Source organism: Myotis davidii, unplaced genomic scaffold (assembly GCF_000327345.1).
Source record: "Myotis davidii unplaced genomic scaffold, ASM32734v1 scaffold238, whole genome shotgun sequence".
Classification (NCBI taxonomy): Eukaryota; Metazoa; Chordata; class Mammalia; order Chiroptera; family Vespertilionidae; genus Myotis; species Myotis davidii.
The window spans coordinates 6,515,103-6,581,593 of record NW_006293779.1 but is presented as its reverse complement, the minus strand read 5'-3'; the positions used below and the strand labels follow the sequence as shown (position 1 = coordinate 6,581,593).

At 51.9% G+C, this 66,491-nt stretch overlaps 1 protein-coding gene across 2 annotated transcripts; it reads left to right on the top strand.

Moving 5' to 3' along the window:
- The first annotated feature begins 35,265 nt into the window (after positions 1-35,265).
- EFR3B (EFR3 homolog B) lies at positions 35,266-63,606 on the top strand. 2 transcript variants are annotated; one of them, XM_015566387.1, is made up of 20 exons: positions 35,266-35,363; positions 45,351-45,472; positions 46,814-46,963; positions 48,138-48,272; positions 48,646-48,724; positions 49,390-49,498; positions 49,707-49,883; positions 50,743-50,854; positions 51,172-51,223; positions 53,247-53,419; positions 53,876-53,951; positions 54,400-54,561; positions 56,016-56,147; positions 56,789-56,856; positions 57,575-57,702; positions 58,434-58,525; positions 59,920-59,968; positions 61,423-61,529; positions 62,814-62,863; positions 63,288-63,606. In XM_015566387.1, the coding sequence occupies exons 1-20, from the start codon at positions 35,304-35,306 to the stop codon at positions 63,391-63,393; spliced, it is 2,139 nt and encodes a 712-aa protein (XP_015421873.1). In that variant the 5' UTR covers positions 35,266-35,303; the 3' UTR covers positions 63,394-63,606. The 2 variants fall into 2 exon arrangements, with proteins under 2 accessions (XP_015421873.1, XP_015421872.1); XM_015566386.1 differs by having other exon boundaries at positions 49,363-49,498.
- The last annotated feature ends 2,885 nt before the right edge of the window (positions 63,607-66,491 follow it).

Sequence of the window (66,491 nt, the reverse complement as noted above, 5' to 3'; positions counted from 1 at the left end):
GCCCGCGGTGCCGAGGGCTGGGGAGTCAGCCGGTCCTGGAGTCTCGTCTCGCGTCTCCTGGATGGATGTGGCCTCTGCCTGTCCCGGGGCCCAGGTCCCCTAACTTCCAGATCGGCGCTCTGCAGTGATCGAGGAGGAGACGTTGCTGGGGGCACAGCGCAGCTCTGGGTAGCCACCTTCTCGCTGTCCCCTGGCCTCTCTTCCCTTCTCCCACCACCACCCCCTGAACTGATGTGCAACAGTTAGGCAGACCCTCAGGGTGCCCTGGTCTGCTTCAGCACCGGCCGGAATTCCTCCGGTTTGGGAGGCCCTGTGGGTGAAGGAAAGGGGTGAGCACGTTGGTTCCCACATTGCAGCACTGGGGACCCAGGCCAGTCTAGAAATCAACTGCATCACCGAGCATCCAGGAGCTCTGAACGGGTGTGTGTGTGTGTGTGTGTGTGTGTGAGAGAGAGAGAGAGAGAGAGAGAGAGAGAGAGGATCCAGATGGACGCAAGACCATCAGAACCCAGATTCTGACGGCTCTTCTAGGGCTAACAAAAGAGCGGAAATTGTTCTCACCTCCCACCTCCACTGCCAGGTCTGGCTCAGGGGGCACCTGAGGGGTGAGTTTGGGAGAAGAGCGCATTTCCAATTTAACCCATCACTGAGGCTGCTCCTACTCACTCTGCAAACAGACTGTGCGTCACAAAGTTTGTTGGTGGCAGAGGAAGCTGAGAGCTTGGTACATAGACTCAGCAATCAGTGGGCCTCCCCAGAGAGAGGGAGAGAGAGAGAGAGAAAGAGAAAGAGCCTTTTAATCAGTCTCTTGCCCTGCCCAGTTGGTAATACGTCTGCATTTCTGAACCAGGTTGACATCAGCAAATGTTATTTCTCGTGGATGGATCCAAGAGGGCAGTGGGTGGCAGGCGAGGTTGCCCTCAGAGCGCCTTCGGCTGGCGTGTTGCCTCTGGGGACAGGTAACCAGGCAGATGTGCTTTAGAAGCCAGGCGGCTGTGGGGTGCCCAGGAGAGAGCTACTTTCTGACTCTCTGTGTTCTCCCGTCTCCTTTTCTGCAGACTGAGCAGCCTGAAGCTGCAGATCACTTGACAAAAGCATGTGACTGCAGGGGACCTGCAGTGGGGAAGGTGTTAGGAAAGGCCCATCAGAACGGGTAAGAATTAGGAAGCCTCGTTCTGCTGGGCTGCCCTGTGGCATTTAGTCTGAGTCAGTCTGACACCTGAGCACTGGGGTCCCCATCTGCTCTACTGTATGAAGCAAGTCAAGGGAGAGTTGGCTAGGACAGCAAGACGAACTGGGAAGCTAATCTATCTTGCTGCTGTTTTCTGATGTCCGTAGATTTTTCTGTTTATTTTATGATATGTTTGTATTCCTGTAGATGCAAGTAGAGGCGGCACTTACCCCTGAATGATTCATAGAAAGATGATAGAGCCAGTGAGCTGGGCAGTTGCCTGCAGCCAAGGGAAGTCACATCTGGCCGGTTGGGAGGTGATGGTTGTGTCTCGCTCAGTGCAAAGCCTGGTCCTGGGAGGTGTGAGAGGGAGCCTGCTGTCCAAGGCGGGGGGGAGAGGGGGGGGAGGGCGGGGGGGACGAGGGGGGCCTCATCCGCCTGGGTTTTAGTATTTCCTTGACTTTCATGAAAAGAAAGGGTCCATGTGATACTTGTAATAATTATCTCCCCAGCAGTCAGTCGCCTGATGAAAAAAAAAAGGTGGATAGGAAGGTCGGAAAGGCATAGAATAACAGACTTCTTACATTTAGTTCTTATGTTATTTCTGTTAGTTAAAATCCTTTTCTTTTGTGATGAAAAATTAAAATGTATAAATGAAATGAAAGTTTGTTCTCTAAAAATGCTATTCTTTTCATGTAATTGTCTCCCCATCTTCTAAAATCATACGATAGGACAGTTATATGGGACATATATATATTTTCCCAGTGAGTTGTCCAAGGTAACACCGTTAGATGGAATAGTGCAAAATGCAGACTGGGGCTTCCTGGCCAGTGTGCCCCCCTCCCCCCATGACTTGGGTAAAGTCTCATTAGGAAAATGCCACCATGGATTTTATTTGTTGAGCAGTGAGCCCCCCCCCCCGCCTCCTCTCCCCATGTAGAGTCAAAAGTCACCTAAGAACTTTAGGTAATGATGACCCTTGACTAACCACCTTGGTGACTTGATCTATTATGAATTCATGTGCCCTAACTCCAGTCCCCAGCTCTCAGCTGCTCAGCAATCCTGGACAGATCTTTATCTCCCCTCTTCATCCTTCCTCACTTTACCTCTGCTCTCCCCACCCCCACCCACAACTCAGTCTCCCACAGTCTTCTCTGTCTGTTTCCTTCTGTCTGTGGGAGAATAAGGGTCCCGTGTCTTTGCTGGAGGACACAGTGCTATTGGGGACAGAAAGGATCCTAGACCTGGGGGCCACCCATCTCAATATAAGAGCCAGGTTCCGGGTATGTGACCTTAGGCAAGTGGCGTCATCTCTTGGAATCAAATCTCAGTAAAATGGTGAGGAGGCTCCGAGCCTGGCACTGGCCGTGGCCGTGCAGCGGAGGAGGTTGTGCGCTCACAAGTCGATGGCTCAAGAGCCTGGCCCCTCCGACTGGTCTTGGGCCTTTACCCGGCTCTCCTCCTCTCTGCCAGCTCCTGAAGATGCCTGTTTGTGTCACCTCCCACCCCACCTTAAGCTCACCAGTCACCTTGACCTAGCTGGCCATTCCAGCCACCAAACAGCCTCCTCAGCACGCACTCATTTCCAAACCCCACGCCCTTTCTGGAAATGGCTGTCCAAAGGCCCTGGTGACTTCGCGGTCTTGTGTATACCTACGATCACAGATTGACCAGGGACTGGAACACTAGAAGCACGGGGCCGGGGGGGAGATCGGGGGCACATCCTGTGCAAATATGGGTTCCCGTTTGCGTTTCTTTGTGTTGGAATTGTATACCTAGAAGGTGCCCTGTGCCCCTCTCCTGGGATGGAGCTGGGCTGGTCCTGCCTGGGAGCAGCCCACCCACCGCTGAGGTGGGGCAGAGCTGCCTGAGAAATGCCACCCTCCGGGATCGGTCCTGCCGGCCATGCATAGTGAGGAAAGGAAAGGTGTTCCCCAGAACCACAGTCTGTGTGGCCGGGTCCCACTCTAACGAAGCTGCTCTGACAGGCCCCCTCACCTGTAGGTGCTGTCGCAAGCCAGCAGTGCCTGTCGCCCTGCTCTGTGGCTGAGGGTGCTGACATAGGGAAGGTGGCCCTGGCTAACTCTCTGTACATGTGCTCCACAGAGCACGTGTGTGTGCTGTGACGGTCGCGGGCGGCCTGGAGAAACTGCAGGGTGGGGCTGACTGCCCGAGGTGCAGGGCTCATCTTTGCAGAGATTTCTATAGGTCCTGCTGCTGCTGATCACAGGGGACGCCCACATACCACACACAGGTGGGCACATGCACGCGCGCGTGCGCGCGCGCGCACACACACACACACACACACACACACACACACACGCTCGCTCCACCCTCCTCACCTCTGTGCACACTCCCTACACACAACTACTCACCCCCATACACAAAACACATGCTCCCTCAGTGCTCTAAGTAAGCCATGGGAAGACAGTGGGGGGAGGGACGAGGCAGAGACACAGCAAACACAGAAGCCCTAAGGCAAAGCTATCTTTCAACACCCCCCCCCCCCTGAAGCCCCACCCCCTCCCATGTACACATACATGCACGCTCCAATCTCCTCGCCTTCCCTGAATAGTCACCCTGCCCCCAACTCCTTTATTCTTAGGAGGGGGCTGGGTAAGTAGAGCCTGTCTTCTCTCTCTTGCTGCTCACAGTTCAATGAACTCAATTGCATTTTTCTTCCTGCACATACAGAAAAAGAAAAAGTTACTCTCACCTTACAGAAAATCTGGAAAGGAGAGTGGGGGGCGGGGGGCGGGGGGGGGGCATCCACAATTCTACCCACTAAAGCCAACCTTTTATATGATTATATAAATTGCCACTAGGATTTTGTGCTCGCCTGCTTTTGCCCTTTCCTTTCTCTCTCTTTAGGGGTCCCGTCTGTGCTAACCCAGCACGATGATAAAGGAGCAGCTGGGAGCCCATAGACTGGCTCTGCCCGCAGGTAACCTTGGCCCGGCCCTCCCTGAGCCGCTTCCCTGGCTCTACAAAGGTGACAGCGCCCACCTCCCAGCACAGATTGGTCAGGAGGGAAGAGCTGCCCCCCTCTCCCTTTCCTTTTCTTCAACTCTCTCTTTCCTCTCTGTTTCTTAATTTTTTTAAAAAGAGGGCAACAAGAAAAACTTATGTCCCATAAGCTTAATAAACAGTGCTTGTGAAACTTTCTTGTATCAAACAAAAGAAAAATCTAATTTACAAAGCATCTCCACCCCCCGGCGCCCCCCGCCCAGTAGTTATCCAATCCTTCCAAAAAAATCTGGAAAACACAGTAAACTATAAGCAAGTAAAACTGCTTTTACTGTCTTGATATCTTTCCTTCCATGCATTTGTTTTTGTAGTTGGAATTATCATTTTACATAATTGTGTATTCTATTTTTTCTATTTAACATTAATATATAAACATCCTCTCTAAATTAATAAAAACTTGCTGACTGCCATTTTTAATGGCTATGAAACAGTCCACCGAATGGATGTATAGTTTCCTTGTTGTACATTTAGGTTATACAGAAAGATTCAATATTATAACCCTCGGAAGGGTATCTGGTGCCAAAAGATTTCTCTAAATTTTAGAATAATTCCTTAGCCTGTAGCTCTCCAAATCAGTTGATCAAGGTATATAAACATTTTAAAGATTTGTTATATGTTGTCAAATTGTTTTCAATTTGTATCGATTACACTCCCACCCAGCAGTTAGGATAGTATCCATGGCCCTATACTCTCCAAAGCATGAAACACTGAGATTTTTTCCCTAATGTTTGCTAATTCTATATAAAAGTTGGATCATTTTAACTTGTATTCTTTAGACTAGTGAAGTTAAACACCTCCTGTGTTTTTTAGCCGTTTACACTTTAGTGCATTGTCATGAGTGTTTTATTTTTTTCAGGATATTAACCATTTGCCTGTCATTTGCTTTATATTGTATCTTTTGAAGGGAAGTAGACATAAACCAAGAGTATTACAATTTCAGTGGGCAAGCAGGTTGTAGAATGCGCACAAAATTAAGTGACACAAAGATAGGTTCAGTCAAATGGCACAGCTGGGCAGGGCGAGATGGAGTAACCCATCCGATGAGGGTCAGCCAGCGATCTTGTAGTGGAAGGTGGGCCTCTTGGGAAGGGCTTCGTGGGAGAGCAGGCGTCTGTGCAGGGGTCTGAGCTGGGTGGGGAAGGGAGAGAGGTCGTGCCAGGTGGAGGCCCAGTAAGTGCACGGAGGTGGGGGAAAGAGAGGACCTGCCCAGGGGCAGTTAGGAGGGGGAGCTACCTGGGTGTGGCAGAGTTTAGGTGGAGAATTACGTGATGGAGAAGGAGATGTCAGGGCAAGGCGTTTCCCCTTTCCCTGTGAGCGGGAGGAGCCACTGGAGATTTGTAACTATCCAAGGGCCGATTTGGTCAATTGATGTTTTAGGGCCATGGTCCGCAAACTGCGGCTCGCAAGCCACATGAGGCTCTTTGGCCCCTTGAGTGTGGCTCTTCCACAAAATACCACAAAATACCACGTGTGGGTGCGCACGGACAGTGCGATTGAAACTTTGTGGCCCATGCGCAGAAGTCAGTATTTTGTGGAAGAGCCACACTCAAGGGACCAAAGAGCCGCATGTGGCACGTGAGCCGCAGTTTGCCAACCACTGTTTTAGGGAAATGAAGCTGGGGCACTGCGCAGAATGGGGATGGGATGGGAAGGGATGGGGATGATGTGAAAGTGAAGAAAAGCAGAAAGATACCAGCTGCAGGTGGTAGGCCACGGAGTGAGGAAGCTGTGGGCCAGCTACAGTCATGCATGGGCCGTGGCAGATGTGTGCCCCTTTAAAAGAAGCAGTGGGACCGGGGGGGTGGGAAAGATGGGGGTGTGGGATAAGGTGAATTGAAACTTTAAAAAAACATACCCAGTGCACATTAAATGTGGGTTATAGAGGCAGATATAGGAAATGGTATATTCTGAAATGGGTGCTACGTTACCTAGAGCTGTAAACATTATAATCTAACTTGTTCTAAAGAGGATTGTGGGGCATATATTTTACATGCACACCTGTGCTGTAATAAGTAAAGGAGACAAATCAAAGGAAATCTATGAGTAGAACAGAAAAAAATAAAGCCAAGAATAAAGTTATTTCAGGGAAAATTGCCCACCTGCAGGCGCTGTTGAAAATTCAGTTTCGAGCTCTTTGTAGGCCAAAAAAGGGGGAGCAAGTCAATTGCACGTCTCATAGCATCTATAAAAAACTTTTTTAAGAATGTAATTGCCAAGGACAAATGCAGCTTTTTGAGATGCTAAGAGCTGACAGAAATTCCTCCCCGAGTTCCTTCTAAAAGAGGCATATTTTATAAATGTTGATCTAAATTAGATTTTTCTTTTAAAAATATAGTTCCCTTCATCTGCTCTATTTCTGTAGAGTATGAAGACTGGTCCAAATGCACGTTTGTGCGTTCTGACTCCTCATGTTGAAATTGTCCCCCTGCCCTCCTCCCTGCGCGTGGCTTCCTGCCTGGTTTGCCGGGAGCCAGGACTCCCAGGCTCCCGCCTCTTCGCAGCTGCGGCTGTCATTTCTCCGGCCTGGATGAATGTGTCTTTGGAGAGTTTGCTGGAGAAGCCGCTGCCGCCTTCCTAATCCAGGGAGGCCCTGCTCCCTCTCATTCACGTGCCTCATTCACTCACAGCCACTTATCACAATCTCATCTTTCTCTTGTCCTTATTCCCACTAGACCGCAGCCCCGTGAAAGCAGGGAACTCATTTCTCTGGTTCCCCGCTGCACCTTTAGGGCCTGGGACGCTGCCTGGGACAGAGAGATGCTCGGAAACCTCCATGAGCGCATGAATGCTGAGCTGGCTGTCATTCAAAAAATTCACCTCTTTGTAACTTCAGACCCTCTCTGTATTCTGGCCATACATGTGTCGTGAACAACGATCCATGAATGTGACATGAATAACAATCCATGTCATGAATAAGATAATGCTATTATCTTAGCTTCCACTCCTTGGGCACTACTGTGCAATAAGCAGTATTCTAAGCACTTTTTTATGTATTAACGGATTTAACCTTCCTCAGATTCTACGAGTTGGGGATCATTGTTCTCATCATAGAAATGAGAACACTGAGGCACTGAGAGGTTTAGCAACCTGCCCGCGGCGGCACAGCTTTGTGATAGAGCTGGGATTTGAATCTTCGCATTCCAGCTGCAGAGTGTGGACTCGCCCTCCTTCTCACACCACTGTGCTTAGAATATTCTAAATGTTCCAGAGCAGCGGTCACCAACCGGTGGTCCAGGGACACGGGTGGTCCGCGAGGTCCGAAAGGCTGGCGACCGCTGCTCCAGAGGGTACAGGTCTTTCGTTGACAGAGCGCGGACTGTACCTCGCGGACCTGCACATGAACGTGAGAAGAGCAGGAGGGTGTAGAAGACGCGGTTGAGCTGAGGGCCACACGCCTTCTCTGTGGTCCCAGGGCAGTCAACGGGGAAGCTGGGGGCTGTCACTTCTGGTTGGAGCCTCTGCCTCTTGCCACCCTTCCTTCCTCCTCTGTCATTGTTTTTGCTTTGTCAGGGAGACAAAGGGCTCCAGGAAGAGCCTGTGGGGTCCTCCATGAGGCTAGTCATAGGAGAGGAACCAGGACAGCAGGTGGGCGAGGGCAGAGGGCAGGGTGCAAGAGCCAGTGACAGCACGGAAAACAAGGAAGTGTGAGCACCAACCTGAGAGAGAGGGGGAGACAGGCAGGCAAGCGGCATGCGCGGTCACAACCACAGTGACATGTGCCTGGGCTGGCGGTGCTCTTACCGGCGTGCTCCATGGTCAGGGCCAGGCCCGGAGGCGAGCAGGCACTGGGACCCTCTCTCGCAGGAGGAGCGCCTGCTTTTCAGGTAGTTTGGTGTGAATTAAACCTTCTTCCTACCCCTTCAGGTCCAGCTTGTTTGCACGTGGCGATCGCGGCCTCTGGGAGGTGGGGGTAGGACTGGGCTGTGTGTGTGTGAGAGAGGGACCGTGGTCCGAGTCCCAGATGGCCACTCTGGCCAGAGGACCCTAGATAGCTAGTTTGTCTTTCTCTGAGCCCATTCTCTCCCCTTTGGTGGTGAGGGGTCACATGAGATGTCTGTATCGATGTATTTAAATTACAGAACACTGAGCCTAGGAAAGGTGATACCGTCGCCATCCCAGCAATTTTTGTGGATGCTCTTGGGGCATGGCCATGCCCTCCCCAGACACAGTGACAATCCCGCCTACAAGGATGGGCAGGCCCTAGTTAGACTGCGTTTGTTAAACTCCGCAGGCACCGGGTCTGGCGATGAGAGTGTAAGAGCAGAGAGCTGCTGCAGTGTTGGTGAGCTGGGCACCTGCCTCTGTGAAGTCGCCTGCTAGACGGGGCCCCTGAGGGGGGACGTCCACTATGCTGACAGGGCTCACACTTCCTCGTCCCCCAGAGGGCCATCTGCAGCTTGGCGGGCCGTGACTGCGCCTCCCAACCCTGCTGCAGAAAGAAGACAGACCCGCCATCTTTCTCTAAATCCTTATGCATTACTGAAACGTAGCGGTGTTTATTCCGTGCCGCTCAATTCACTACCTCAACTCAGAGCCAGCCTTTGGCGTGGAAGCCATTGTTTCTGTGGTTAAGCTGAGGACGTGGAGTTAAGAAGTTCAGTCACTTGCCCAAGGTCTTCCCGCTGGTTGACGTCCGCCCTCTCCTGTGCCTCCTGAGCCTGGGCACACAGAGCCCCGTGCGAGAGTAAAGCCCTGCGTTGGTACCTGATGGCCAGCCCGTGTGTCTTGTGCCACACAGCAAGCTTCCCTGCAGGAGAATTCCGAACGGAACATTTTAGTAGATTTGACAGAGTTCAGTTGTGGCTTTGCGACCAGGAATCCGGGTGACCCCGGGCACATCCTGTGGTCTGACCATGCATCTGAGAGTGAGGATTTCTGGGTGCCAAGGCCAGCTTTCTCATTAACCCCCAGAAGGACCCAGATAAATTCAAGCCTCCAGGAGCCAGGAGTCTTAGGTCCTTAGCGTGGCCGAGCTCCAAGCTTCATCACAGCTATTCAGAAAGACTGCTCTCCATGTCCCAACTTTCTTTTTAGGTGGACAGTACGTGAAATGACGTTTATCAGTGGTGGGAAGAAGAATCCTTCAGTTACAAAAAGGTCCCTTGGGAAGGCGCTCCTTGCGGCAGGGTGATGCGTTTCCAGCCCTGCCCGCTTCTCAGGACCTTTTGCTTCCCGAGCAGCACCCTGCAGGGTGGGTGCCGAAAAAGCCCGGCACTGGGCAGCCTCCTGCCACGCCTCCTCTGCATCCCCACCGTGTCTTATACTTTGATGTTATTTTTGCCGTTTATTTGCCACACAGAATGTCATTTATTTCCGTATACACCAGCTCTGTGAACCCCTTGGGGACCTCTGTCTTAATCATCTTTGTTTTTCTAGCGTCCAGCAGAGATCTTGGGAATGTAGCAAGGGCTCAACTGTGTGCATTGAACTATAAAATAATTACGCATCAGTCATACGTCTACACATACAAGCCTAGCAGCCCCTGTTTCCAAGGTACCAATGGTAGCGGGCTGAGATTTCCTAACGAAACCTGTAGTGACAGCTGTCATAGCTCACCATCTTAGTACAGTACGCCTTCCCACGTTGACTACAATTCTGTACAGAATAAAGGACGTGACAAAATAGAACCATTTGACGTTTCCTCTAGACTTTGATGGTGTTAGCCGTGAGAAATGGCCGCTGGGCCTACCCTCGGAGATGGTGAAGGCAGGTAGAGAATTACTCTCACGTCTTCCTCCTTGTGGAGGTCAGGATAAACACCACAATCTCCCCCCCCCCCCCCAAAAAAAAGAAAGTTCCTCAGTGGTATAATTTTTTGGCAGGTCTGTGTTTTGATTTCCATTCATACAGTGTGTGCATTATTCTTTTACCAAACAAGAGAGATGAAAAGGCCCCCAGAGGCCAAAGCAATGAGATGTGTGTTTCTCATTGTGTGGAAGCACCTGGCCAGATGTTCCAGGATCAGCCGCTGTTCAGGCTGCTGTGCCTTCTGTCTGGGAGCTGGATGGAGTGTGGGGGCACGGCGGGATGGGGGGCGGGGGGAGAGAAAGCAGGGATGCTGACCTTTGCTGAGGGTTATATGCAGACAGAGGAGACGGGGCGGGGGGGGGGGCAGGGGAAATGTCAGACTATATTTTACCTCAGTCTTATAGGAGTTTTCACCCAAATACACACACCATGATCAGAATCGATGGTACCCTGCACCGATGCCATAAATCAGGCTGGGCATTCGTCACCTTCTCACTCAGGGATGTAAATAAAAGGAGACCCAGAAGCCGACATCATTATATTCTTTGGAGCTCTGCAAAACTCCAGCTCAAATTAAGAATGTCATTCAAGTGTCGTTTTTTATAAAGAAAGAAAATTCATGTCAATAAGATTAAGGGCATGTCTGTTACATTTTGTGAAAGTGGCTGGAGGAACAATGATGGACGGATGGTCTGAATTAATGGCAAATGTGTATTCACCTTGGGGGTGCATCAGGGAGCTGGTCATTATCCTTCAGAGCAGTGATGCAGGTGCCGTGAGCGTCCCTGGGGCTGTCAGTGGGCAGGGGCCTGCAGGACACAGTCCACAAAGGACAGTGAACAGTGAGTTTGGATGTCGGCCCCAACTGAACCACAGGGGTTGGGCACCTAAAATTGCAGGGTGGTTTTGGAGGGAGCTGCCTCCCACATAGCAGCCACAAGTTTTATTTATTTATAAGAAGCTAATAATGCCACACCCAGGAGCCGGTCTAGAATCAATGCATGTCTATTAGCCCAAACGCAAACAGTGATTATTTGGGGGGGCTAGGATCACAGATGACTTTTGAAATGTCTTTTAAAAAATATTTTGTTTTTGTTTTTTTTGTGTGTTTTGTATAGTGAGCATGCATTATAATGGCAGACTATAAATAAATATAATTAAAAGTGTTTTTCACCATCCAAGACCTGTGGATAGTTATCTGGAATCTTCTAATTATGTTTTAGAAGTGCTTATTCAAGAGGCGTGCAAAAACAAATCTACGATGGAAATTAGAGACCACGTCGTGTCTGGGTGAGGGGGTTGACTGGAAAGGGGAACTTTTTGAGGGGATCAGAATGTCCTCTCCTTGTTCAACCTTAACCTAGGTTTGGCTCAGTGCCCAGAGTGTCAGCCTGTGGACTGAAGGGTCCCGGGTTCGATTCCAGTCAAGAGCATGTACCTCGGTTGCAGGGTCCTCCCTGGCCCAGGCCCTGGTCGGGGTGCATGCAGGAAGCAACCAATCGATGTGTTTCTCTCACATTGATATTTCTCTCTGTCTTTCCCTCTCTCTAAAAATCAATGGAAAAATATCCTGGGGTGAGGATTAAAAAAAAAAAAAAAGGCCTTTGTCTTGTTTGGGTGGATGTTACACAGTATATAAACAGTGGTCAAAACTCAAGGCACTGACGCCGAAGATCTGCATTGACTGCGTGTGAACTATATTGCAGTAGGACAGCAGGAACCCCAGCAAGAGAAAAAAACATGCCTGCAAACAATGGCCGGTCTGTTTGGCACCACTGGCAGGCAGAGGGCTAAAAGACAGCCAGGGCCTGTGCCAGCCAGCACCAGGGCTCCTGCCCAGGACGGTCCCTGGCACCCCAGTGACAGCGCTCATTCAGAGCTGCTGGTCAGGGGCACATGCTGCCGGACAACGTGTGTGCTGAGCAGAGCGCGGAGGAAGCTGGCCTGGGAAGTCCAGCCCGCTATTGGCAGCCGGGCAGCGATGACGCAGCCAGGACAGGGCTCATATAGAGGGCCATCTGGTGTAAGGCCTCGGAGGCATGGCTGGCTCTAATGGACCTTAAATGGCGGGACAAAGGCCGGCGTGAGCAGGCCTGCAGCCTCAGCACAGGCAGGACCGAGGGCTGAGCAGGGCCAGGCGTGTGTGCAGGATTGATTTTCCCACTTCCTCCCGGGACCTCCATGACCTCGCAGCCCACAGGGGTGCCCTTCTCCTAAGAATGCACAACCTTTAATGGCCTGATGATTCACCTGTTTCTTAATAATGTGCTGGCTTGACATCTCTGCACAAAGACCTGTACTTCCCTGGCTAAAAATTGATTTTTTTTCCCTAATGGCACATAAAAGTGAATAAATCTGTGTCTCCTTTGCAGCCCAGGGATTAAGTGTGAAAATCTTGGACTCTTGACAGGCACGGGTGAGAATCCCAGCTCTGCCGTGTCACAGCTGTGTGACTTTGGATGTTACTTAGCTGAGCGCAGCCTCATTTTCCTGTGAAATGGAACACTAGACCCCACCTCGATATTGTCGGAAGGATTAAACAAAATAATTCCTTCCAACCTCTTAAGGGCTCTTGCTGTGTAATGAGGGCTCCATGTCCCCTGCCAGCTGGGTTTCTGCTCTGGGAGGCCCGCTCAGCGAAGCCGCTCTCCGCACCCGTCTGCTCTCGCTCCTTGCAGTGGGCAGACTCTGCTGGGGGGACGTCCTTTCTCGGGCAGGTACATCCAGGATGCCCGTGCGCACTTGCACAGCGTCATTCAAATGGGTCTTCACTGTGCCTGGCCTGCTGCTTACTTGGCATGTTTCATTTGGCTCACCCCAGCGCCTGTTTGGCATTTTTGCTGAATTCCAGGGCTCGCTCTTGAGTCTGCTCGCTCTTGATTCTGCTCGCTCTTGCTTCTGTGTTGAGCTTCAAGAGCGTTGCTTCCGAAATCTCCTCTGGCACCGCGACCACCCTGGCCCTGGCCGCGCGTCTCAGCAGCTCTGGGCCCGGTGCCTGCTTTGTGCTCTGGCACCACGGCTCGTGCTGTGACAGACTCTCTGATTACAGTCTTGGACGTTTGAATGATTGATCTCGGACTCGTAGCCTTTCAGAGTCTGCGGTTTAAATCTGTTTGTTTGTCTGTGTATTTAAAGCTCTTGCACTCGCTCTCCAGCAGTTTGGCTCCATTGCAATGAGGCTTCTTCTGGCTTCTATTTTGGATGCCGTGTGTTCACTTGGAAACCTGGAGGTGACGAGCCCAGCTTTTTGCAGGCTGCCTGGGGACCACAGTGGGAAATGGAAAGTGTTGTGCGGGATGGAGAAAGCATAAATGCGTGGTAAATCCCGAGTCCTGATTTCTAGTTCTTCACTCCCAACTTAAACCAAATCGCCGGTGAAATCTCTAAGACGGTTTTCATGTGATAGATTCTGCTCTCTGTGCTTCAAGCTCTTTGAGGGCAGGAAGTATCCATTAGCAGGTTTCGTATCCCCATCGTCCATGTGCACTTACAATAAAAATCGAGTGCCTTGACGCCGAGAAGTAGGTATTCGGATGGATGGATTTCAGAGGACTGGATTCCCACCCTCTATCCACCACCCGGCCCCACCCTGCACTCAGAACACCTCCAGAGACACACACAGAAGCTTTAAGCTCCCCTCTCGCTCTCATTTGTTGAGATCCCCTGGGCTTAAAAGGCCTACAAAGTACTTCCTTCCATCCATGTAAACAATACACGATTTAAGCTGATAAACAGTGTTTAAAAGTGAGCGCTGATAAAATTATACAATAAGATACCAACCGTGCTCTGTTAATGGTAATTCTATCATCGAAGCTACAAGATACATCCTAGGGTCCTGAGACCAACCACACTTGAAGCGAAGATGTCAGGGCCACGTAGAAGCTCTCCCCGGCCCAGGGGCCTGCGCCTGCCACAGCAGTGCGTCCACGGCGATCCATGCAGAGACAGGCCGCGCACGCGTTCCCTTTCTTGCTAAATAAATGATTCGTGTCCTATTTCATGCTGCTTCTAACCCAGCAGCCACTGACGGTGAGATCACACCTCTCCTCCTCCTCCCTGAATAGTCGTTCCCGCCGAACTCACATACAGTGTTTGAGATTCCAGTGTCGCCTCTCTACTGGAGACCCGTCCAGAGGGTCACCCGTGGAGGCCGATTGCGCAGCCCGATGCCTTCACCTTCTTCTCGGCTCTCACCATTTTATCCTCTCCCGACCGGTTCCCCTTTCTGAAACTCAACGTGCCCCTCGCTGTGCGACGCAGCGAGGTTCTGGCAGCCTCTTGTCTCTAAAGGCCTCCCCTAGAAAGTCCCTCCACTCGCCCCCCTTCAGCTGTCACCTCGCCTTGGCGACGTTCGTTCGTGTGTGAAGGGAGGGGGAGGGGCCAGGCTTAGCTTGGTGTCGCACACCACACCTCTGGTTCTCTACTCTGATCCCTGATGTCATCACGTGGCTCTGGGGCAGGTGAGACACCAACCAGAAACCTCTGCTTTCTTTCTGACTGTCCTTGTCACTGACCTAGCACTTCACCGGGGGTAGAGGCTGCACAGGCCCTGCCCGCCCATGTCGCACACTCACACTTGTCACACCACAAGTGGACCCTTCTAGTTCAGGGCCTGATCCTGCTCTTCTCCCAGGGCAGTCCCATTCTTAGTGCCTGTTGGGAGGGTCAGACCATTCTCCATCTGTCTGTCCACGGGCAGTAGGTTCCTTGTACATTCTAAGGCACAGGAAAGGTGATACGGCTGTCATTCAGTGTGATGACAGTTCTCCCCTCTTGGCCTGGCACGGGGTGGGGGTGGGGCACTTCACCACCTGGACCCTCCATAGTGCTCCAGCTTTCCCGTGACTGCCCTAGACAGACCGGCACACTGATTTCTTTCCGAACGCTCCCTTGCACTGGCTCCTCTGAGCTTTTGCTCATGCTGTTCCCACTGCCTGGAATTCCCGCCCTTCTTTTCTTGGTCAATATATTACCTATGCCTCACATCTATTGGGAAGCATCTCAGCTGAAATGACACCTCCATCCTCGGGAGTCCCAGCATTCTAGCTCAAGTGACACTTGCACTTCCTTCTGTCAGAGCTGCTTGAGCTCATGCCCCAGGGGACAGGGACTGTGCATTCTATTATGTTTCATCGCCCACCGTGTCTAATGTACTCACCGCATTTGTCTTACAGGCATGTGTGTGCACGGATGAATGAAATGACTCCCGGGTCTTTAACCAGCTCCAGCAGGGCCCACGCTGAGCAAGTATAGAGAGCAGTGTGTGTGTGTGTGTGTTTTAAATTCTTGGATTCCAAATCTTTGAACAAAGAATTAATCTCATCAGATTTTGTGAGGCATTTTATCCTGAAGAGAAAATAGGAGAAACATTCAAAATTATATTTCTTTTTCAATTAAATGAGTAGGAAAACATTTTTGTTGGGGGAGGAAATTAAAATAAAAGCTGAAGCTCTAAGTCAGAGCTGCCCGGGAGAATTTTCTACCATGATCCAAATGTCCTATATCTGCGCGTCCAATAAGGTGGCCATTAGCCACACGTGGCTGCTGAACACACAGTGTGGCTAGTGTGCCCAAGAAACGGAATTTTAAATATTATGGAATGAAATAACCAGAGGGGATTGGAGACTGCCATAGTGGCTACCTCGTCCTCTCATCCCACGTGGGACGTGGTCACTGATGATCCTGCACTGTGTATCTTCACGGGTCTGTGTGCATCTGCAGCTTGTTCTGTGCACATAGGTACACGCACGCCGAGTCCGTCTGGCCTGTGTTTCACAGAAACGGTATCAGGCTGCCTGGGTGCTGCAGCCTCTTTTTCATGGACAGTGTGTGTGGAGAGCTATCGGGGCAGCGCTCATAGCTCTGCTTTATTTACTCAGCTGCTGCATCGTGTCCATTGCAAGAGGTTCCCTCGTTTATTTAATCAGTTCCCTATGGATGAACATTTAGGTTGTTTCCAAGCAAAGCCACCAGTCCATTCTTACCCACTTCCCTGTGCTTGTAAGCAATTGCAGACACTATGAACCAAGGGGAGGAAAGGGATCCATATGCCCTCCACCCCAGCTCCATTTCTCCTCGACCATGTGTGGGAGTTTGTGGGTGAGGGTGGGGGGAGGGGGCGGGCTGACAGCCACACCAGCCCCGATGTCTGAGATGGCCCTCAGGAACCGTTATTATCATTTTGTAGGAAACTGGCAGGCAAGTTCTGCTCTGATCTCTGTTTTCACTCCCGTGCTGAGAAGCTGAAACCTAGATTTTAATCACACAGGCCGTGCAAGCTCTGAAAATGCAGAGACATTAATAACAATTTAAGGTGACAGACACAGACAGCCTTCATCTGCAGGCTGAGCTCAGAGCAGGCTGAGGAGAACCTGGAGGTTCTGTGCCTCATGTTTAAGTTAGATTTCTCGACCACGTTCATTCTACCCATCTTGGTGCCCAAATATAAGATAACGTTTTTTTAAAATATATTTTTGTATTGATTTTGTTTTATTTATTTTTTAAAATATATTTTTATTGTGATTTCAGGGGGGGTGGGCGGGAGAGAGAAACATCAATAATGAGAAAGAACCATTGATTGGCTGCCTCCTGCATGCGCCACACTGGGGATTGAGCCCACAACCGAGGCACGTGCTCTGACCGGGAATTGAACCTTGACCTCCACAGAGGCCGGGCAAGAAAACTGGGTTTAAAGGCCCCTATATTTGCTAGCATTGGCTAATGGGTGTGGCACAGTGAGTCAAACAAAGATTCATGGTATGATCTGTATGGGAGTCACTTTCTAATGAGGCATAGGGGATCCAGGCCTCGTGAACGGTGAGAAGAGACGCTAGTGCCTGCTTCTGGTGGTCACAGTTCATCTTACCCAATGCTCCCCCTCCCCCCCAAATTTCAAAGTATGTCAAAATAAAAATTATTAAAGGTTCCATTTTAACATTCAACCTTGGAGGAGTTAGTGGTAACTGAGCTGGGATAAAAAATGGAGGAGGATGAAGTGATGAATAGCAGGTACCAGCATCCTTTACATTAGAAATGCCCCCCGCAGCCAGGAGCAGGAGCCAGGAGCAGGAACGGGCAGTTGTCCAACGAGGAACTGAGGAAAGGAGAAAGGAGGGAAGTGAGAGCAGGCAAGGGGAGGAGAGGCTCAGAGGGAACAAACCCTGCCAATCGGGCTTCCAGACGAGTAAAATGGGGGGATGGGGGGGACTATCTACACAGCGCCTGTGACAATGAAAAGAGAAAGCTCACTGTGGTTTGGTACGCCAGTGGGCCAAGCCGATTTCTTTTCTCCACACCCACACCCCCCGCCCTAATTTAATCATAATTTCCAGAGTTTGGGGCACACTGCAGATGGAGTTTAGTATAGACCTTTCTCACGAAACACTCCACCCTAGGAATTTTTCCATGATGTCACCTATTCTTCAAAGTTTTGCCAGTGGGGTTTGCACTTAAATGATTTATTCAGATGCATGTCAGCCAGCTGGCGAAGTTTCACTCCGAGTTCCTTTGTGTGCAGACGCCTTGGTGAGGGGGTGTCCTGGGCTTAGGGGGAGTGGGCATCTGAGAAGCAGTGGACGTCCGAGAAACCACTGAGGCTGGAGGCTCCCCCACTGTCCTCCCTCCAGATTGTTCATCAGCTTTTGCAGTGATTGTACCGGGCAGTTTCCAGACTCTGGCCCCTGGCCCCGCTTTCTCTTGGCTGATCGCACACATCACTCTGGTGATGGGATGGTATCGATGCTGTCATCCCACAGCGGTGGGGTGACTTTCTAATCCAGTTTCCGGGACACGGGACTCGGGACGTACCATTGAGGGTGGGGGTAAGGCATCGCTTTTGTCACTGATTCCAAGCTTTGGACGCCCCCCCTCCCCCCGCTGTCCTAGCTGCAGGTTGTCCTTACTCACGTGTGCCCATCGCCCCTTCCTTTCTTGTCTCGTTTGCCACCGCCCTGCTCTGGCCTTATTTTCCTGCCTTGGTCCCTGCTCCGGTCTTAGTGGCCCTCCTACTTCTGTTCTCTCTGAACCCAATTCTGCTGGCCAGATTCCTCCTGGTAGGTCTTCCTAATACACCCTTCCCGTCGCCTCACATCTCCTTTTCAGCAAGCCCCCAAGTAACGCCCCTTTGAGCGACCAGCCAGCCCCATAGTAGGTTGGCTGCCACTGGAGGGAGAAATAAGGTTTGGCAGCACATACAGGGTGGGCGAGAGTAGGTTTACAGTTGTTTGCGTTGGTACAGTCCACCGAGCTGGTTCAGATGTGTCATCAGTCATATAGCACGTTTTAAAAAACGACCCATCTTAGAAAGTGCCCTTTTTCTACTCGAGCACATTTTCCTCCTGCACCCCTGCCTGCACATTGACTCTCACCTCAGCTCTTCAGACGCCTTTGCTCTGAAGCCAGGGCCCCTCTTGCCCTGTCCCTGATGTTGTTCCTCGCCCCCCATGTGATCTGGGGGAAGTCCATAACCTCGCTGACCTCTGGTTTCCTCATCTGAAAATACTAACCCCGGGGCATTTCTTTTTAAGTGCAAAGTACTGAAGTGCATAATACAGTAGGCCTGGGGAAGTGTCAGTGTTTGCTCCCTACCTTCTTGCTACACCCCCAGCCCTCTTCTCCTCACCATTCAATCCAATCTTCTCTCTTAAATAATGCTCACAACGAGTCACCTCTGACGCTCTCCCATGCTATCTCCAGCTGCCTCGGCAGTCCTGTCTGCGTGCGTGACATTTAATTAGGATGCTCCTGATTACACGTCCCACATTCCGTTGAATACATTTTCATTTCTATTTTTACCCGCCAACGACAGAAGGTCTTCGAGGGCAGAGACCTCAGTGCTTTCACGTTCTACGAGTCGTCGGATTGGCTGAAAGCCGAGGTTCGGTGCCATCTGTAAAACAAGGGTTCTTGTCTCCACCTCGGAGACTCTGTGTGAAGATTAAAGGGACGAATGCAGGTGAAATACTGAGCGGAGTGCTGGGCGCAGGCAAACCCACACACGCGGGTGCTGCCGCTGTCCCAGGGACGCGCTCGGCTGTGTTTCCGCTGAGAGCTTTGTCCTTGGGCACCTGAGGGGTGACGCCTGCCCACCTCTCTCTGATTTCTTAATAGCTGTTTGTGCTTCACACACCGAATAAAAAATAAAACCAAGGGCCATTCTTGCTTGGAAATTCCATTTTGTTCTATCCTGCCTTTTCATAATAATTACCATAATAACATCCGAGATGATAATAGGTAATCACCTTTGAGTGCTTATTATAAGCCAGGAACAGTTCTACAAACTTTCTTGTAGAAACTTATCTCCATCACAACCCTGGGAAGGAGGTTCTGTTATTCCCGTTTTATAGATGAGTCGCCTGAGGCGCAGAGACTTGGACACCTGGCCTAAATCTGCCCAACTTGTGGGAGCTGGAACCGGGGTGCGAAGCCAGCCTGCCTGGCTCCTGAGAAGAGTTGGGATAATTTTTTCTCCTGCTGTGAGTGGTTCTGAGAGACAAAGAATGGAAAACCGTCCTGTTTATTTATTTATTTTTTAAATATATTTTATTGATTTTTTACAGAGAGGAAGGGAGAGAGATAGAGAGTTAGAAACATCGATGAGAGAGAAACATCGATCAGCTGCCTCCGGCACATCTCCCACTGGGGATGTGCCCACAACCCAGGTACATGCCCTTGACCGGAATTGAACCTGGGACCCTTCAGTCCGCAGGCCGACGCTCTATCCACTGAGCCAAACCGGTTTTGGCCGTCCTGTTTATTTTTATCTGTGACTCTCTTGAAGAGTGATCCCGAAGCCCAGCGAAGCGTACAGCTGGGAAAGGATTGAAGCCCTGACATTAAATCCACTGGACACATTTCTCTCTTTCTAAATCCTCATTCTCAACTAAGGCGGCAATCGGACCCACCAGGACGGGCTGCAGAGCAGTGAGCGTGTTAGAAATGCAAAGAGCTCCGGGCGGCCAGGCTCCTGGTCTGTCTGTACACTCACTGGCCCACCCTGTCTCCCCAGGGAGAACTCGGCTGCCGTTTAATTCCGCTTCCAAGAAAGTCTGTTTGGACACTTGGACTCTGCCTCCTTCCCAGCCAGACTCATTTTCCCCAGCATTTCCTCTCGGCCTCTCAAATCCCGAATCTTCCCCCGACGAGGAGAGACAGTTCCTGCCCCTGCGGACGGCCGGCCCCTCCACCACAGCCCCACAGCCCCGTGGCGCCATTTGACTTTTTTATCACCAATAAAACCCAACCAGGCTCCCCCTGCATGACTCCCGACTTTAATTACCGAGGGCAGATTGCCGCATCATTCCGAATAATGAACAATTGGAAACAGCAATGGGAAATGATTAAATAAGTCAGAGTCTGGTCAAAAGATGGAATAGTAAGTGGCCATTGACATGAGGCTCTGAAAAATATTGAGTGAGAAGGCAGATGCTCACAATATAGGAAGAAAATAGGTTTTTACACTATCCTGTAGGATCCCAATTTTATGCATATATTTAAAAAATATGCATACGTAGAGAAACAAAAACTAGAGCCAATACACTAACATTTTAATGGTCATGTATAGTGTGAGTGTAAGTGATGTTTACGTTCGTTTTTATATTTACTTATTTTCCAGACTTCTACATGAGCATGTATTCCTTTTAAAAAATCAGAAATGAGGAAAAAGGGAAACCTTTTTAGTTTTCTTGAAATTTTCCCCTTTGAAGGGCTGTTGATTTTTTCCTTTCATGGATTCGCTAGTACTTACCAGTTTGCTATACCCGTAGAGATCCAGCTCAGGTCTTGCCTCTTCCAGGGAGCCTTCCTGGATTTGTCAAACTCCCAGAGAGCTCTTCAGTTGTGTGGACTCCTTAGCCTCATTGTGACACATCATCAACTTTAAATGTGTGTGTGTCTCGTGTCCTCGGTAGAGCAAGTGTTTCTTTTTTTTTCTTTTTATGGCAGAACCTATATATTTTTAAATTCCTCCTCTTCCCCATCCTACTCTACCCAGCAAGTACTGTGCAAACTACTGAGGTTCAGTTAACATCAGCTGGACACAAGGCCTGCCCCTTTCTCTCTGAACTTCCTCCAATTCTTTCAAAACGGTGTCTGTGCCCCTGGCCCTGGGTTAAATTTTATTGTAGATTGTTTAAAAAGAATCCAGTTTGCTTTGTTAGGAATGATCAAATCCAGCCGGTGCCTTTACAAGGGGATTGTACTGTTTAAAAAAATAAATATGAAATATTTTGAGCAAAAAGGCCTTTTTTTCTTGGTGAATGGGAATAATGGCATTGATGTTTATAAGGAGGAAACCAAGGGCTAGGAGAGGAGGTGACTTCTCTGGGCCTCACGCTGATCAAAGACATCACAGATCCTGCCCCTTTCCCCGGCCCTGCTGTACCGAGGTCCAAAAAAAAAAAAAAAAAAAAAAAAAAAAACGAGACCGAAGAATTCACAGTTTATTGAGGGGGAAATATGAGTCCCTGAAGTAGCCTGAGGGCAGTGGCAGAAGCTTGTTCAGGATAATATGGTGCGAAGTACATACAGAGGGCAGCTGGGGGGAGAGGATGTAATGCTAGAGTCGGGGGATTATTCGCTGGAGGGCTCCCAAGGAGGATGGGCAGGTGCCAGGGTGCGGGAGGCCCCCCGTGCGTGGTGATGCCAAGACCCCAGCTCATGGCTCTGACTCCCCTGCTCCCTCACCACTTCCAGTTTCTGCCCTGTCCCTGTCACCGGAACACCTGTCATCGCAGTGCCTGGCTCTCCAGGGCTGGATGGCTCCCCCAGTCCGCTCCTCCTCCCACCTCGCAGCCCTCCTCACACTGGGCTCTGATGTGGCTTCTGGCTGCCAGACAAGGGCTGTTCCAGGAGACGGCACAGCGAGAGGCCCGGCTACAGCAGAGGAAGGACACAACCCCTCCACCCACCACCTTTACGGGGCATCCCTGGTTGAATACTAAGTTGAAGGGCTGACATTTAACATAATGGCGAGCCGCCTGCACTGCTTGACGTTGAAGCAAAGTGAATCAAGCAAAGATTTGCCTTAACACTACATATACAGCCCTGACCGATTTGGCTCAGTGGTTAGAGCGTCAGCCTGCGGACTGAAGGGTCCCAGGTTCGATTCCGGTCAAGGGCATGTACCTTGGTTGCGGGCACATCCCCAGTAGGGGGTGTGCAGGAGGCAGCTGATCGATGTTTCTCTCTCATCGATGTTTCTAACTCTCTATCCATCTCCCTTCCTCTCTGTAAAAAAATCAATAAAATTAAATTTTTTTTAAAAAAATACTACATATACAAAGAATTGAAGCAAGGAGACTGGCCAAGTGGCATTTGCAAGGACTGGATCTCAGGTGTCCAGGAGATGCCTAGTGACAGTGGCTGTGGAAAAGGAGAGCACAGGATGGACCTAAGAAGTTGTTGAGGTTATATTTTGGGGAAAGTGTGGGAGAATTCGGGGAGAGAGAATCATGGCAGAGAGGTATGTGCTGTGTGACCTTGGGCAGGGCACTAGACCTCTCTGATCCTGCTGCTTTATCTGTGACATGAGAACAAGTGTAACGCCTTCCTGGTTCTTATGAGTGTCATCTGAAGTATTTGTCAAGTGCTCAGCCTAGAGCTTAGTCGAAGTAATAGGATCAAGCAAGCAGAGCAAAGGAGAAACGGGGCTGCAGTGCCTGAGAGTCGTGGGGAGACAGATGCTGCTGGCAGCCAGATGAGAGGCCCAGAGCCCATGGAGCCGTCACATGCTGGGCGTCACATGCTGGGCAGGCCAGGCACGGGGCCAGTGCTTCTCGCCCTGGCTGCACACCAGGATCCCAGGGGAGCACCTCAGGCTCCTTCTCAGAGATGCGAGGGTGATTCTGGTGAGCGGTCAGGGCTGCAACCACAGGCCGGACCTGGAGCACATGGGCAGGGAGCCAGCACGTGGCAGGGGCAGGGCAGAAGGAACCCTGACCCCATGCTACCCACCAGCCAGTCCTGGAGAGAGATTGGCCCCAGTGAGCCCAGCCTCCAGAGCCCAGGGTGATGGCCACCCTGGAGGACGGCTGGGCAGGACTCAGGCCCTGGAGCCAATGGGTCTCCGACAGTAGCGTTGCCCCAGGTCCTCCTGGGAGGACTGCCTTGCAAGCACCGGAGGCCTCAGAAACTCCCCTTCTAGGGGAGGAGACAGAGCTGAGACATGAAGCGAGTCAGTCAGTGAAAAGTGTGAAGAGGAATGGGCGAGGGGTAGCACATTAAAGGAGGTCGGGAAGTTCTCCTCAGTGAGCTGACATCTGGGCAGGGTCCACAGGGTGCTGAGGGGGAGCCGGGAGGATGGAGGGAAGAACATTCCAGGGGGAATGTTAAGTGCAAGGGCCCAGAGCAGGTGCGGCTGGGGCGGGTGAACCATAGGAGAGGGCAGGGCGGGCAGGCACGTGCAGCCACAATTAGAGTTTGAAGTTGGAGGAAGGCGCTGGAATCTTGCCATGGGGCACCCTGTGCATCCCCTGATGGGAGTTTTCAGCAACCAGAGCAGCGACATACCAGTCAAGTCGGCCATATCATGTTTCCCGCCCGAACTTAAAATAGGTATTAACGTGTTAGTGACAGAAGAGGATCCTTAGTACACTGACTTTCGTGGATGTCCCGTGTTCGGATCGGCCAGATGTGATCCCCAGAGAGTAAGAGAAGGCAGAGAGCGCTCTCTCAGAAGTAAAAGGACTCAGAATTTAACGGTTTTTTTGTAGGCACGTGGCTGTGAGTTACAGCTGCACATGCGTCTTTGTACTGACATTAAGCATAAACGCCACCAGCCCTGGCTGGATGGCTCAGTTGGTTGGAGTGCCATCCGGTATGTGGTTGCAGGTTTGATCCCTGGTGGGGGGCAACCGATTGATGTTTCTCCCTCCCCCTCTCTCCCCCTCTCTAAAAAAATCAGTTTTAGCCCTAGCCAGTTTTGCTCAGTGGGTAGAGCATTGGTCTGCGGACTGAAGGGTCCCCGGTTTGATTCCGGTCAAGGGCATGTACGTAGGTTGCAGGCTCGATCCATGGTCCCGTTCAGGGCTCATGTGCTCTCACATCAATGTTTCTCTCTCTCTGTCTCTCCCCCTCCCTTCTACTCTCTCTAAAAATCAGTGGGAAAATATTCTCCATGAGGATTAACAAGCAAACAAAAAATCAATTTAAAAAAATCTTCAGGTGAGGATTTAAAAATTGTTTTAAAGAATAAATACCATCAGAAGCAAGATGAAAGGACTATATCAAATGTATCCCTTAATATTTGGTAATGAACTGTGTCCAGTTACTTCTCAATGCCTTCTATTCTTTGTCTCCCCAACCCCCCATCCCCACCCCACCCCCTCATGGCCTGGTTGTAGCTACTCTGAATTCACCTTTGGGATGGAAGCTTCTAGGGGTGCCTGTGGGTTCCCCTCTCCTCCTGAGCTGCGGTGGCACCCAGAGGTGGGGCTCCTGTCCCAGCTCTGCCAGCTCGTTGCCTGTGGGAGAGAGGCCTTTACCTGCCGTGTTAGGCTGATGACCGCCCTACGTGTGGAGCGCTGCTCACTCTGGCCAGGCCTCTGGCCGAGGCCCCCAAATCACTTTCATTATATGACGGTCCCTTTCCTGCGTGGGACAGATCAGATGGCAAGGCGACAGCCTAGAGCCCCACCGCCCCCACGATCCCCTGCACGGAGGCTCCTGCCCTGGTGCCCACAGTGGGCTTGTGCTCTCCAAGTCTGGGTTTCCGACAACCGAGTGCCGGGTCTCTGGGGCAGCCCGGCTCCTGGGCCCTTCCGGAAGGTCTGAGGAAGGGACTGACAGGGGTATTCTAAGTCCTAACTTCACTTCTCTAGTTGCTCACGCCCTAAAAGCATGGAGGGCACAGTCCCTGTCTGGGGGGCGGGTGGGGGGGGGCTGCTGGGAGGTCTGGGTTAGAAGCATCTGACAGCAGCCCCCCTCGGAGGAAGGCAGGTGTCACTCCTGGGCTTTGAGGCACAAGAGTGGGGACGTGACCCTCAGGAGCTGTCCCATCTCGAGAAATAACCTGGTGCCAGCCAGCGGGAGCCCTCACACCTCTCTGGGCCGGGCGGCAGGGGATGAGGGGCTGAACCAGGCAAGACTGAACCCGGGGGCCTGGGCTTGCCACCCTCCCTGTGCCGGGCCCCGAGAGGGCTGGGGCTCATAGCTAGCCCTGTGGTGGGGAGAGGGGTGCCACAAACCAGCTCTCTGATATCCTGCCCTCTGGGGTGCCCCAAAGCTTCCTCCAGGACAGCCGGTCCGCTCAGATCCAAATCACCCCTACAGCCCGGTCCCCTCTCCTCCCTCCTCCCGGCACTGCTCGGCCCCCACCCCCACTCCCACCCCACCCTCCCAGTCACAGCTCCCAGAGCCTATTCTCCGCGGGTAAAGCTCCTCTGTGATTAAAGCAATTCCCACAGAAGCACTTAGGCCTGACCCTTCCAGGGCACATTTGCATTTCAAGCAGAGAGTTTGTATGAGCAGAATTCTGCGTTAATTGGTGGAAGTGGGGGGCAATTGTTTGGGGAGGAGACTTTCCCAGGCCCGGGGGAGGGGTGCCAGGCGCCCCTGGGAGGGCCCTGCTTGGGAGGAAGGTTATGGAGCCCTGGTTCCCAGAGGCTCCGCTTTCTTCACCAATTGAGAACCCTTTCCGGTGGGACCTAAAATGGAGTGCTTTCCTCAAGGTTTGCTTTGTTGTCATTGATTTCCTAACGCCATCACTTCACAGCACCAAAGAGAGATCTCAGTCTCCTAATGGAATAGACTCAGCTTTCTAGAACCTGTCACCATTTTTCCTTGGGCCACAGCGTGGTGGTGGGGGAGGGGGCGTGGCTGGCATCGAGAACCCCGACTGGCTGCCCCCGGAGGCCCTCCCCTACTCTCAAACCCGAGTTTTCAAACACCACTGACAAGCTACCGTAAAGATGCATTTTTAAATCTTAATAATGGTAGTGTTAATGTATCAGAGTTTCACACAACTGTCTATGTTGGAAATGGCCTCAGGAGAGAGAGTGGGGGAGGAAATTGAGGGGCAGAGGGTGAAAGAAGTGGGGAGCAAACAAGGGGGCAGCGGAAGGAGTGCGACCGTGTCTCCCAGCTGTCCATCTTCCTGACACGGAGAAGATTCCCGAGCTGCAGGAGGCAGCTTTATACCTTATAGAGTGTGTGTGTGTGTGTGTGTGTATACATAACCGTGCAGTATGTGGGGACAGCACCTGACCGATATGTACGCTCCCATCCCAAAGCCTCGCCCCTCAAATGCTCCCCCGTGGCCTGGCACCGTGAGCAGGTGCTGGGCTGCTGCCATCGCCTCGCCTAGGACGCTGCACCGGACCCCCAGCAAAAGGCAGGGAGTGAGGAAGGCAAAGGGCAGGTGGGGGAGTCGTGGGCGATGCCCGCCCCGGGGCAGGATGAGGCCCTGCGCTCTAGGGGAGGGACCTTTCTGTGTCCATCTTGGGTTTGGTTCCTCACAGGCCACCCTGGCCCGGTCCCGGTCCCCTGGGCCTGACCCGGAGGCTGTGCTCACGGGTTGCTCTCTGCCCCTGCAGGTGTGTGCGGCTGCTGTGGCGCCCTGCGCCCCCGGTACAAGAGGCTGGTTGACAACATCTTCCCTGAGGATCCCGAGGTGCGTCACTGCTCCAGCCGGCACTTGCTGCCTCTCTCCATCTCGGGGCTGGGAGGGGGGCAGGCCTCCAGGGCCCCTTGCTCCTGGGCCCCTTGGAGAAGCCGTGGGGAGCAGGGAGGGGTGAAGGCGGAGGGATTTAGGTCTCTTTGAGCCCAGGGCTCTGGAGTGGGCTTGGCCTGCTTTGGGCCATTGCTGACCTGAGACATTGTTTGCACTCATGTCTCTGGGCGATAGTTCCTTGAGCTGCCGACTCTCTTGCCAGGACTGTTCCTGTTTAGTGCGAGCACTTCCCGTCTGGGGTCTCGGCTCAGGAGCCCATGTCTTCTCCCGGCTCCCCTGGTGATGCCAGGTGTTGGGATGTGCACACAGGGCACCGGGCTTCTTGGCTTCCAAGGCCCCCCCCTGCCCCCTCCCACCCCCATCAGGCTGCATCCCACAGTGTGTGCTTTCAGGAACGTCAGAATCGGATGTACTTGACTTGCTCTCTGGGACTCAGTGACCTCTTCGTGATGGGCAGACAGGGAGGAGGGGGTCCCATTTCCAGAGCCCTCTGGAGATTTCCTATGGGTTACAGAGCTGCCTGCTCCTTCCTGTTCATATCTTGGTGCTGGATATCCAACACGTTTTACTTCTGAGTCACTTTCAATGAAGCCTTCATACACACACACACACACACACACACACGCCCATATGTGTGTGTACACATACCTATACACACACGCACATATATGCTTTCATGTATATACACACAAGTATACACACATGTGCGTGCGCACGCACACACATATACACATTTATTTATTTTTTATTTTTTTTTGTTTTTTGTTTTTTTTTAATTTTATTTTTTATTACAAAGGGTATTACATATGTGTCCATTTTTTCCCCCCGCCCTAGACAGTCCCCTAGCCTCCCCTATTCCCCAGTGTCTTATGTCCATTGGTTATGCTTATATGCATGCATACAAGTCCTTTGGTTGATCTCTTACCCCCCTACCTCCCGCCCCCGAACCCTCCCCGGCCTTCCCGATGCAGTTTGACACTCTGTTTGAGGCAGCTCTGCCTCTGTATCTATTATTGTTCAAAAGTTTATAATGGTCTCAATTATCCATGAATAAGTGAGATCATGTGGTATTTTTCCTTCATTGACTGGCTTATTTCACTTAGCATAAACACATATACACATTTATAGCACTTACTAGTTTTAGTTCTAGCCAACACACTTTGGGCTAAGTTGTGAGTTCCTGGAGGGCAAGAACTATATCTTAATCCTCTCTCGGTCCCTGAAATCTGCATGCTGCCTGTCACATGCTTAGTGGCACTCTGCCTAATGTTGATGAAACGGAACGAATTTTACCTTGAGACTTGAACTCTGCCGGCCATGGTAGGGCCGCCGAGAGCAGGAACGGTCCGTCTTTTCTAGGACGGCCTGGTGAAGACCAACATGGAGAAGTTGACCTTCTACGCCCTCTCGGCTCCAGAAAAGCTAGACCGGATCGGCGCCTACCTCTCCGAGAGGCTCATCCGGGATGTGGGTCGTCATCGATACGGGTAAGTAGGATGGGAAAGTGAAAAGGGTATTTCCAGAAACCATGTTATACGTTTAGGGTAAACCTTTAAGAAATTGATAGTGGACTGGATGATTGCTTTTTGCTACCCTGCATATTCTCTGCCCATTGCAGTCCATGCTGATGAAAAACACCTTGAAATTCACAGCTTATGCTCTGCCTGCCCACATCTGGTTGTCATCCCTGATGCTAAACACACACGAGCACCGAGTTCACAGGCAGGTGGGCTGGGTGGGGAGGCAGTGGGGCAGGAGAGGGTGCGTTTGCCACTGAGTCCGACATCAAGGTTCATGCCCATATGGTCAGACCATAAACCAGGCACCTGCACGATGGCAGGGAGACACCCCCTCAGCCCTTCTGTGTGCAAATATTCTGCTCTTCCAACCCTCCGTGATGAGAGGTGATGATGATGTTGAGGGAGGCTCTGGGTAGGGGAAGACCGGGAAGGGGAGGAGAGAGATCAGCTCTAACAGCGTTTTCTTCTCTAAATGGTTACGATGAGAGCCCCCAGGGAGGCTCTCAAGACTTTAAATACGAAGATGCTGCAAAGACTGCTTTTAACAGGACGATGCCAGTTTTGAATGGCAGATCAGAGGGCAGTGGAGAGTTCTAAGTGGCTCTGCTGACCACAGAATATTTTCACCGAGAGAACTGCAGAGAGGGCAGGCAAAATTTGTATTAATGTTTAATGTTATTGCCTGCATATTGGCTTCAGGTTCAGTCTAGGCTAGGATAAAGTCATTTTTGCTTGTGTACACCTGCTTTGCTGTATGTCGAGGCGATTTATATAATCAGCATGGACACTATATTCATGCCCTTTTTCTTGAGTGTGCGACCTCATTTTATTCTTTAAAATGGTCATAGAAATGAATAGGCTTTGGTCTTGCTTTTATGCCAGGACAGCTTGATCTCAGATTGGCTGGTGGGTCCTGCAGAGGCGAGGCCCTCCTCATGCCGTCAGCGCAATGCACACCGTTCCACTCTGGTTCTCCATCTCTCTCAGCAGGAGGAAGGGGCCTTGGAAGGAGGTGGTGCTGTGGGCGGTGGTGGGAGCCCATGGAGGCGTCAAGGGGAGGGCAGAGAGCCAGGGTGATTGACAGCTAGTCCGTCTGGAGTGGGTCGAGAGCAGGCGTGGTGGGCATGGCAGGTGTGGTGGGCATGGCGGGCGTGGTGGGCCTTGCTGGGTGGAATGGTGAGTCAGGAGTAGGTTGTGGAAGACTCTAGAGGTCAAACTGAGGAGGTTGGATTTTATTCTGAAGGAGCTAGGAAAGCGCAGCTTCGGGTCCGTGTTTTGAAGATCACAGCTGGCAGTGTTAATGGAAGAACCAGAACAGAAAGGACGGGAACCAGAGAGACATTGTCAAGGCCATGGCTCTTTGAGTGATTCTTAGGCGATGACTGGCCTTGCAACAGCTGCCCCTCTCTCCTGCCTGCGGGGCTTCATCTCCGCCCCTGGATCTGTGTTTTCTCTCTGACTAAGTCTGGTTTCCACGTTTTGCATGGCCTGCTTCTCCTTTCCTGGAGGCTCAGCGCCTCCCTGGCTCCTGGGGCCACTCCTGCCCGAGCACAGGGCGTTCAAGCAGCACCAGCTGCCTCTTCTGGAATTCAGGGCAAGGGACTGCCTGCCTCACTCCCGCACACCAGAGCCTCTGTGTACTTTCCTCAGCTGTTGTAACTCATCTTCCACCCTGACCCTTGACCCTGCGTTCCTCTTGTTGCCAACCTGTGTCCTCTCCAAGACGTGGTTGCTGCCCATGAACCCCAGTCCATCCCAGAGTCCTTGGGTCCTGCCCGCCTCACCCGCTGGGAAGCCCAGCTGTTGCATCACCTGCTGCTGAGGTCTGTTACCTGTTCTGGCCTTCTCCCTTGGGCCCCTGCCGTGGGCTAGTCCTCAGCACCTCCTTCCTGCCCCATTCTGCTCCAAGGACCCGGTCAGGCCAGCCCAGGTTCCCAGACCAGTTGCTACACTGGACACCTTCCAGGATACCGAGCCCAGATAAATCTCTGTTTGGACCGGCCTGTCGGACCCTAGTCCTGCTGAGCAGGTGTCACCCTGAGAAGCCAGGACTCTGCTTCCATTGAGAGTGTAGGACATACCCCGGTAGGTTATGGTAAGAAAGGACCAAGGCAGCCAGCATTGGACTAGGAGGGTCCCAGGGTCCCATTGACTTCTCATCTAAGATTCTTTGCAAAGTTCAAGTTCATAGTCACAACCCTGACATCCTTACTATTGGGATCAAAGATGGGGTATGAGGAAGAGTGTTCACAGATGTAGACCTTAATCTCTGTTCTTTGTTACTTTCAGTTTCACTTCTACCATAATGTTGACTTTCCCTCAGAGTTTCCACTCCTGGTCAGTAGCCAATTTTTTTTTTCTAGCAAAGGATGGTTTTTTTCTTATCAGGACTTTTCTGGGAATTTTTTTACAGGAAAAGGAAAAGCAACAATCTAAGCTCTGGGGTTTGGAAGGCCTTCTAGTTTCTTCTCTTGCCAAACCCCACCCCACCCCTTCCGTTCCCCTCATGTAAACTCTATAAAATGATGGTGAAACCCTTCATACAGAAGGCCCCCGGGATGATTCGTCAAAGAAGAGAATTCCACGCTGCCCGCCCATTTCCCACCTGCCGCGTGTGATTAGCAGAAGGTGCCCGGGTTTGTCTGCAGGGAGAGTCTGTCCCCTTTGGAAGGGCCCCAGCCCTGCAAGATTCAGTCTGCTTCACTGGCCCGCACAGCGGACCTGAAACATGCTGGAACCGGGCCCGCGAGGCACAGCAGGTTTCCTGGGCTGTGACTGTGAGGGCCTCTGAAGGTCAAGGCTATAATGACAAGGGCAAGGCTACAGTGAGCCAGGAATGGCCAGTCCTGGAGCAGGGAAGAATGGTGACTTTGTTCACCGAAGGAGCTCGAAGACCCAGTGCTGCCGCTGTATTTCAAAGACACTCTGTAGACAAGAGCATGACCTGATCCATTTGTGAATGTGCCCAGGGGTGACTATTTCGGAGTATTTAGGAATATTTTATTCTAATAATAGTAAATGCAATTTAATAATAGTAGACAGTTCACAGAGATAAAAGAAATAAACATTTTATAAGCGTGGACAGGAGAAATTTCAGAGTAAGGAGGCAGTGTTTCTTATGGTTGCTCAGTGTAAGAGTTAGCTCAAGGGTACCTAAGAAATGGTTTCTAATGTCTCAAAAAAACAACAAAGCCCAAAACATTTAGAAGATGCCATGACTGCTGTTATTTTATATGCTTGGTTTGCAAAGCTGACCCACGTGAAAGACAGTTTTGGTGCACAAGAGATGAAATTAAGTGGCTGCCACAAGATATATTATGGAGCCTTGCATTTTGGTCAGTGCAGTTCCCATCAAAATGCTAATGTTATTTTTCTCAGAGCTAGAAATAATCGTAAAATTTATATGGAACCACAGAAGACCCCAAGGAGCCAAAGCAATCTTGAGAAAGAAAACACAGTTGGAGGTATCATGCTCCCTGATCTCAAACTATACTCCAAAGCTGTAATGATCAAAACAGTATGGTACTAGCACAAAAACAGACACAGATCAATGGACTAGAATAGAGAACACAGAAATAAACCCCTGCTTATATGGTCAACTAATCTATGACAAAGGAGGTAAAGATATACACTAGAGCAATGACAGTCTCTTCAACAAGTAGCATTGGGAAAATTGGGCAGATACATGCAGAGAAATGAAACTGGACCACTCTCTTAAAATACCAACGGCATATTTCACAGACCTAGAACAAACTTTCCAAAAATTCATCTGGAATAAAAAAAGACCCCGAATAGCTGCAGCAATCCTGAGAAAGAAGAACAAAGTAGGTGGGATCTCAATACCAGATATCAAGCTGTATTATGAAACTGGACCACTCTCTTATACCATATACAAAAATAAACTCAAAATGGTTTAAAGATTTAATTGTAAGCCCTGGAACCACAAAACTCCTAGAAGAGAAAAAATAGGAAGTAAACTTTATTTGACATCCGTCTAAGTAAAATCTTTTTGGTAATAGTCCCTCGAGCAAGGGAAACAAAAGAAGAAATAAACAAATGGGACCACATCAAACTAATAACCTTCTGCATAGCAAAGGAAACCTTCAACAAAACAAAAAGGCAACCTACTGAATGGGACAATATATTTGCAAATGGTATATATCCAAAATATATAAGAAACTCATACGACTCAACAACAAAAAATGAACAATCCGATCGAAAAAATGGGCAGAAGACATGAAAAGACACTTCTCCAAAGAAGAAATACAGATAGCCAACAGACATATAAAGATGTTTAAAGACACTAATCATCAGGAAAATGCAAATCAAGACCACAATGAGATACCACCTTACACGGCCAGAAAGGCTGTTAATCAAAAAATCAATAAATAATGTATTGGCAAAGATGTGGAGAAAAGGGAACCCTCAGGCATTGTTGGTGGGATTGTAATTGGTGTAGCCCCTATGGAAAATAGTACCATATGGAGTTTCCTCAAAAAACTGAAAATAGAACTACCATTCAACCCAGCAGTCCCAATTCTGGGTATTTATCCAAATGAGAACACTAATTCAAAAAGGTATATGCACCCCCTTTGTTCATTGCAGCATTGTCTACAGTAGTCAACATATGGAAGCAACCTAGGCGGCCATCGATAGGTGAGTGGACAAAGAAAATGTGATCACACACACACACACACACACACACACACACACACACACTGGAATATTATGCAGCAATAAAAAGAATGAAATCTTGCCCTTTGTGACAACATGGATGGGTCTAAGTGAAATAAGTCAGGCAGTGAAAGATAAATATCATGTGGCTTCACTTATATGTGGAATCTAAAAACAAAACAAAACAGGCCTGGCCAGGTAGCTCAGTTAGTTAGAATATTGTCCTGACATGCCAAAGTTGCGGATTTGATCCCTCGTCAAGTCATATACGTACAAGAATCAACCAATGAATGCATAAATAAGTGGAACAAGTCAGTGTTTTTCTCTCTCTCTCTCAAATCAATAACTAAAAATTTTAGAGGGATGGTTACCAGAAGAGAGGGAGGTGTGGATGGGTAAAAGGAGAAGGGGAATATAGCCAATAATATTGTGATGTCGGGACAGCCCCGGTGAGGTTGAAACGGCCCCGGTGAGGCTGAGAGGGGGTCCAGGCAGGGTCTGTGGGCTCTGTGCCCAGTGAGGTCATCCAGGGACTTTCGTCTCTGGGTTCCCAGCTGTTGCCACGTGGGACCAGCAGAAGGAGGAAAAGAGAGGACATGATGGACAATCCTGTCCTTTAAGCAAGTCATGCTGACATCGCTCACCTCACTTCCCCTCATTTTCATGGCCGCACGTTAGTCATGTGGCCTCGCCTAGCAGCAAGAGAGGCTGGGAAGTGTTCCCAGTGAGCAGCCACAAACTCAGCTAAAATTCCAAATTCCTATGGAAAAGGGGAAAGGGATTCCAGGGGTGACATCTAGCATTCTGCCCCAGAAATTTAACTTCTTAAAATAATTATAAAGGTTTAAGACAACATAATTCCTGACACACTTGCAGCAACCTCCTCATTAGGAGTGAAAAGATCGCCTTTTAACAAAGGGAACATCCACCTTGTTTCCTTTAGAATGCAAACGGCTTGTAAGTGGGAAAAGTATCTTTCCAACATTCACTTTATCGGACCATATGCTTGTTTTGCCACTATCATGGAACACATGTTGGAGCGAGCGTAGACATGCATTCCTCATTCCCAGGAGGAATTTGGCTCATGGCATTTTTCTTGGGATTTAAGAGAGGCGTTGAGGAAGACCAAGGCCGCCGGGATGACTGGGGGTTATCCGGTGAAGGCTGGTTTTCGAAGGATTGCGTATTTTTAGCGCGGAGAAGAGAAGAGTAAGAAAAATGAGACTGTTGTTTTCATGTAGTTGAAGGGCTGGCAGGTAGGAGAAGGTTCAGTCCTCTTCGTGCTGCTCCTAAACGTAGACTTGTGAGTAAAGGATAGAAATTATTAGGATTTGCTTGAAACATAAAGAAGTTTTTCTCTAGTTGTCAAACACAGGCTGGGCTGATTGAACTGGTAAGCTGTTCACCATTGGATGCTGTCTAGTCCTAGTTCTGAAGGCATTCACTCGGGTTTTAGACCAGGGGTGGGCAAACTTTTTGACTCGAGGGCCACAATGGGTTCTTAAACTGGACCGGAGGGCCGGAACAAAAGCATGGATGGAGTGTTTGTGTGAACTAATATAAATTCAAAGTAAACATCATTACATAAAAGGGTACGGTCTTTTTTTTTTTTAGTTTTATTCATTTCAAACGGGCCGGATCCGGCCCGTGGGCTGTGGTTTGCCCACGGCTATTTTAGACTTTAGAATTGAGCCAGTGAGGGAGTTGGAACTGACACAACCCATATTCTTCCTAAGGTGGAAATAATTTTAATTCTGTGGCTGTCTCATCCTCCATGAGGTCAAAATGTCCCCGAGGTAGGGTGCCACTCAAATATGGTGGTATCATCAACCATATTGTTTGTGTAGATCATCATAGAACGGAGATCTTCAAACACAAAACTTGCTAATTTTATATTCCTCAACGGTCCCAGGCCCATCTCAGATTCTTCATAAACTGTCTTCATAAAGTTCTTCACTGCCTCCCCCCCGCAGAGCCATCTCTTTTCTTATTTGGAACCTCATGCGATGCCTTACACGATTTTCTTGTAGCATTTCTTATTTTCCCTTTAGAGGAGATTTCTGGGTACTCATCTCATCGTCGGACTCTAGGCTCTTTAACTTGAAGGACTTCTTCATCCTTACGCCCCCTGCAGCGAGTAGACCAGAGCTTTTCCTCAGTGGATGCTCAACAGACACTCCCGGACTTGGATCATATAATTCTCTGATCTCACTGGATCTTGGTTCAGAATTTGCTCTTCTAGGCACCTGTCCTTTTTTGCGTGTTGTTTACCCATGAAACGGTACACTTCATCTGCCCCCATGTTCTTCAACCGTAAGAGGAGGGGCTGAGAGGTTGGCCTTGAGGCCTCCCTCCAGCTCTGATTCTCGGGCTGGAGTGGGCACTTGGTGGAATGGCATCAGGCACTGACAACTTGGAGAAGAGCCTCATTACCCCGATGCTGCCCAGGAGGTCACTGCGCGGCCATCTAGCTTGCCCCGTGGAGAGTTTCCTCAAGATGGTAGCCAAGCTGCTGGAGTCAGAGAAGCCCAACCTGCAGATCCTGGGCACCAACTCGGTAAGAAGCTGCCCAGGGGCTCTGGGGGTGGGAGTGGGGGTGGCGGAGGGTGGGACCGCTGGGTCAGCGTCAGGATCCGTTCCTATTTGCTCTCTGACCCTACGTACCGCTCAGTGCTTGTCTTAACGTTCCCCTTTGTGTGAATACAGGTATGTTTAGATTTTTATTTGACTAAAAAGATATGATTTATATTATAATTTATATAACTATATCATAGATACAGTAAATTAAAAAAAATAAAATTCACCATATTAAAGCATGTGATTCAGTGGTTTTAGTATAGTCACAAGGCTGTGCAACCATCACCATTATCTAATGTATTTATCTTTAGACTGGTGATCTTCGAACTTTTTTTAGCAATAGATTTTCCCCTTAAAGAATTTTAAGTGGGGCCCTCAGAAATATAAAAATAGATGGAAAGGGATGGGAGGGGTGCCTGGCACCCTCACAGCCCAGCCCGTGGCATCATGGGACATGCTTTGAAATCTAGTCCAGGTCATGCCTCTTTCAAAACTAGAATAAACTGATATCCATGGGACAGAGGTGCCAGATATGGGGAGACCTCGCGGGGAAGCAGGAAACAGGGCTTCTGACTTAGTTCTGCCCTTGCCTGGCTGGGCAACCTGGAGAGAGTTATGTGTGGGCCTCGGTATTTTCACGGATAAGATGAGCAGGCTGAATGGTCCAAGCTCTGCAAGGCTGGCCTCCGTACAGTGACTGCTGTCATGAGCGGTTATGGCTCAGGGAGAGAAGAGCCATTAGATGTGTCGAGAACCGCCAGTTTCATATGTGTGTCTATCCCTACGGGAATATTCCGGTTGCTTTCTTCAATGTCTTGCCCTCTCTCCTCTTCCCTCTTCAGGGCAAACTCCCAGCTCCAGGTCTTCAGGCAGCCTGGTGTTAAAAGCTCTGATAATGCAACGATTTTACAGATATCACACAGAAATGTGTAAGGATTGCCTTCTTACCACTCCCTTCCTGCCTTTTCTGAATTTTTATTGCACATAGAACAGCTGCTTTCCTGTTCTATGTAAGTTGATTTAACCAGAAAATAATCTTCCAGTTTTCCTTTTTTACCAAAAGTCACAACCTGTGCCCTTCTCTTCGCTCTGTGAGCCAGCCGCCTTTGACAAATGACATGGACAGTAGCCGAGGGTGAAGTTTTTTGTCAGGTTGCCCTGGCAACAGCTTCAGACATGGTTTCCCTGGTCCTGTTTCAGATAACTGTAGTCGAGAAGAGAACATCTGAATGGAAACAAACCAGTCATCCAGAGAGCGTGTCCCCCTGGGGGACACACAAGCAGGTGGCCAGCAGCTCTTGCTGCCCCCACAGCGAATCCTAGCCCTGGGTGGGCGTTTTGTAGGCTACAGCCTGAGAATTCAGGGCCCTGCAGATTCCTCGATTCTCCATCACAGTGAATCATTTCATCAGCAAGACAGCAAGTCCGCTAATGGTCACTGCAGACACTGAGGAGGATGTAGGGACAAGCAGCTCTAAGTAAGTTAAGTCCATAATTACGATAGACTCAGAGTCCAGCTCTGAGGCAGCCTTTGCTGCTGTCTCTCCTCAGATGCTCTTTCCAGCTCTCTAAGTCGGAGGCTTCTCAGGCCTTCCCAAGAAGACCATTCTTTTTCTCCCCATCATGTTAGAGCTGCCGGAATGCTAGTGCCTGATGTAATCTTAGAGTCCAGCCTGGGTTTCAACTGGTGTTCGCGGGGATTCGGGGCTTTGTGAGGGGAGGGGGGCTGCAGGAGCAGGTCTGGGACTCTACGGAAGCTTGCAACTTTTCACTCGGGTAAAGGGTTTTGCTGCCCGAAAATTGAAAGAAAGACAAAGAAGGGGGGTGGGGGAGAAAGAGAGAAAAAAGAAAAAACGGAGCTCATCTACCACCCGCATTTTGCTGGGATTTCTGCCCGGAAACGGAGGCCCAAAGCAGTCAAAGAGCTCATCTGTGCTCGCACAGCTGGGGACTGGATTTAGATGGTGATTTATTCAGCCCTGTGGCGCGTGTTCTCTTCTCGCCGGGCCCCACCCCGTGTGGGGTCCTCTCCCTGGAGCCCGGCCGGCCGCGGCCCCAGCCTCCCTGTGGTCAGGCTCACCCGGAGTCGCCTCTGCTCCCCTCTTCCCTCAGACCTGGTTTTGCTGCCTGAATCCTTCGGCAGAGCCTGTCCTCAGAGTCCCGTCCCTTCAGGGTCACACCGGGCCAATGACAGAGGCCCCTGCACAGCTTGGGAAACTACCGATTCCCAGGGCTCAGCCGCACCTACGCATCAGCGCTGTGGAGGGGGCACCGGGGAGTCTATGTTTTAGTTTCTCTTGTGGCACTAGCAGCAGTTTTGGGGACCACTGACCCACTGCAGTCTTATACCTGCACAGGGTTCCCTCCCCTCTTCCTTTCTTCCTTTCTTTCTGTAGTCATTATTTCTCTCTCCATGTCTCCACTATTTTGCTTTCTCTGGTTCCTTCCCTGTGTCCAAACATAAGTTCAAGTCTCTTCCAGTATAAAAATATGTAAACAAAGAAGAAAAAAAAACCACCCACGTTTTCTACATAGCCACAAAATACCTTTAGCTCACCTGAAAAACTATCATTCCTGATTTTAAAAGAAATTTAGTCCCAATTCAAATTTTCCTAATAGTCCCAAAATTGTCTTGTCTTGCTGTCTTTCAGTTCAGGATTCAATAAAGATCGTGCATTTACTTTGTTCTCTGCCTCTCATCTCTCTCAGTCAGTCCCAACCCCTGTCCTGCCCTCTTTGTTTCTCATGACATTGACCCTCTGAAGAGACCAGGCCAGGTGCTTTGTCTCTTACTTCCTTGTGGTGTCATTCATGCTGCTCTCCTGGCTGCTTTATGACCTTCGAACTGGAATTAGATCTGATGGTTTGACTGGATGCAGTTAAAGCCGCCGGCCGTGTTACTTTGTGGGGGTGACCCTGTGGCGGTGTCTGGGTCCCCCTTCCATGGATGCCAAGTGCAATCCCAGGTTAGGGTGGTGACTTGGGGTCGCTCTGTGGAAAAGCACACGTTGTCCGTGCAGTTAGCCATTGGTGAAACCATGCACATAACCATTCCCCACTCATCTTTCAGCTGAGGTTTGATCTTTGGTGGCGTTTCTCCTGGGTGCCTGCAACCTTCTTCCTACTCCCCTGACTTCCTGGCCCTGTCACTCTGGCTCTCCCTGCCTGGTGCATCCTTCCTCATTTCTGAGCTGGGCTGAGGAATGGTCCCCCAAGGATGTACGTGTTCTCATCCCAGGAACCTGTGAAAATTACCTTATATCATAAAAGGGATTTTGCCGAGATGATCAAGTTCAGGATCTTGCGATGGGAGATTACCCTGGATTCTCCAGGCGGGCCGGTGTGATCACAGGGTCTTTATAAGAGGGAGGCCAGAGGATCGGGGTCAGACAGAGGTGGCGTGATGACGGAAGCAGAGGGATAGAGAGAAAGAGATGGAAGATGCTACTCTGCTGGCCCTGAAGATGGGGGAAGGGAACCATGAGCCAAAGGATGTGTGTGGCCTCTGGAACTGTCAGAGGACCAATCTGCATTGTTTGAGGCCACTAAGTTGTGGGATGTATTATAGCAGCAATAGGAAACAACATGGTTTTTCTCAATGATTCTCTTCCTCCATGTGCCCCTGAAATATCTGTGGCCTCCAGGGCTGGCCCTCCATCCTCCTCTCACTCTCTGTGCCACCCCTGGGCGATTTCATCATTTCTCGTGTTTTAAACTGTCGTCTAGAAATGCTGCCAGTGCGGAAATCAACCCTGCGGGCGGGCGAGCAGCAGGCTGGAGTGGGTTTCTCCGGGGCAAGGCGGATAGAACTGAAACACCAGGGCACCGGGGGACCCAGCAAGTGGCAGAGTCATAGAGCAGAGACAGCCGGTACCTCCCCAGCTCTGTGCCTCCCGGGCTGGGGCCTTGGGGGCCCGCCCCGGGGCTGCTCGGGGCCAGAGGGCTCGCCTTCTCGGGCAGCGAGGACTGGGCTTTCCCAGAGCTTAAAACCAGTTATGCAAAGAAATCTTGAAAGAGGGAAGACGTGGTAGGGGTAGAAGGAGAGGATGTCTTCAGTCTCAAAATGCCCTTCCTGGTAGCCAGGGGATTGGCTGGAGGAGATCACATCAGCTTGGGCTGTTTCTCCTGTTTCCGGGAGTCGCTGTTGTTACAGCGGTTGGGAGGACTGGGCCCGGGTGTTAAAGTCAAAACCACGTGGTTTACAAGCTCTGCTTTCTCTGCTAAGATCCCCTTCGGGAAGCAAAGAGGCAGTGCCCGTTCCTCCTTAGGTAGGCAGCCAGCAGAAAGGCCTGCGCCCCTGGATCAGGGGAGAGCTGGGGTTCTCAGAGCAACCATCAGTAGAAGGCAGGGCTAACTTCCGCGTGGAGAGGCTGGGCGAGCGCCGAAGGGAGGCCAGCCAGCTCAGCTGCTGTTTTCCAGACCAGGGGAGAGCTGGTTTTGCAATGTCAATATTTGGAGATTCTCTTTCTTTATTGACCCAGGCCCTTCCTAACTAACTCTCAGCTTTCACACAGTTGCGGCTCCTTCCTGTCTGTCCCAGAGCGTTGGAGATGTGTCCCAGCAAGCTTGGCGCTCTTGGGAGTGTATAGAGAGCTGACACTTTGATCTTGAAAGGGTGGCCCCAGCAGTACCCATGGCCTTTGAAGTGTCACATGATCAGGATTTTCAGTTCGTTGCTATGGAGACCTTTCTCATCATTGTAATATTAAAAAAAAAAAAAAGAAACCAGTTATTATTTCACAATCTCATGCATTAGGTAAGTGGCATTTTCACAAAAGCCATTTGTAAGGTATGAATTAACAATGGTAAGGGTGAGCCCGACCAGGATGACTCAGTCAGGGGTACATGCCTGGGTTGCGGGCTCGATCCCCAGTAGGGGGGCGTGCAGGAGGTAGCCGATCAATGATTCTCTCTCATCATTGATGTTCCTATCTCACTTTCCCTCTCCCTTCTTCTCTGAAATCAATAAACATAGATTTAAAAAATAATGGTAAGGGGAAACAGGCAGAAAATTACTGCTTGTAAAAAAATAGTGACCAGTGGCACAGGTGAGTGGGCCCAGTGAAAAATCAGGGGTGTTGACGGAAAACCAAAAATGCGCTGGGGTGGGGGAGGGGAGGAGGCTAGACCGGGTACTGTGATGGGCTGGTCATACCAAGCCTCTGAGGCAGCTGCTCTTGTTAACCCCGTTTTAAAGATCGGGGACTGAGGCACCGGGAGCCTAGGGAACTTGGCCCCGATCGGCTTCCTAGTAAGTGGAGGAGCTGGGGTTCAGAAATGAAGTTGGGCTCCAGAGGCCTTCTCACAACCCTGGCACTACACTGCCTGTTGGGAGAGGGACGAAGGCCCTCCTCACTGCGGAACCTTAGAGACTCAGCCCCCTGGCAGCCAGGTCTGGGCGCATTGCCCAAGTGGACTTCCACAGTGTGGTCCCGTGACCAGAGCCCCCATGAAGCACCCCGATTTCCCCCTCTGAACCACGAGGACCAAAGTTTCTATGTGGCCTCCTCCTGTCGGCGTGGGAGACTCGGGAACAGCGTGGGGTGGGCCCTTTAGCAGCTGCCCCCACGGAGACACCGCAGGTCACCTGGGCTGGTGTGTCTGTCCTGCTGGTGCCTCAGGCTCAGAGAAGGGATGCTCCTCCTGTCAGCCTATCACACCAAGGGTTTCTAAGGATGCTCGGGGATCCTGGTACCAAACACGGTGCCTATTGCATTAGCTGGCCCTGGTGCCCCATAGCATAATAAACGGGGCACGCACCCTCCTATAGCATCAAGTGCAGTCTCAGCACTAGACTGTAACCAGGAAGAGTCCTGTCCCACCCTGTTCACCAAGTGACCTTCAGTTCCCGAATGGTACGTCAGGGGCGTGGCCTCACCTCCCCGCTCCCCTGCTCCCTGTCACCTCCCCGCTCCCACTCTCCGGAGCCAGTCCATTGAGGGGTGGTTGAGATTCCTTCTCTCTGAATGTGCTGCCTGCATGGTCCACACTGCCCACCTGGGCTCCTCCCCTGTGACGGCCTGTCTGGGTCTGTGTTGGTGGCAGAAAGGACAAGGGTCACGCTGCCCGGAGCTGCTGGAGCGGCCACAAACAACCACTGTCCCCCTGTCCACCGCAGCACAGCTCCTGGGCACCCGCCGTGCCCGGCAGTGCCAGTGCCGGCCTTGTAACCCTTGTTTAACCCTGGCATCAGTCCTAGCGTCCCCATGTTACAGATGAGGGAACAGAGGCTCAGAAGGTACACGACGTGCCCACGGTCGCACAGATGACAAGATGCAGAGTGGAGTCTGGTCACCGGCCCAGGAGCCGGAGCGGGAGCACAACTGTTTACGTAGGAGAACCGTTCCATCAAAGCCAAAATGTGAGAAGAAGGCTCAAAGTGAAGGTTCCGGGGGGAAGAGCACAGGAGAGTGAAGACCCAGGGACGCAGAGGGTCAGAGAAGAGAAGAATGAGGGTCTTTTCCAGGGAGGCGAGCAGCTGTGACCGGCCCGGTCTAGAAAAAGGTCCCCAATGACTTGGAGAAGGCACCCCTGCGGGTTTTCCACCCTCATGAACTTCGTGGCTGTCGCTGAATTTTCCATTTTTAAACATGGGTTGTAATCTCAATTCTGACCTTGCAGCCAGGGGGGTCATAGTCAAAATATTGAGCAGCCTGGACAGCACAGATGACAGCCCATCAGAACAGACACCAGCAGGAACCTGCCCCCTGACGGCCACGCTCCTCACGGCTGCAGGGCACTTTGGGAGGAAGAAAGTCCATGTTGGCAGTGAAGGGGGACTGGATGGCACATTCCATAGAGATAGGGACGGATCCAGAGAAGCGGCGGAGAGGGGGCTGGAGGGGAAGAGGCCAGGTTGCCTGCGGGTAACCCTGCAGTGTCTCTCAAATGTGGGCCTCGGATGATCTGACCGTCCACCAGTTTCCTGGGACTTTGCTAAAAGGTAAACCCGCGGGCCTTGTCCAAGACTGACAGCGTGTCTGATGGCACATTCCATAGAGATAGGGACGGATCCAGAGAAGCGGCGGAGAGGGGGCTGGAGGGGAAGAGGCCAGGTTGCCTGCGGGTAACCCTGCAGTGTCTCTCAAATGTGGGCCTCGGATGATCTGACCGTCCACCAGTTTCCTGGGACTTTGCTAAAAGGTAAACCCGCGGGCCTTGTCCAAGACTGACAGCGTGTCTGGTGGCTAGAATGTGGGTGCTCACCAAGCACCCCCCCCCCCCCCCCCACCCCCCCCCCACCACACCCACCCCCAGCAACCGGGTTTGGAAACGAACACCCTCACCCCGTTGGATCAAACTAAGTTCATCGCCAGCCGCTTCTTCATCCGCTGCTTGTTCTTCCCTGACAGAACCCCCCCACACACACACCCCGTCAGGCCTGAGGCACTAGCGGAAGCAGAGCGGGAGCTAAAGCTGGTTTGCAGGGCTGAGCTGCACGGCAGCTGCAGGGGGCTGAGGCCTGGGTGACTCCTCAGGGGCCCTGAGCAGGTTACTTCATGTTTGCGGGTCTCGATCTCTTTGTAAAATGAGAATAATAATCCTAGCTCTCTCATTTAGAGTCTCTCATTTTAAGAAATAAAAGATATGGTGTACGTAAAAGGCTTAGGGTAGTACCTGCTCTATATACGCTTCTAAGCTTTCATTGCTATTGGCCCGTGAAGCTTGGTCATTCAGTCCCCGGACTGCATACGAGTCCACGCTGTCACTACACGTTAGCAACAAAGTCTTGGTTGGACTGTTTCTCCCTCGTGATTAGCGGCCTCCTCTGTTTCAGCCTCGTTTTAATTATTCTCAAGTGCGTGCACTTTTGCGTACACACTAGTAGTCGGTCTTATTTTAAGCTGCCTCGTCCTGTGAGAAGGAAATGCAAGTGAAAACAGTCAGGACCTCAGTGAATGAAGAGTGGGCTGCTCATTTCACACGGCGTGGGGGGAGGCACCAAAGTCCCACCCACAGGCCCCGCCGGGGAGCGTAGATCTGCAGCGTAGATCTGCAGCTGGAACCCTACAGCGGCTCTTCCCCTGCGAGTGGGCAGACCCGCTGCCCAAGCCAGGCTTAGGCGGTGGGGAGAGCGGCCTGGGAACATCCTGTTCATGGTTAAGAGCAGCGACGCACCCAAATTTAGCTTCAGACAAACTTAGCCTCAGTCTCCGTATCAGCCCTTGTCTGTGTTCTAGCCTTAGGGGGCTTCTGAAGGTCAGGGAGCCAGGGCTGGCTTTACTGTTGTTTCTCGAACTCCTGAACTGGTGTCTAATCAGTGATCTTGTGATCACACGGACTACCACTGCGCCTCTTCCCCATAGCCACGCACCATGCAAGCCGTGCCTTTCAGATTTACTGCTAATGTCAGTATAGTTGCTTGCAAATATATGTATATATTTTAGATGTAACTTGGAAGAAAAGATCACCTTATCAGCTTTGCTTATTGCGATTGAATGTCAGCAGAAAATAAATGTATACTTATTATTGCAAGAACAAAAACTACAATAGTTAATGTTTGTGGAAATTGCTAATTTCATTCAGAAAACACTTAACTTTTAAGTAGTTAAATAGGAAAATAGATGGACAATACTGAATATTGTGAGAGCACACCAGCTAGCTAAGTTTAGGATAATAGTGATTAGAGGGTTGGAAATTTCAGTCCCCCCACCCCCACCCCACAACCCCCAGGGAGAAAAGGGGCTGAAGATTGAACTCTGTCACCAGTAGCCAATGATTTAATCAGTTATGTTACATAATGACACCTCCATAAACCCCAAAGGTCGGGGTTTGGAGAAGCTCTGGGGTTGCAGAGATATCGGTAGGGAAGCTCCTCCCCTTCCCACACACCTGCTCCTCCCCCCCCCCCGCCCCCGTCTCTTCCATCTGGCTGTTCTTGAGTTATATCTTTTTATACTAAACTGGTAATCTAGTAAAAGGCTTCCCTGAGCACCGGGAGCCACTATAGCAAGTGAATCAAACGTGAGGAGGGGGTTGAGGGAATCTCCCATCTCTAGCTGGTCAGTCAGAAGCACAGGTGACAGCCTGGACCTGCCCTGGGTCCGAGGGGGGCAGTCTCATAGGACTGAACCCTCGGCTGTGGGGTCTGATGCACTCTCTGGGTCAATCGTGTCAGAACTGAGCTGAAGCCTAAGACACCAGCTGGTGTCTGGAGCAAGGCTTGTCAGCGCCGTGGAAACCACACACACCCCACCACACTGGAGCTGGTACTAGAATGATCTCAATTGTATATCCTTTCTGAACCCACAAAAACATGGTAGCAATTAAATAATGAGGTCAGAATAATGGAGGATATATTTCATCTAACCTTTTTAGAGTAGTTTGCACTACTGAATTGATAGCAACACATAAAATAACCTATGAGACTTATATTTAATTTTTAATAATTTAACTCCACTTAGTCGGTGATTCTTGCTTCTCTGTGGGACTCAGTGGAAATCGGGTCCCTGTTTAGACTTGCAAATGTGCAGCTTGGTGACGGCAGAGGCACCTGGCAGCGGAGGATGCGGCGCTTAAAGATGTTCTCCAGTTTTCAACAATCAAATGCGATGACACTTTTTAATCAAGTTTCAGATGTTCTTGTTTCCAGGGTGCGTTCTCGGGAGAGCTACGTGCTCCGATGAGGGCTTTCCCAGTGTCAGTGTTGGCCCCCGCACCTCTCAGCCTGTGGGTGCGCCCGGTGCAGTTCTGGGGGTCACAGGAAGCCAGGGAGCCCCCTTCACTTTGTCTTCGCTCCCATCCCCGGCTCACCCAGGCCTGTCGTGTAGTCAGGAGCTGTGAGCAGGATTTGGAACTCGGTGTGCCGTGGGAGGCGGATCAGCGCCGGGTCTGGGATGCGTGGTTCCCGGGGTGTGGCTGTCCCCAGGCTTTCCTACAGCAGGGCCCTGGGGCCACCAAGTCCCAGAGCTGAAAGGCGGGGCGCACAGTGGTCACCCCTCCCCTGCATCCCTCTCCTCCCGGGTAGTTTGTGAAGTTTGCCAACATCGAGGAGGACACCCCGTCCTACCATCGGAGCTACGACTTCTTCGTGTCCCGCTTCAGTGAAATGTGCCACTCGAGCCACGACGACCTGGAAATCAAGACCAAGTGAGCAGCGAGGGCGCGGGGCGTGCGCAGTTGATGATGGAAGCGTGGAGGGATCTTACAGGGTTCCCAGCCCGTGTGTGTCTGATTCCTCTGGGACAGTGGTTCTCAACCTTCCTAATGCCGCGACCCTTTAATATACTTCCTCATGTTGTGGTGACCCCCAATTTCATTGTTACAAATGGAACATATTAAAGCATAGTGATTAATCACAAAAACAATATGTAATTATATATGTGTTTTCCGATGGCCTTAGGTGACCCCTGTGAAAGGGTCGTTCGACCCCAAAGGGGTCGCGACCCACAGGTTGAGAACCACTGCTCTGGGGTTTGCCTCTCTCAGACGTTCCTGGGGAGGAGGGAGCACCTGGTGGAACATGGGTGGGCAAGCGGGCAGTGCTGGGCTCTCGACATGCGCTTTCTAAAGGAGCAGCCTCTGGGGCAGGAAACTGGGTGGATGTGAGATAATGGGCCTGGGAGGCCAATTTGGGAGCCAGTGACAGACATGCACACACATGCACACCCCATGCGCTCTTGTACATCCATTTATACACCCAGAAACATCCCCCTGACCATTATCCATCCAAGTATCCACCCACCAAGCCAAAGCCAAGTCCTCCCACTGGCCGATGTCACTGCCCCCTGACTTCTCCACTCTCCCCCACTCACTCCCCTCCGGCCAGGAGGCCTCCCGCTGCCCTGGGGCTGGGCACAGTCTGTCCCTGTCCCGAATGCTTCCCCTGTGGATCCGCACGGCTCCCTCCACCACGTTCAAGTCTGGGCTCAAAGGTGCCCTTGTCAACAACACCTTCCCCAAACTTCCCCCCACCCCTTCCCTTTCTCCCTCACCCTGCTCTCTCTTATTCTCCCATGGTCCTCATCCTCTTCGGACATGTTTCTTAATTTACTCACTATGTTTCTTATTCATTGTCTCCTCCTGCTAGCCTGTAAGCCAAGAGAGCCTGGTAGCCGGTGCGTCTCCCTCCGGTCCCCCCTCCTCACTCCTACGTTGCTCAGAGCCCTGCATTTGGCCTCGTAGTTCTTGGCAGCACTCTGAGCTCCTGTATCTTGGGCTCAAGCTGGAGCAAACCCAGCTGAGAACGAAAGAGAGGGCACCTGAAGCCACTGCCACCTCAGGGATGAAGCTGGGTGGTACCCGGGCAAAGGCAGCCAGAGAGCATGGCTTCCTGGGCTGGTAGCCAGCCAGGAGCCCGAGTCCCAGGAAGCGTCGAAGGCCCCACCTGCCTTTTGATGGATGAATGTACCCCTCACCCGCACTTGCCACAGGAGCTGGACTTCTCAGGTTCGAGGGCCTCCTGGCCCCGTCTCACCCCTTTCCTTCCAGGATCCGAATGTCGGGCATCAAAGGGCTGCAAGGGGTGGTGAGGAAGACGGTGAATGATGAGCTGCAGGCCAATATCTGGGACCCACAGCACATGGACAAGATTGTCCCATCACTGCTCTTCAACTTGCAGCACGTCGAAGAGGCCGAGAGGTAAGCAGGCGAGGCTGGAGGTCGGACAGCAGACCATGAGCCCTCGCAGGCTGCCCGTCCCAGCTGCCAGGGAACCACAGGGCGTGGGCTTTGCTAAAACCGAGCTCTGAGGCCGGGGATCCTGGCTTTGTGGCCTGTTGCGCAGTGAGTCCAGGGCCAGCTTTCTGCAGCCCGCTGTGCCCCTTGAGGTCTGCGTTCATGGAGGCAGGATGGTAATGGTGCTGGGCTCCCTGGGATGCTGGGCTCCTTGTTTGGTAAGAACCCAGACTCAGGGACCTCTTCTCTCTGGAAGCAGCAGGCCAAGGAGGTTTTAAAAGGCCTTCGTGGCTTCACTTCCTGAGGACTTTCCCTCCCTGACCTTCCTTCCTCCCTCACATCCTAATGGTATTTCAGGCCCTGAAAACAGGCCTGCTTGACCAGACAGCCCCCAGACCTGGCACTCATCCTGTCCCACCCCTTGCGCTTCCTCTCTGTGAAGTGGGGTGCAGGGGAAGGTCAGGTCCCTGTCCCCCTTGGCTGTGCATGGGGCTGGCTGAGGGTACGGGTCCCTCGCTTTCTGTCAGTTGAGCCTGTGCTGCTAGTCAGGCAGGGAGAGGAAGTGTGCCCTCTGGTGGCTGTGTCTGGAATCGCACCTCCACTGACAAGACTGGCCTGTGGTCTCAGGGCCCCGAGTCCTGGGGATCCTTCTGTCCAGGTTGGGCCCATCCTCTGTGGCTCAGTAACCTGAGCCAACCACTGCTCCTTTCTCCCCTCCCCTTTTCCTCCCCCTTCTCCTCTCTCCCACTTTCCTTTGCTTTCCGCTCTTCTGCCCACCTGTCTTCGTATCACACATCTTCTTTGCCGTCTGAAGCCTCAGGGGCATGGAGACGCTCGTGGCTGTGCCTCCCCTGCCCCTGGTGCTCAGGGTACCTGTCCTCCTGACAGAGGCACATCAGGCCCATCCCTAAGGATCTCCAGGAAAAAACCTCTTCCTTCTCCCACCATCTTCCTCCACTCTGGGTGTCTACCCCCTATAGTTTCTGAGCCGTGACCTCTCCCCTGTGACCTTCATCAAACTCCTGCTTGTCCCACTGTCACCACCTGCCTGGGTGCAGCACAGCCTCCCAGGCACACACAGAGCCGGGTCCCGGCTTGGCCTCCCACCCTTCACCCACGAGGCTGTGTGTCCCCACAGCCGGTCCCCCTCGCCTCTCCAAGCGCCGGAGAAGGAGAAGGAGAACCCGGCAGAGCTGGCCGAGAGGTGCCTTCGGGAACTGCTGGGCCGGGCTGCCTTTGGCAACATCAAAAACGCCATCAAGCCTGTTCTCATGTGAGTCCTACATTTTCAGTTTTGGGTCCTGGCATCTAAGGAGGTGATACGGTTGTGGTGTTGTGGCCAAGTCAGTCCCTTCTCTGTGCCTGTGTTCGCTGCACTGGGACAACGAAAGCTACCACACAGCGGCCAAGTGCAGCTTTGGCGAGAGGAGTTGGTAGGAGGAGCCCCGAAGCTGAAGGAAGGTGCCCGGGTAACTCCTAAAGCCACGGCGTCCTTGACCTCCTTCCAGCCCTGGGTCTTCCCTTCTCTCACCTGGGGCTCTGTGAGGGCTGGGTCTCTGGGAGGTGCCCTCTCCCCCCAGCGTCTCTCTCCTCCTTAACATCACTCTGCATGTCATAGCTGTCCCCCATTTTTCTCTCCCTCACAGCCACCTGGATAACCATTCTCTGTGGGAACCCAAGGTGTTCGCCATCCGTTGCTTTAAAATCATCATGTATTCAATTCAGGTACGGCTTGTCCCCCGGCCAAGGGACTTCTGGGGCAGGAAGTGCGCTTGCAGACAAAGCCAGCTTCCAAACCGGTTCTGCGGAACCTCACTGTGGAGCGTGGCCAGTTTAGCTTTATTTCTAATCCATCACAGACCAATACTTTACAAATAACAATTTTTAAAAATCCATAGAGAGTGTAAATGAAAAATTCGTGACAAGTTCAAGCCCATGGGCCATGCTTGGCGGCTACGCATTGTCAAGTTGCCTATGAAACGCCGACTCTCCAGTTCTGTACTTATCTCAGAATAAACGGGCACCAGGCAGATCTGGAACTGTCGCCAGGCCACGGCCACACTTTGAGCAGCACTAGGCTAAGCCCGTGGCCTCCTGCGGCCCTTACCAACGAGATATGGGGAACGGAAAGGACGACAATAGTCTAAAGTGGACTTCTGCCCCATTTGGGGTGAAAGAGCCCGGGAAAAGCAGGGACATCCAGGTCTTCACTCGGTTGGGCTTTGTTCCTTGTTGGACCGAGGGGGAGGGGCCCAGGGAAAGGACCCTTCGTCCACCCCACCTTTGGGTCCCAGGCCGGGGCTGCCCGGCTCAGAGGCCACATGGGGGTGCTATTGGGGACCAGCGCGTCTTCCTCCCCCCAGCCGCAGCACTCCCACCTGGTTATCCAGCAGCTCCTGGGCCACCTGGATGCCAACAGCCGCAGCGCGGCCACCGTGCGCGCCGGCATCGTGGAGGTGCTGTCGGAGGCCGCTGTCATCGCCGCCACCGGTTCTGTAGGTAAGGCGGCCCTGGGAGGCGTGGGGGCTGGGACCCTCCGGGACGAAGAACTGCCCCCCCCCCCACTGCTTCCAGAAAAGGGCAAGGGAGGCGCCTTAGGGAGGGGTCAGGGCGGGGAAGCCGGGGAGAGGAAGCCTGGTGGGGGTGCAGGGGAGGGAAGAATGGAGGGGGCCAGCCCTGAATGCTGGGTCCCCACCCCGCCGCGCAGGGCCCACGGTGCTGGAGATGTTCAACACGCTGCTGCGGCAGCTGCGGCTCAGCATCGACTACGCCCTGACCGGGAGCTACGACGGGAGCTACGACGGGGCGGGCGTCAGCCTGGGCACCAAGATCATCAAGGAGCACGAAGAGCGCATGTTCCAGGAGGCCGTCATCAAGACCATCGGTGCGGTCCCCGCGAGGGGCGTGGTCTGTGGGTGGGCGTGGCCCGGAGGGGCGTGGTCCAGGGATGGCACCCCCGGGGACTTCGGTTGGGGCATTGCAGGATTGTCCTCTGTGCATGCTGCTCACCAACACTGGAGGGAAGTGGAGTCCGTCCATGGTGCGGACTCCCCAGTCAGGCTGAGTGGGCGCCCGGACTTGAGGCCACAGGCTAAAGAGGCCAACTCTTCCCGCGCCCAGTCCCCCTAGGCCTGCCTGCTGCTCCCAAGTGTGAGGGGTCGGAGAGGCGATGGGGAGGGAGGAAAAGGAAAGGAAGGAAGAGGAACGGGAGCGAGCCATGGAGCACATGTGCATGCGCTGGGGCGAGGGAGGAACTGTACAGCCACCTCACGTGTAAGGCTCATCACTTCCGGAGCCATTGGAGCGTCCCCCAGCTCCGAGAAGCAGGCAGGGCAGGAATCACCCCAGCTCACAGCGAGCCGCTGAGATTGCGGGGCTGCCTCCCTTCCAGAAAGGGCCAGGCACCTCCCGGAGGTGTCAGAGCCCGTGTCCCGCGGCACCCAGCAGAGCAGCTGGTGGCAGAGCTCGGTGGGCACCGGGGGCTGCTGCCTGGCCCAGGGTCCAGGTCTCCGCCCCAGAGACCTTAGCCTCTGGCTCTGGACTAAGCGGAGGAACTGGAGCCCGGACGAGCGAGTTGTCTGGAATTATCTAGGTTCCTCCTCTGGGTCTTAACCGTCTCCCCAGAGAAGCAGCAGAAAGACTGAGCTGAGCGACCCCGGCAGCTGTTGGCCTCAGGGGGCCGATGACCTCACAGGGCCGATGACCTCACGGGGCCGACCCTCTCCACCATCTTTCTCCCGCAGGCTCCTTTGCCAGCACATTGCCCACGTATCAGCGCTCGGAGGTGATCCTCTTCATCATGAGCAAGGTCCCACTGCCCTCTCTGCATCACCCTGTGGAGATGGGGAGGACCGGGTAGGTCCCCACACCTTCCTCCCGTTCTCTCCTCCCTGGGTCTCCCCTCACTTCTCTCATTCTGCTCTCAAACCCTTCCTGAGCCTTTAGGGGGGCCCTTGGATCCCACAGCAGTTCTCAGGCTGCCACCCTCCCTCCCCAATAACCACCTCCTGCCATTAATTCCCGGTCTGCTTCCTGGCTCTGAAGTCACCGTCCTGGGTAACTCAACACATAAGCCTTGTGGGGAATCTAGTCACAAGGGAGAACTACGCAGGCAAGTGTGGGGTCTCCACCGAAATCGCATCCTGGTGAGAGTGTGTCTCTCTGGTCCGCAGGGAGAACAGGAACCGGCTGACCCAGATTATGCTGCTGAAATCCCTCCTTCAGGTGAGCTCCCGTCCCCTTCCCGCTCTGCCTCTGCGGGAGGAAGCTCCTCCCCAGGCCCAGGGTCGGCTCCAGCATACAGCTTGCAGCTTGCACGTGCACAGATATGTCTGTGCAAAGGGCTGAGGTGGGACTGACACCAGCCTGTGTCCCTCTCACTTGCCTGGCTGGGCACACACAGGATCCTTATCAGCTACTGATAGCATTGTCACTCGACATCTCTCTGTACTGAGATGGAATCTGCTGGTTCCCGCCCCTTCCCCCTCCAATGACCTGCGCAGATCCTTCCCCACTGTTCCCTCCTGGTTTCCTCAGTCTCCCAGCCACAAGCTTTCCCTTCGTCGGTGTTTTATATTCCTCTTTTTGCATCTTTCAGCCATCACGTCTAGAGATTCATTGTTCTCAAAGGTCATTCCCATGACCAACTTGTTGAACTGTAGAGATTCCCTAGAGATTCTGAGCCATCAGACTGCGTGGGGTCCTGACTCTGTGTCTGTAACAAGCTCCCCAGTTACCCTTGTGCACAGCCATGGCCTAACCTCTGGACATCTCACAGCTACACGATTCTCCCAGTTGCTTTTATCTCCCTGTCTCCTCACCTACCATAAATACAACCACAAGAATTTTCTGGAAATGCTGTTCCCCACATGTTGCCTCTTGTTAAAGTGTGGGTCTCAGTTTCCAGTTGAGGTACATCTAGATTTCATACAGGCATACCTTGGAGATATTGCGGGTTCAGTTCCAGACCACGGCAATAAAGCGAGTACGCAATAAAGCAAGACACATGAACCTTTTGGTCTCCTAGAGCACATAAAAGTTATGTTTACACCGTGCATACTGTAGTCTTTTAAGTGTGCAATAGCACTATGTCTAAAACTAATGTACATATCTTATTTTTAAAATAATTTATTGCTAAAAGTGCCAATCATCATTAGAGGCTTCAGCATCAGAGCCTTTGTGCTGGTGGAGGGTCTTACCTTCAGTTTGCCAATACCTGCGAAACACAAGGGCCATGCCTGTCCTCAGACTGAAGGTGGAAGGTCTCCAATGCCCTTTCCCTCCCTCGACTCCCCATCGCATCCCTCAGCCTTCTCTGTTCCAGGCGTGGCAGCCTGCACAGCCCTCACTCCCTCTCAGGCCTTCCCTCCCCTCCCCCAGCCCACGCCTCTCATGCCACTCTGTGTGTATAGAGGCTTTGCATGCTAATGCTGCCCACCTCTGGTTCCCTCCTCTCTGGACTCCTGCCATTTCTTCACATCCCTCACTGATTTGTACCTGGCATCTTAGTAAGGTGACATTTTGGGACGCACTTGGGTACATCCCCCTTCAGAGAACACTGGTGTTTGCCTTTGATGGCGCCAGGTTTTACTAGCTCCTCCAGGGCCTGCTGAATCGTCCAATGCATTGTTTTAGAACATAGGGACTTAACAGTAAATATGTTCCGCTGCTTTTGACTGCTCTGACATCACGTGGGATGTGTCTCTGCCAATTGGCTTTGCTCAGAAGACCCCTTTCGTGGCCATGAAGGGATGTAAGCAATCGCTGTGTGTGCTCTTGGTTGCCATGCGCGTAGGTTCTGATTCCGCAGCCCAGCTGTAGGTTCTTCCACTGTCTGTCCATCGCTCTGTGCCCGTCCGCCCGCCTAGTAAGCCTTGTATTCACAGTGAGTCTTCATCAGTTGTGCCGATGGCCTGGAACGTAAGTTCAGAGGCTCCCTGACTCCTGCTCCCCTCAGTGCTCATCCCTTGCTTGCTTTTAACTGTTTAAAGTTCCTGCACACGGTCCCCATCCAACCACATGTCTACTGAGCTGAGCTGAGGAGGTCGTCTCGGATGTTGGTGGGTTCAAAAAAGTTGCCTCTGGCATCCAGGGTCCAGGGTGGGTCTGGACTGGGGGATCTGGACTGGGAGGTGCCCAGAGAGGGTGAATGCTTCAGACCAGGCCTCTGCTGGCTGCTCCTCCATCTCCTCACTGCACCTGAGAGGGCCAGCGTTCCTCAGCATGGCCATCCGGGGCTCCCTTGCAGGTGTCCCTAGGTTTCCAGTGCAGCAATATGATGTCAGCCCTGCCCAGCAACTTCCTCGACCGCCTTCTGTCCACCGCCCTCATGGATGACCCAGAGATCCGTCTCTTCGTTCTAGAGATTCTCATCAGTTTCATTGATCGTCATGGCAACCGCCACAAGTTCTCTTCCATCAGGTGAACTTGGGGCCTCCTCCCCTGTTGATATGTGATGGGAGGAGACTCCGATGGGGCCATACATGCAGGTGGGAAGAGAGCTCAGGGACTCAGTGAGACCCACCAGAGAACTGATCGCAGACACTGACCCTGGGGCCCCGTGAGGGGAAGAGCGACCGAAAGAGCACCTGACTTGGGGGAGATAGGGGGTGGGTTGGAGATTTGGGAGATAAACAGCACCTACTAAAGGGAGTTTTCAGATGGGGAGGAAAAGAATAATCTAGATCAATATTTAAGAAAAGGGGGCAGGAACTAGAGAGCTTGGGAGAAAGTGCAGAGTGGGTCAGGAACCAGGGCTGGAGGAGCACTGGGCGGCCTTGGAACAACCAGTGACATCGGGATGAAGCCCAGGGGCACCACGTGAGCTCTGACTGGCCGCACACATGGGCTAAGGTGGCCCCTCATGTCCCCTTCCAGTACCCTCAGTGACATCTCTGTCCTGAAGCTGAAAGTGGACAAGTGCTCCCGACAGGACACCGTCTTCATGAAGAAGGTTAGCAAATGTTACCTCAAGATACAGTGAATCCCCAGCAGGCCAGGCCCTGGGACCCTGACCTTCCAGTCCCCCAGTCACTGCTGACCACGGCTCCCAGAGCCGGCCTCCTCCCTCTTTGTGTAGGCAGGATGAGCAGCCAACCCTCTGGGGTCAAGCCCCAGGGTCATACTCATCACCAAGGCCAGAATGAGGACCAGGGCCAGTGACTGTGTTCTGCTCCTGCAACAATTTGGGCAGCGGCTTTTGCTGCTGGTTTGACTGGACCCAGCCTTCTCTAAATATGCGCTCCTGCACATGTTCACGTCCACTGGGCGTCCTCTCCCTGGGGGTGGAAGTGGGGTATGCACAGTTTTCCCACTTTCTTCAGATTAGTTTTTCTATTCTTGCTCCTCCTGTCCCCACCCTGCCACGGTGGCCTTGCCCACACCCCTATCCCCGTCCCCAGCACTCCCAGCAGCTCTACAGACACATCTACCTGTGCTGCAAGGAGGAAACGAACACGCAGAAGCACTACGAGGCCCTCTACGGCTTGCTGGCGCTCATCAGCATCGAGCTGGCCAACGAGGAGGTGGTGGTTGACCTCATCCGCCTGGTGCTGGCTATTCAGGTGGGACATGGGGTCGGGATCGGGGGGAGGTCCTGTTGTGACCAAACACTAATTGGAGTGCTGGGTAGCAACTGCTTAACAATTGTTTCGGAGCTGGGAATACTGTGCCCTTGGTTGGCCGTTCCCCTGTGAAGACCACCAGCCATAGCCCTGTAGGTGAACCATGAAGAATGCGTACCCCATGGCTTCGGCCCAGTCTCAGGCTGAAGGAGACCCAGGGAACAGGGTCGTTAGCCCTCAGTAGTTCAAGCCTCTTGAAGAGTCCGAATGGGACTCCAAGGATTGCCAAGAGCGTGCTTATAAGCCCGGAGTGATTCCAAAGCAAATCATCTGGTTCCCAAATTTGCTTCAAGCATTTATTAAAAATACGTGTTTCCAGTTCTGTCCTGAGCCTGGGGGCCCGTAGATTCAACAGGCCTCCCTTGTGACTCTTAGGCAGGTGGTGTGACACTACATAAGGCTTTAGACTTCCAAGGTCTGCGTGGGTGGAAGTACACTCTAGGCCAGTGATGGCGAACCTATGACACGCGTGTCAGAGGTGACACGCAAACTCATTTTTTTGGTTGATTTTTCTTTGTTAAATGGCATTTAAAAATATAAAATAAATATCAAAAATATAAGTCTTTGTTTTACTATGGTTGCAAATATCAAAAAATCTCTATATGTGACACGACACCAGAGTTAAGTTAGGGTTTTTCAAAATGCTGACACGCCGAGCTCAAAAGGTTCGCCATCACTGGTCTAGGCACGGGGTATGGCCTTCAGATCTCAAAGATAAGGGTCTCCACGGGCCTGAAGCTAGGCGGGCATTGCATCCTGGATTGTGGCAAGCCTGGAAATTCAGTGGTGGCCAGTCTTGGGCCACCGGCTTGATAGTGCTAAATCCTGCAAGGCCAACCTAGATGCTATGATTGCCTGATTGTCTTCATTCAAATACAAAGGAATTTGAGATTCCTTTGTATCCCAACCCCCTAGTAAAAGCATGTCAAACTCTTGGCCTGCGGGCCGCATGCCTTATTTATTTGGCCCCTGTTAGCTTTTGAGTTTGACATGCTTGCCCCAATAACTCCCACATGTGAACCTAATAACCTAACATGTGAACCCAATGTAGCAAGCGAGTCCTGTCCTCCAAGCATCATGCAAGGTCTGTAGGGAAGGACACAGCATCCTAGTGGTGGGCTCCATGATGAGGGTTTGGATAGTCAGTCACTGAAGCTGGAACTGCGAAGTGGGGCTTGAGGTCATTGCCTCTCATGGATTGTTCTAGGGACCATTCACTTCAGCTTTAATAAGGATGGCTTCTGACTTCCAGGAAATGATGAGGCAAATGCTGATGAAGCTTAGTCTAGAGCTGTGGGCCATCTCCCTACGGTCGTGGGGAGGTTAGGCAGAAGGTGGGACACCAGTATAGTTTGTCAATTAAAAACTGCAAACGCCCCTCTGTGTTGCCACAGGACTTGGCCCAGGTCAATGAAGAGAACTTGCCCGTATACAACCGCTGTGCCCTCTACGCGCTGGGCGCGGCCTACCTGAACCTCATCAGCCAGCTCACGACAGTGCCGGCCTTCTGCCAGCACATCCATGAGGTTGGTGTCCTCGTGACCCTGAGATATCCTTACGACTGTGCGAACTCAGGAAGCCCTCACTTGGGGTTTCCCCAGAACTTTTCCTTAATTGCAGGAGCCCTGTGCTTAGTCATCCTCTTCATTAAAAATAGTAGCATCATTGCTTTCTCACCTCCCCCGTACACTTGCCTGCCAACTCTCCTCCCACTTCTCACCATCTTAATAGCTTTCACCTTCCTTGTCAAAAATTTGCAAAGGATACCGAGGGAAACTCGGCATGTCCCTGTCCATCCGGATGTGTTTGCAATGCACCAGGGCTTGGGAACGGCGTGACCTATGCTCCATTTTCCAGGTTCAAAGAGAAACCCGGAACAGGTCACAGAAGCAGGAAAGAACAGTCTCTTGGGAGCTAAGTCCCCTGCATTTGGAGGACACTTAGTGCATATGTGTCAGTGGCCCATATGCTTGAGCAGACCGCCCGGCTGCTCTGAGGGTCACTGTGGTCTGAGTTTCTCCCTCGGAAGCCCGCTGTAGGGCGCTCTGCCTCCGATTTGCAGGAGGGAGGAAACACTGAGTGTGCGGGAGCTCTTTCATCTGCCTGTTCGGAGCTCCCTCTCCCTGCTGCGCCCACCTCTTACCTTGTGATTCCTCCCAAACTCCAGGTGATAGAGACCAGGAAGAAAGAGGCCCCGTACATGCTCCCTGAGGATGTGTTTGTGGAGAAGCCCAGGTGAGGGGCACACCTGGTACATGGGCCAGGAAATCAAAGGCAGCTGAGTAAGAAGGTGGGCGGTCGGAGGCAGGGGCTTAGGCTTCTATGGGCTCTAGGGCTGAAAGTGGAACCTGCCCGTGGCCCATAGGTCCTGGGTCAAGTTCAACAGGCATCGTGACTGTAATACACACCTTGAGCCATCTGGATGTGTTGTACCATATAGGTTATGTGATGCTCCCTCTGGGCGCTGTGACCAAGCCCCTGGGAGAGGAATCCTGGAGCAATTGTTCCAGACAAGACACTGCCATCAACCCAAGTGGCACTGTCAGACTGATGTCACTTCAGCATCAGAGGAACGCGAGGGAAAGATATCCTGGGGGAAAATGTCCAACACCAGGGGATGGCTTTATCAATTATGGCCAACCACACAGCAGTCACCTGATAGCCCATTTACAATGGTTTCAAAGAATAGTTAATGTGATATTAATGTGACATATTCACTATAGAAGAGGTACATGAAATAGACCATAGAACAGGAAGGGGGCGGGGTGTGTATATGTGACTGAAGGATTCTGCTCACTGCAGGTTATCTCTGGAAGTGGGACAATGGGTGATTTTTTCCCCATTTGCATCTCCGTCATTTGGTATAATGGATGTTGCCTTTATAATAAGTTATTAGGAAATCGTCCTCGTTACCCACGGCTCTCACTTGCCTCTTCCCTCCTGTGTCATCCAGGCTGTCTCAGGATCTTGATGGAGTGGTGATTGAGTTCCTCTTCCGCCAGAGCAAGATCAGTGAAGTCCTGGGGGGCAGTGGCTACAATTCAGACAGGCTCTCCCTGCCCTACATCCCTCAGCTGACAGGTATGAGCCCTGCTCAAAGACTCGCAGGCCTGCCTCTGGCTTGTCATGGCCAGGTAAGGGCCTGAGTGTAAAGGACTTCAGTCACCTTCCATGGCCCCTTGGATGTCACACAAGAGCTGAAAGGCACAGTGGAGATCTATGGTGAGATCCTCTGGATTTCCCCACCTCTCCTCCTCGGTGCAGGGTCCTTAGAAGTAACTGGCCCACAAGATAGCCTGGCTTGTGGATGGGAGAGGCCCCACTGTGCCACACATGGGCTACAGAGACCCAGTTCTCTGTCACTGACTCCCAAGATGTCTCCCGGCACCTCTGAGTGTCCATTTCCTTGACTGTAAAATAGATATATTAACAGTATTTGCCTTACAGGGTAGGTATGAAAAGTATGTAAAATAATGAAGGCAAATGCGCGTAGTAAATGCTACACAAATGACAGCCACTAGTGCTCTGAGCAGATGACGCTTGCACAAGTTGAGGTATGCTTTCTGCCCATAAGCAGCTTCTTGGTGTTCATCAAGGATTTCAAAATCTTAGCCCTAAAGAGCAGAACCCACCATCCTAAAATGGGCAGAGAAGGCCCAGCTGTAAAATCCAGCTGTAGACTCCACGTGCCCTGAGCCCTCAGAGGACGTGGACCAGGCAAAGGCAGAGGGCGTGGGAGGTGGTGCCAGGGGCATGATCCTGGCTCGCTCCCTGACAGTTAGGAATCTCGCTTCTGGCTTCTCCTTTCCCAGATGAGGATCGCTTGTCCAAGAGGAAGAGCATTGGAGAAACCATTTCCCTGCAGGTGGAGGTGGAATCTAGGAACAGCCCTGAGAGGGAGGAGGTGAGTGTCTCCCCCAGACACTGCCCTGGTGAAGCCCGGCATCCCCGGGGGAGGGCACCTGCTCCTGCCTTCTATGCAGTCAGACACCCCATGCTCCAGGCCCCCCTAAGTGCACAACACAAGTAAGATTGCACAGAAAGTAAATTTCTCAGGGAAGTCCAGTTTTCCTACTGTCATCCCGTAGACCACAGACATTTCCATCTGGAAGAAATGCTCTGTATCCACCTTCCTCCCTACTGCACTCCCATGAGGATGTCATAAAAATCGCCCTTGAAAGACTCGTTGGTTGCCATTCGCCATTCACGGTGGAGACAAACATGCTCCATATTGGAAATCGGAAGGTTAATAGGAGAGATGAGGGCGAGGCGCACCCATAAAGGTGCTCTTTTAAAGAGAAGGCTGCAGCTCAAACATCTCTCTCCCATCTTTTCTTGAGGGCTGTGAATATGTAGTCTCTGTACAACTGAATATGTGCTATCTCCCATGCCATTATTTCTTCTCCCTCAGAAAATAAAGCAGATGTACCCACGAGAAAGGGAGAATAAGGAATCGTAGTGGCAATTCCAAATGTACTTCTCAAGTGGGAAAGAAATGGGGAGGGGACTTGGAGGAGGGAGAAAGAAGTGAGGACTTGGACGAGAAGACTTGTGGAGTTTGGAGCAGGGACAGTTTCTACCCCTTAGGGCTGGTGTGGCCATGGAGGACAGTATGGACACCTAGTCTTTCCCCAAGGAGCAAGGAGAACCCATTGGGCTCGAGATCAAACCTCCCTGTCGCCATGCCCTCAACCTTCACTTACTGGGGGAGACCTCCAGTCCTGGGCTTTTCAGAGCTTATCTGGAACCTTCCCATGGAAGGAAGGCGGCTAATTGGAGAAGTGAAATGAGGTTGAACCAGGCCCTTCCAGCTCTACCAGACTGGGAATATCAAAAATGTTAGAACCGCAGCATGAGTTGGATGCTACTCCCGCACCCACATCCCTTAAGGCCTCAAAAATGTGATTCAGTTCTTGAAATTGACATTTGAGATTATATGGCCATCTGCAAATATAATCTCTTCTTCCAATATTTTCTGTTAGGTATCTGAAGATTTTTTTTTTTTAATTACACAGTGTTTTCCTCCCACTGGGCTTAATGGGACAAGCCAGGGGGAGGGGATAGTGGGTTCTATTAGTTGAGGCTCTAATGAGGGATTAGCCTCCCCACCCCCATGTCATGACTCTTGGAGAGCTTCCGGAGACCCTGGTGAGAAGGTGGGTGTCCTGGGGGAGTTTCTGCCCATTGGGACATTCTTTGAGAAGTGAAGGGGCTGCCAGGTAACTAAGGAAGCCAAGGCTGCGTCCTCTGATTCCTCCCCCTGCCCCACCTTAGTAACACTTGTCCCCTCTCCCTCAGCGAGTACCAGCAGAGGAGATCACCTATGAGACGCTAAAGAAGGCCATTGGTAAGTGGGAGGCCCCCAGGGAGTCTGTTGGAGGGGAGGGCAGAGCTGGGTCTTGGTTGCAAGCGAGTGGGTGTGTGCAGCCCCATCTGCTGTCTTCCCGAGGATGATTCAGCACAGACTTGAGGGCAGACGTTGTGGCTTCCTCTGAACTCATCCCAACTCCCAAAGCTGCAGTGGGAAGTCCTGCTCTCGTGAGGGATCAGTGTTGCCCTGTGTCTCTTAGATCAGACAACCCTTTTTCTGCTGACTGCTGCCTTTAAGGTACTCCACTGAGGGGCACAGCCAGTCCGGTAAAAAGCAGTTGTGTATAAAGACATTGACTGTTTTTTGTTAGAATGTGATACGGAAGAACAAGTTGACCAATGAAATATATTAAGAACAAATCATATTAATATTTATTTAATAATGGCAACAGATTTCTAAAATATTTTTATTGATTTCAGAGAGGAAAGGAGAGGAAGAGAGAGAAACATCAGTGATGAGAGAGAATAATTGTTCGGCTGCCTCCTGCACAACCCACACTGGGGATTGAGCCTGCAACCCGGTTGACCAATGAAATATATTAAGAACAAATCATATTAATATTTATTTAATAATGGCAACAGATTTCTAAAATATTTTTATTGATTTCAGAGAGGAAAGGAGAGGAAGAGAGAGAAACATCAGTGATGAGAGAGAATAATTGTTCGGCTGCCTCCTGCACAACCCACACTGGGGATTGAGCCTGCAACCCGGGCATGTGCCCTGACCGGGAATCAAATTGTGACTTCCTAGTTCATGGGTCCACGCTCAACCACTGAGTGACACCAGCAGGCGGCAATAGATTTTAAAATGTAGTATTACATCTTCTGTCTGAACTACTTCAAATGAGAGAATTTTTCTGAATGCTGATGACAGATTTTGTCTTCACATGCCAGACCTTTTTTATTTTTGTTGTCATTGATGGTACTCCTGAAGGAACACACTCTGCTTTCTTAAACAGCGAATGATGGACATATTGAGACCCCTCCCTTTTTTTCTCTAACTCATTGTGGTTACCAAGAGGAATATGTACACAGCTTCATACCGCTCTGCCGTAGGGGTTCTGGGCTGGCTTTTGTGGTCTGTCTGGCCTTTCCATTGTTGATGTCGCTTTTCAAATCCCCATAGAGTACTTCCTATTCCAGGAACTTCCCGTTAAGAGTCCTAGTGGCAGTGCAGTGGGGCTTTAAGAGCCCAGCTTCATGGTCTGCTCAACTGGTTCTCAAACCCTTACCCAAGGAAGGTCACTGAGCCCTCAGGAAAGGTCTAGACCTGCTGGGGCCACGTGATGGCACCACACCCTCCAGGCCACCGCACCCGGCCCATCAGCAGAGGGAGCCGGAGCTGCGGTCACAGACAGCACTCTGGGAGGAGTCCACCCAGCTCCATGTCAGTGGGCAGGCCCTGCGGGCTGACCCCACTCTGTGCTGCAGTGGACAGTGTGGCGGTGGAGGAGCAGGAGCGTGAACGGCGGCGGCAGGTGGTGGAGAAGTTCCAGAAGGCGCCCTTCGAGGAGATCGCAGCTCACTGCGGGGCCCGGGTGAGTGAGGCACACAGGGCGAGCCCTCGGGGGCAAAGGGTCCAGAGCCGGACGGGGTTGCTAGATCTTGGCACTTAAGTCACCCAGAAATTAGGGCTGAGATGCCAGCAGCACCCTGGCCCTACAGTGTTTCCCCATGAACCAAAGGACTTGGCTATTGGCCATCCAGGCTCCACACCTCGCATTTTTCATGTAAGAAAGAAGCCCCGACCTCGGGAGCTCCTGCATCTGACAGACAGACTATAATAATTATTATCATCATGGCAAGTGTGTACCTAGCGCTTTACCTGTGAGGGGCACCAGAACATCTTACATCTGTTAGTTTATTTCATTCCCATGACTACTCTGCGCGGTTGGTGCCAGTATGACCGTCACATTCCGGAGTGATGGGGAAGGAGCCCATGGGGAAGGAAAGATGGCCACTGTTTGCAGCAGGACCTGCAGGCAGGGGGTGAACAGCGGGCCTGGGAAAGATCTGAGAGAGGGGGCCCCGGACAAGGGGAAAGAGGGGCTCGTGTCTATACTTAAGGGAGGGGCACAGACATTTCTTGAGATTGATTTTCTGTGCCAGGATTTGCTAGTCACAATGTTCCTCTTAGTCACAATGAAATATACTTGTAAACATCCAAAAGTTACAAATAACTCTTACTTAATTGTACATTTTCCTCTCAATAAAAACACGTCTTCTTATTATACAATATATATTTCTAATATACATATATATTTCCAATTATTATAACTATATATAATAATATATAAATACATGTAAGTATAATGTCAATTTGGGGGGCCTATATTATCCTGACCTCTTGTCCCATCTCAAGAGGTAGATGCTGCTCATTTCATGAGCTCGGAGTTGAGGCCCAGGTACAGAACACATGCCCAGCTCCCTCACACAGTCGGAGCCAGAAGGGACCAGAGGGCGCATCTTCCCTAAACCACCAGTTTTGCACAACTGCTTCTTTGGAGTTCAGAGCTGGCACCAGCTCTCAGCCTCCTGACTCATGCCCAGCAGGCGCTACCATCCCACTTGGAGGAGCTAAGGGTCCTTCAAGAACCGCCTGCTGAAGTCCTCCTGGTGCCCCAGCAGGCCATGGCCGGGCGGCTCTGCCTGACCTGAACCCACAGCCAGGGTCCACAGACAAGTGCTGGGATCGGGCTCCCACCATTCCCTTCTTGAGGCTGCACTGCCCAGACCTCCAGTGCGCGCTCTGGACAGGTGGGCTCATGACCACCCGCAGCGGTGCGGGAACCCCAGCTGACTCCCCCTCTGTTTGTGTCTAGGCGTCACTGCTGCAGAGCAAACTCAATCAGATCTTTGAAATCACCATCCGGTAAGTGGCAGCCCTGGCCCAGGGACCCCTACCTCTGTGACCCAGCACTGGGCGCCCTCCTCCCCAGGCTTCCTCTGTCTTCAGTCCTCCTCTCCCCAGGCTCTGTCTCCAGGGTTGGACTCAGCCACCAACTCGCCCCCAAAAGGAAGTTGAGACTAGAGAGGACAAGAGACGGCTCAGTGAACCCTGGAAAAGAGTCAGGGTCCTTGTTTCCCAGGCTGAGACTTGACTTTCTAAGGCAACATTGTCACCTTAGAGCCTGCCATGGAGCTGTAGACTCTAGAACAACTTGAAACCTGGGAACCCACAGAGTGACAAAGGCTCTGGTCCCTGTTCAGAGAGAAACACAAATCAGCTGCTGTATTTGGTTGCATGGGGTGGGACCCGCTCCTCATCCCTTTCTCCTCCCTGTGCTCCTGCCCAGGCCCCCGCCCAGCCCATCAGGAACCATCACCGCAGCCTACGGCCAGCCTCAGAACCACTCCATCCCCGTCTACGAGATGAAGTTTCCAGACCTGTGTGTATACTGAATTCCAAGAGGTGGAGCTGCTTGGAGGGGTGGGCCTGAGGGAGGGGCTCACCCTCACACCCCACCCCTACTACGTGCAAGTCTAACAGGGATCTCAGAAAAGGTCACCTTCCCACCTAAACAAGGTAGAGCCCCAGACCCTCCCGCTTCCCCTGTGTCTCCCCTGAGGGGTTGGCTACCTGCCCCTCTAGGACCAATAAGCCTCTCAACTGTACCCTTTAGTCTCCTTTGTGTCAGCGAGGGGCCAAGAATCGGGGGTCGGGGGTGGGGGGGAAAGGTCTGAGCTCCTGCAGCTCCTGCAGCTCCTGCGTGGTATGGTGGTGCAGCAGGTGAAAGCCTTCTATGGTGGGGGTGGGAGGGGGCACAGCTGCCATCCCCTGAGGCGGGGACTGGATGGAGACACCTGTTGGTCCAAGGACGCTGTGGACAGCAATCCAGAGAAAGCCAGGGGAGAGCTGGAAGCTGGGGGACCGTTCTCCTCAGAGCACCCCCGCTCCGTCCCGAGGCCCTCAGGTCTCCTGCGTCTCTCCCACTCCCCGTCTCGCCCTGCCAGCTTCTCTTAGTGATTCTATTATTAAGGGATGCTGAGCCCTTATAACAGGAGCTGGGGAGAGACACATGGGAGGGAGGCAGCAAATGATGACATGAAGGGCAGGTGGCTGCTGGTGGAGGGCAGCTCTCCCCAGGCTGGGCCTGCCTCCCCCTCCGCTCCCCCGCCCAGGCGCAGCAGGCAGAAGTGGGCACGTCCCTGTTCTCACCTCCTTGGTTCAGAGGGAGCTTGCTTGGCCCTCCCATGGTTCTTCCCTTCTGGTTGTTTCTCCGAGTTTGAGCGCTCTCTCTTAACACCTTTCTTCCTGTGGAGCCCCGTGTGTTTCTACAGCCTCTGGGTTGAGGGAGGGCAGGACCAGATAATCTGGTTCTAGGTGACTTGAGAGAGGAGCAACTGCAGGGTCGGGCCTGCCCACAGCACCTCCTGGGGAAGAGGTTCCTGGCCTGGCCTGGCTGGGCTGGGGACGGGGTGGAGGTGTGGGGGGGCGGACACTGGGAAGGGATGGTCAGTGCGGGGAGCACTTTGGGACTCAAAGATGTCAGAAGTCAATGAACGTTGTGGATGTTTCGTTGGAGGAAAGAAGGATCCAGCACCTGATACTGGAATGACTTTTTTCACTCTTTGGACAAAGTCTGGACCTCAGTTCCACCTGGCCGAGCTTGAGGCTTGGGGAGAGCGGTGGAGACCCCTTTGGGTTCTGCATTTCCCCTGAGTCCTGTCAGCCTGTCTGTGTGCAGAGGAGGAGCCAGGAGTCTGTTTGCTGTGCATTCCTTCCCCTTTCTCATCCTGCACCCCCGCCCAGGCCTCCGGCAGGACCTCCCCTGGGCCTCCTCCTGGGTCTCCCCGTGCCAGCGCCCTAGGGCCCCAGATAGTTCTTCTCTTCCAGTGGAACTTCCCATAACTGTTCTGAGCTGATGTAACTCACAGTGAGGTGTGAATGGCCAAATGATGCTTCCCTGAGAATTTATTTTTCTTTTAGAGAGAGAGGGTGAATAGATTCCTCAACCCAAAGGGATCCCTTTCAGGGTACAATTTTAGGCAGTGTGGCGTGGGGTCACAGCCCTGCATGACGCTGTGCAGTGAGAGCCTGATGACCAGCCCAGACAGGTGTATTTCCTCAAATCGGGAGAAATGTAACAAATGCACTGCCCATTCCGTGTGCAGCTCTCTCTGGGAGGGGGCTTTGACCCTGTTCTTGTTGTTTCCCCCTTGGGCCTGCAGCTTCCAGGTGGCCTGCATGATTACAAGGCCCAGCCGGCCCGCTTCTGGCCACGTGGCTTCTGGCAAATGCTCAACCCAACTTTACAAGCATGAACTGAGATTCCTCCTCACTCTAATATCTCCTGATTAAGAAACCACGTTTCAAATAACTTGAAACCTGAAGGCAAATAACTCTGGGGAGACACTTAACAGGAAATCCAAATCTTTGTTTTTAATATATATTTTTATTGATTTCAGAGAAGAAGGGAGAGGGAGGGAGAGATAGATACATCAATGATGAGAGGGAATCATTGGTCAGCTGCCTCCTGCATGCCCACACTAGAGGGTTGAGCCTGCCACCCAGCATGTGCCCTGACTGGGAATCGAACCCGTGACCTCTTGGTTCCTGGGTTGACGCTCCACCGCTGAGCCGCATCGGCCAGGCGGGAAATCTAAATCTGGAGCCACAAACCTGTCTTCCCATCCGTGTCCCCTGCTTGGCTTTGATGAGGAACTCTGTTTCTTTCTTGTGCCTCCTTGACGTTAGGGTCCACCCCCAGGGCAACTGCACCCTGAGCACTGCCCTTGGGACCTTGGTTCTGGGATATGGGAGGCAGGGCCCTGGAGCCTCTTTCTAGAGCTAGCACTAGGACCAGAGACCTGCAGGTCCCCTCAGACGTCCCCCTGTGCCTCCCCAGCCCTCCCTGGGAACAGGGTGCAGAAGAAGGTGTAAGCTTCCCATTCTTCACACACTCAGCTGCTCCTTCCTCTTTTCTGTCCGAAGCAGCCTTTTCTTTCCATCACAGCTGCATAGCAAAGACGTGATTCTTTTAGAGAACTGGCCATGTTTTTGAGTGCCATCTTCCCAGATTCAATTTCAACTTACACTCAGTAGGATATTGGGTTGCCTGCTGCCAGGAGGTAGAACCTGGGTTCTGGCCAAGTACTGGTATGCCTCGGAATCAGAAAGTTTAAGGTGAGTGTTGACTCAGACAGACCATGAAACAATAAATTAAGCAGTCCTCCTTCACCCCTACCCATGTGCCCCTCCACAAACCCTGGGAATGGATGCCAAGCAGTTTGGTGGGCGCCCAGGCCCTGGGTCTAGCAGCCATCACTGCTTCCTGCCTTCCAAGCCCCGTAGCATCTGGCAGCACTGTGTCTGGTGACCAACCCTTTCTGCCACCCTTGTCCATTGTGATTTTGACCCAGCTGCTCCCCAAAACCACTGAGGACTCTTGCCTCCTGGGCAAGGGGTCGGTTTGGTTAGCACCCTGCAGACATAACTTAATGGGCAGGAACATACTTGACATTTGAAAATTCTGTTCGTTTAATTGAGTCATATCCAG

Bases quoted from the DNA above. Each gene is read 5' to 3' on its own strand.
- EFR3B (XM_015566386.1), top strand. From the start codon at position 35,304: ATGGTAGCCAAGCTGCTGGAGTCAGAGAAGCCCAACCTGCAGATCCTG. The intron at 45,473-46,813 runs GTGAGCAGCGAG...CTTTCCTTCCAG, and splicing joins GACCTGGAAATCAAGACCAA to GATCCGAATGTCGGGCATCA. The intron at 62,864-63,287 runs GTAAGTGGCAGC...GCTCCTGCCCAG, and splicing joins ATCTTTGAAATCACCATCCG to GCCCCCGCCCAGCCCATCAG.